The sequence below is a fragment of the Plectropomus leopardus genome, chromosome 7 (assembly GCF_008729295.1).
Source record: "Plectropomus leopardus isolate mb chromosome 7, YSFRI_Pleo_2.0, whole genome shotgun sequence".
NCBI lineage: Eukaryota > Metazoa > Chordata > Actinopteri > Perciformes > Serranidae > Plectropomus > Plectropomus leopardus.
The window spans coordinates 30,038,325-30,100,776 of record NC_056469.1 but is presented as its reverse complement, the minus strand read 5'-3'; the positions used below and the strand labels follow the sequence as shown (position 1 = coordinate 30,100,776).

Sequence of the window (62,452 nt, the reverse complement as noted above, 5' to 3'; positions counted from 1 at the left end):
CACTAACAAACTGTAGGTACAGATTTCAACAATTTTACTTGACAAACAGTTTGGAAGACTCATTTGTATAAAATTTTAAAGCATGTTGGGCAGAAATTTACACTTAATTCCACCTGTAACACCAGTAGTTTGTGCACACAGTGACTAACACACACACACTCACAAAAAAGTCTTTTAGCTGCGCTGGGTTTAATAAGAGGGGAAAATGCATGTGATATTATGGGATGAGGTGTGTATCAGGTCCACGTTGGATGCTGAGGTAGAAATGTTGAACGCAGAGTGAATGTGTAGAATTACGATGAGCGCACACACACACACAAAAACACACACTTTTGTATTAGAGGAGTTTTTTAGGATGTTTTCAAGGTTAGTGTGCAGAGTATAAAAGTCATATTTATGTCGCAGACGAAACGGAGCAGCATTTGCCTTCAATGTGGTTTCCACCTACTCTGTTTCTGTTTTATCTCCACCCCTGCCGAGCGTGGATCGATTTTTTTATTTCTCGACAGTCATCATCTTACAGCATTCCTCGGCTCGACCCTGTTGATTCTTGGAATTGTGTCATTACTGGCTTCTGTTGTGGTTCTTTGTTATCGACCCAAACTAGTTTGGAACTCATTTATTTCTGAGCTGCTGCTTTTGGGGTTTTTTTTTTTCGTCATCTCACTCATTCTCAGCCGTTTGGTGCCTGCACTGTATTTTTTTTATGTTTATGAAGCTCAGAGAAGCTTCCACATCAAATAGATCGATGCTGATGTTGCCTTTTTCTGCATTTTTACCTTCATTTAGACCAAATTTATCTATCGAAATTCTCCAGACCAGTTCACTGTTAAACGTTAGTTTAATCCTCAGTGACAAAGCAGATTCAGGTTGTAATTATCAGGAAAACTGGGCACTTTTCATATGACGACCTCTTGAAAAAAGGAACACAGCGTATTGAAGGATGTTTGAAAACGTGAAACAGAAAGCAAAGACGAGTGAGGGACGAACCATTTTATACAACAAGAATTAAAAACAGGGTTTGGAAGAATCATTGGTGCCTTTTTGATATAATGTTTATTCCTTGTCTGTTTAAAAGACAACTACTTTTTAAATGTGTTTGTTCTTTGCTGTGTATAATTTGTAATTTGCTACTTTGTTCTACTAGACCTGTGTAATAAATTAAGCCTTTTATAAGTGTAATAAGTGTTACTAGAATTATTTCAAGTGTCTTAAAAACAGATTGTCTTTTTTTTACATTCCTACCTTGTGATCAAGGCAGTTTCTCAAGCTTATAGGCAGCCTAATTTTAGCTGATATGCTGTACACTGTATGGTACATATCATTAGTATATAAAGAGTGTAACCACAGTATACATGTATACTAAAGACAAGTATCCTCTTTTGTTGTTCATATCCTTCTTCCCTTTTCTGTGTTTTTGCTGAATTTTCAAAGGGTTAAAATGAGACAAAAACAAATGATTCCATCCTGAAAGTAGTTGCTCGTTGACTTTGTTAATTAATTGACTTATTGCAACTCTTCTGTTCTGTAAGTACATAAACATATGCATCTTGTCCTCATGTCTATATCTACAACCATGCAAAATGTAGTTGTGGAAATACTGCAATTTATTATTTAATTTAAGATATAATTTGTTTAAAAAATGACATATATATTCTTTTTGTTTGCAGACACTGCAGATCCCTGCATGTTAACAGTAGTCCGAATCCAAGCAGTGTGTGTGAGTGACCAGCAGAGGGCAGAACAGCACAGTAAGAGTAGGTCATATCATTTTGAGCTGAGCAATTCATCACTCCTGTCTGCCAATTAGCTTTAACACCCCCGAACCCCCCCCCCCCAAAAATGGACTTCAGCTGCAGTGTTGCAACAGTGTGTGTGAATCCCCCAAAGATTTATCTGCAGGGAATCCAACTCAGGGAAAAAAAAAAAAGATAATAATCAGGCTGCAAAAGTGGTCAGTGTAACAAGAAATATAGTCCCATAAACAGCCTCCAGGCCAGACTTTGTCTTAATTTGTTTTAGATTCTTAAAAAATGTTTCTAGTGAACATCAAGGGCATTTTTTTCTAATATCTGGAGGTACACGTTACTCCTCTGAACCATCTCCCTCTATCTTTCAGATCTGCTAAACCTTGGGACTGTTTTAAGCAGCACCCAAATACCCACCTTTACAGGCAAGTTTTTCTCTAGTTATATAATTCATTTTCCTTTTATGTTTTTTGTGTGCTTGTAGAGCACTTTGTAATTCTGTTTTTAAAAAGTCCTATATTCATAAAGCTTTACTTAGAATAAGTCGATGGTTTGTGGGTCTTCCCTTCAAAAAGTCAGAGCATTAAGGACTTAATTTCTGATATTCTGGTGAATTTCTGGGTGCCACTTTGTGCCTTTCCTGCATCAATTTATGATGGAAATGTCATGGTACTTCCTGCTTCAAGCGTGCATAGTTTCATCTTTTTCCATTTTATGGCAGATTGCAACTGTAACTTTTGAGATCGCATCCTTTACTTTGTAGAAGTTCAAGTCGTCTGCTACTTTTATAATTTTATTTTGTGTAAGGCACCCTTGAAATGAGGGTCATTGTGCAGTGTTAAAACCTAGAATATAGGACATATCACTGCAGAAAAACTTCATTCACAATCTCACAAAAAAAGCTGAAGTAAAATGATCTCTCGCTCCTCACTTGTAGATTTGTAAAATGTTGATCTTTTTCAATGCAGTTTGTTATAGTCAGAGCTTCTTCAGCTGTGAATTATGAAACGATTTAAACTTAAACGCTTCAGGCAGCACACAGTTTAGTCAAAAGGGTAAAAATCTAAAGCAGGATTGTGTTCATTCTTGACAAAACATAGTAAAACGTTTGTTTAAACAGAAACAGTGGTGTGGCCTGAATAGGAGAGAACATCACTTAAAGCCAGTTGCACATTTTTGGGTAATTTCTTCTACAGCAACTCGTTGAACTCTTTAAATGTTTTTTAAAAGAAATCAAGTCAATTTGCTCCAGTTTCAAAGGGTTAAAATGAAAAATCGGAATTGACCAACATGCTGATTTCTGTCAATATGACAAACTGATCTTTTTTAAAATTGTTATTATTATTATTATTATTATTATTATTATTATTATTATTGACAAAGTTAACATATACAAAACATCACCCCAAACTATTTTTCTTATTTTTACACTATGAATGAATATTACATACATTGAAAAGCTTTCTTTTTTATGTCTCCATCACGATAACAGTATGCATAATCAATTTTACAGAAGAGACCTGATGGTCACTAAAATTAGGTGAAGAAAAAACTGGATACATCAATATTGTTATCAGCCAAATGAGTTGATATATATCAGCAATATATATCGTGCAATATTGTGCATCCCTGGCTTCAACATTTTGTGCAGGAGTACTTTTCCTATTGAGTCACAATCTTTAATGCCGTCTTACAGGAGGGGTGGTAAAGCATGCAGAGTGGCTTGTTATTAGCAGTGACCACAGACCAGAATGAATCTGCACTGACATTATCATAGAAGAAATAATTACCATAAAAAAATCAATGTCCTGCATACATGTATTATACAACGAGGTGGAAGATTAAAAAGGAAAGTTTCCCGCTGCAAAGCTCTAATAGGGGTTCCATTTTAAAAATGGCCTCATTTCCAGCTCTTATTATAGTCATATCCCACATCTAACCAGGCTGGAGACTCGAGTGCTTATTAAAAAGGTTCTTTCTGAAACCACAAATGGAGCCCTTAAGGATGACAGGGACAAACACTACAGAGTGTGCTAATCCTATCTGGCCCAGAATCTGCTTGTAGACACTAGAAGAAACAATAAGCCAGACACGAGTCCTCCAAGTGTTTTCATCCCCCCGGTACACCAGAGGAGGTAGAGAGAAAGAAAGAGACAGAGAAAGGGATGATAGCATTACTCACAATCCATTACCACTCCCTGGAGACGCTCTGCATACAGAGTGATGGAGGGAGGGAGGTGGTGAGGAGGAGGAGGAGGTGGAGGGGAGGGTTGGTAGTGTGAGGTGGAGAGAAGGGTTTGGTTTGGAGGGTGTTTGTTTGCTGGAGGCCCGGCAGTAAGGCAATATGAAACTTGATTATTCCTTTTCAATAACCATCTGCTGAGGATCCCGCGGAGACGTCGCAGGTTGCTGATTAGTTCGTCAAAATAATAGAAGGCTCTTGAATAGCCTTGTTAAGATGTCTAACTTTAAGTACAGTCGGCAGCCCAAATCATTGTTCGCTCTGAAGCATCCGATAATGATGGATTGACTGATGCAAAGGGATGTTGCGCAGGCTGCAGCCATTTTTTAATCAAGTTTGTTTATTTTTAAGGGCAGACAATATACAAAGTGCTGGAGTAACAATACATGAAGATATATATACTTTTTAGACATTAATACAGAGTATGTACATTTATTATTTACACTTAAAGGGACAGTTCACCCCCAAATCAGAAATGCACATTTTTCCTCTTATCTCTAATACTCAGCAACTCATGCCAAAACAATCTAGATTGATAAATAGCACTACAGGTAAGAGGAAAAATATGTATTTTTGATTTTGGGGAGAACTTCCCCTTTAAAGGCATCACAACGGTTTGTATACTCATCCTTTCCCCCTCTAAAATGCCCCATTTGTTTTTAAACTTTATTTTCCCCTTCACCTCCAGTCTCTGTTTCAGTGCCATCTGTCCCTCTCTTTCACACACTTTAATCCATCTGTTACCTCTGAAACATCTCAGTGTGTCCCCTCCCCACCATCTTGCCCCCTTACCAAATTTCACTGCAGTGCTTTGATTGTAAGGTGGTTACAGCAGCATGTTAAACATCGCTAATTCGTACAAAAGCCAGTCCTGAGTGCCGCAGGCAGGCCACAGGTCACACTGTTGTTCTTTGGAAGTATTTTTTCTTCATATTTGATAGCATTAAATGTAAACACACACTTATATGACATTTTGTTCATGATTTTGAAAAATACTCATATGATACACTGGATTTGACACATCAGAAACAAATAACCTTTCCAAGGTTTTGATTGTACAACTTTGATATCTTATATACATTAACTGAAAGCCTTAAATTACCTCCCATATCAAAACTTTTTCAAAATCAGTTACTGTTCTGTACAAGTCTGCTGCGCCCAGATCTGAAAAATTGGTTTCCACTTTTGACTCGTTTTGTGAAGTGCCCTCCTTTGTAATCATCCGTTTCATTTTCTAATTGCCTTTCAACACAAGTGTCGGCTGTGGAGTCGAAAAAAATGTATCACAGCTCAGCTCAAAAACCTCCGCAGAGCCAAAATCCTCCAACAAGCCGTCATCTGAGATCGCTCCCAGCAAGGTAAAGTCCATATACAGTTACTTCAACACTTCCATGCATGTCCCTCCATCTGGCTGATCCCACTTCAGATAAACATGAGACACTTTGGTAAACATTCGACAGGTTTCCAGAGAATGACGGGGCAGTAAAAAGGGGTCGGGGTCGAGCTGGGATGAGGTAAAGCGACGAGGTCACTGCAAACAGTTCATCCTTAAACATCGAGGCTGGAAAAGCAGCAGCTGGGAGAACTGGGACATACTTTTAAACTTAATAGGAACCTGTTTAAAGTAATCAACCCCTGATTAGAGTAATAAAATAAAAAGTTTGAGGTCTCAAATCAAAACCTGAACCTTCCCAGCCTCTGACCTCCGTTCTCTGGTTGGCTCTTGGCCCCTTTAGCCGAGGATGTCGAGGTAAACCGGCGGGTTCTTGACCAGGGCCAGCAGGCGGCTGTGGATATCCTTGATCACCATCCTCTGCTGGGGCTCTCTCTGCCAGCAGCCCTGCATCAGCAGGTACACCTCCTTCGGGCAGGTGCGTGGCCTTTCCAGTTCCCGACCCTGCGTGATGCATTCGATGGCCTGTTGGGGTGGAAATTTAAAACGTTACATTAACCGGAAATCGTGTTTATCTGTCCTTAATTACTCCAGGATGCATCATATCTTGAGCGCTGTTGTGATAAATGTTAAACTAACAGAACTGCCACGAAGGGCCATTGAGCTATGCCCGCTACCTGTCAGTACTAATGTAAAAGCAATTGGGTGTTTACATACAATGCACGGTGGCGTCGAAATTTGCAGTCGACCTACAGTGATACCTTCGGTCTCTGATTTCCTCCGCAAGCTGAGTGAATATGGCAGAATAACTAGTGATAATTGATAATAATCAATATAAAGGGTATATTAGAAGTGATATGAATGATCTGATTCTTGTAATTTATAGAATATGCATCCTATGTGTCAAATGTTAATAAGCAGAGCACGAGAGATGAGCAAACAAAAGCTGACATTTGTGTAATTAGAAAAGAGTAGAGGAGCAGAGTCAGTGTTATGGCACTTTATCCTCTGGAAACCATGAATATCCGGCATGTTCTCACTCCAAGGTTAATTAGTCAATTAGCGCCACTCTGTCAGTGCTTTTGGCATACCAACGTGACACCAAAAGCCGCCTTCTGGGTCTAACCGTAACACGGCTGAACGGTGTCAGATGAGAACACGCTCTCAGAGAACAGGTAGCACTGTTATGAAGCGACAGATGGCAGCAGGTGCATTCACGTGCAACACGCCTGGGCGGCCTCACTAGAGAACACGGCTGGACGGAACTGGATGCGTGCACGTGAAACGCAGAAGCGCAGGGCCAGATAATAACGCTGCCGGTAACCACGTAATATAAGGAGCGCAAGTTCACTTACAGGGCGGGCACCTGGGGAGGTGAATGGGTCCCAGAGTTTGCGTCTCTTTTACCTAAACCTAACCATCTGTGACTTTGTTGCCTAATCTCAACTATCCTGACAGTCTGCACTGTTGTGTCAACACAAAGACAACGCTGCTTCTTCCCACCATGTGCATTTCTTCACATCACTGTAACGGCATCCTGTAGCATAAACAGCTGATGCAGAAGAATACCTAAAACGTTATAAGTACACGTGGAAGGTCACTGACAGAGCGGCACTTCTCAGTTCTTGAGATACTTAAGTAAAACACAGAAATAGCCTTCGCAAACAAATCATGTAATCACCAAAGTCATAGTCATCTGAGAATCATGAATGTCTAATGAATCAGTGCCAATCCACACAGAAGATGTTGCAATATTTCAGCAGATATGAGAACATTTTGACCTGCCTGTGGCAATACCATTAAAATTCATTTAGAGAGAGACAGTAGATGATGCACCAAGGATGATTTTTTTTTCTCTAAAAGATCCTTTTTGGCAGAATAGCCTTCATATCTACAGATTTACAGATATGAGTCCATTAGCAGAGACCTCGGGAACAAATGAGAGCAGCCAAAATATGAATAACCTGCCGCTCAGACACTAATGGCTGTGATGACTGATTGAGTTCACACGCTCCGGCTGCTCAATGAATAAATCACTGTCGAGGATGAGAGAGAGGATTTTACTGCGCTCTCCATTTGAAGGGTTACTGACTCAATCTCTCCCCCATTGTTAACCTTGGCCCGATTCAATGAGCAGAAGAGGTCTGTCAGCGCTGAGCCAATTCACACCAAAATGGCCCGTCAGTCAGACTCACAGCCCGGCACAAAAACTGAAAAACGGACGCCCAAAAATGGCCTCTGTCGCCTTGGCGTGCAGAGTCAGTATTTTGGGATGATTTATCTCCTCCACTGCGTGTTTAGGCAACATGATAATTTCACCTGTCCCTCATTGGCCGAGACAGATTGGGCTAACAAGGTTAAAGCTCATTGGCCCCGGGCAAAAATGAGAGCCAATGAGATTAGAATTGAGTGCCAGCGAAAAGTGATCCACCCTTCTCTTGAAAGGAGAGAGGGTTTCGGCCTTTAATAGCACCGCTGTGGTCGCAGTGGAGTCCCACGTCTTGGTGCTCCGGCTGAAAAGGCTAGACTGGACCGCCCTTAATTACTATGAACTTATTGATTAGTTTAAGAGTGCAGAGCGGTGAAAAACTTCAGCAACATCTGCTCTGAAGTACCAACAGCCACACTGAAAATTGTTCTACAAGTTTGAATTACTGTATGTGGAAGAAGCAAAATATTTCAGGCTGCCATAAAGAAAAAAGGTAATAGCAATAAATAGATTTAAAGCGTCTATTTTTTTTTACTAGCAATGTGTAACCATTTGAAATCTGAATTGGCATCACCTTTCTTGTGCTGCGGGAAAAATGCCCAGAAAACTATATTTCTAACGATCATAATTATGTATTTGAATGTTTTTACAAAATTGTTTTAATTCTTAAGCCCCTTTTTTGTGTCTTTTTGTTGTTATTGTTTTTTCTATTCTTTTTTTTTGTGTGTGTTTTTTGTTTGTTTTGTGATTTCTGCTTATTTTCACGTAATTTTCTTGTACTTTTTAAAAACTAATTTCTCACTAATATTGATTTCATTTCTTCTTCCACTCCAAGGATGGTTTTTATTGACTTGCATAGTCATAAATTTCAATGGGATTTTAAGTGATCCAGTTTTTAGATGGCACTTTAAAACCCAAAAGACAAACAAAAGGTCATCAGTTAACTAAATCTCTTAGTTGTGTGGCCAGTGGGGAGGACTGCAGCTCCACCCAGAGAAAGTTGTCTGATAACAGAGTGCTTTTGTAGACAGAGTTTAATATTTCACTCTTAGGTTTTAACTTGATGCCGTGTGCTTAGATTTCCTGTCAGACATCATCAGAGTTTATTTCGGCATGGGGTAATTGAATTTGATCTCCAAACCTCAACAAATGAAACTGAAACTCTATGACTGGCTAGTGGCTAAATCTTTTTTTGAGAGTGTGTGATTTGGGTGGACTGTCCCTTTAAACCAGACGGAATAAATCCTGATAGCGAATGAGTCGTATCTCAAAAAATGATGCTCAAAAAAAATTACTTACTGATTTACAAACGTCCTGGGGGCTTAGTCGAACCCATAGACTGTAAATAAAGATGGACGCCGCACCCCCACTTACCCCCGCTATGCTGAAGTGAGGTTAAAATATTCCGGATACGAGCGTTGCCATCTTGCGAGGATGATGTCATTGGGAGCCCTGCATCTGCACAGTAACGATATCCGACTGAGAGCTGTCATGTCGTCCATCTTTATATACAGTCTATGGTCACATCCGGCAGTGCTCACATTAATCATTAATATCGCCTAAGCAGGTGATGGTCACTCACCAGCATTCGCTCATCTGTGACCGTGCCCTAACTCTTGGAAAGAAAGCGAATAGGCTACCCGAATTGGTGAAAAACTGTTAACAGCATTGCATGAAACAACCAGAGTCCCACACCCACAATCAGCGTTTTGAGCAGCAAAGATGAAATGTCCCTCACTGTCATTGTATTGGGATGGCAACAGATAAGTTAAACTACTACTACCTGCACGGCTGGATGCCACAAAAGGTACGTTTGGATCGTTGATCTTTTAAATGGAGCCATGAAGGCTACAAAGACCTGTTTCTGCAGTTGTTTGCTTTGATGAAAAAACATTTTTTTGCCAATAATAAGTAACTTCTCAATTATTGACCATGAACGCTGTCGATAAACTCTTCATTCTAGCTCACCTCACTGTTGGACAGCTGGTACCAGGGCTGTTTTCCATAGGTGAAGATCTCCCAGAGCACCACGCCGAAGCTCCAGATGTCGCTCTCTGTGGTGAACTTCCTGTACATGATACTCTCTGGGGGCATCCAGCGGATTGGCAGCATCGTACGGCCGCCCACCTTAGGATGGAGACGAGGCAAAGTATGTGATTTTTCATCTTTATTGCATAATAAAAGTCTCAAGGTGAACATTTAACCACTTTGCTTTGTTGGTGACACTAAGCAGAAATACCATCTTTTAGTAACACATTTTTCAGCAAATCTCAACAGACTAATTCCTGTTCATCCTCGAAAATACCCACTGACCTTGTCAAAAAGAGTTTTATTTAACATCCAAAATAGCTTCAATTTAGACTAGTTAAAGGAAAATGATCCCAAAGCCCCCCAAAAGTGTAACTATTCATAAGGCCAAAAATTGAGAGAAAAAAAATCTGTTTTTGTCATTGGACTGAACTGATACTTTGAGAACTTTTCATCTTAGAGCCAAAAAAACATTACAGTCCTGTCTTTGTCTTTTCCAGCCACATACCCGATAGTAGTCGGTGCTGTAGATGTCTCTGGACATGCCAAAGTCTCCAATCTTGACCACCAGTCCCTCTCCAACCAAACAGTTGCGGGTTGCCAGGTCACGGTGGACGAAGTGCAGCGATGCCAGGTAGACCATGCCCGAGGCGATCTGAGCGGCGATGTGCAGCATCTGAGGCATGGTGAGCTGACCCAGCGGCGGCATCTTCGTCTCCTCCAGGATACGAGCGTCGGGGCCGTGAGCTCTGCGGATGACACATGAGGAACAAGTGAGTGTTTCTGGATCAAGGCTGCTTTTTTAGGGGTTTTTCAGCTTTATTGGGCAGATGACAAGGAAATATGAGAGATGTATGTAGATACTTTGAGGTCATGATACTCGTTTGCCATTGAATCCTGCATTTAAAATTCAACTTAGGTATAAGTACAACAGCATTATTAGCAAGCTGGACTTAAGGTTCATTAATAAGTAAAAAAAAAAAAAGCTCCAGTTAGTGATGTGTACTAATTTATGACATAATTATTTTGTCACTAATACATCAACATAAGCAGAAAATTTTGGTATTATACATAACAAACAAACAACAAAATCAGTTGTGTTTTGGTGAGTCATCGTGTGTTTCCAGCAGCTTTTCAGGCACTGAATGTCGGGATTTTGTAGCGAAGTGTCACTGTGACTAGTTGCTAAAAGTTGTTGTTTTTGTACTAAGATATCGCTGCATTTCCTGCTGGGATATTGACATAAAAATTGTGTTCCCTGCTGGGACAGTGACATGAAAAGCGGTTGTTTTTACTGACACGTTGCTTAATTGTTGTTGTTTTCCAACATATCTGTGTTTTCCGCCAAGTTAGTGACACAAAAAGCACTTATGTTTTACCGAGACATCACTGTTTTTCCAGTGGGGATCAGGCCCCAAAATCTGGGTATTTAGAGCCAAAGCATTATCTTTTCCTAACCATAACCTTGTGGGTTTTGTGTCTAGAACTAACTACAAGTTAACCATGTGAAACATGAGTTTCAATGTATCGGCTACATAACGTGCAAATGCAATCTGTCCATGGTTTGCCAAAACTTACAAAGCCAGAATTTTTTCTGGCAGTTGGGTTGCGACTGTTGTAACTGCTGAAGGTGGCGCTTGCTTTAATGAGCAGTTTGGTAGTTTAATCCAGTTGTTCCTGGAGGTAGTGCACCATGTTTTTTTTGTACTCTTCTATGATCTTTGCTTTTTGTACATAAATGGATTACTTAATCTCTTTTGTTCTCAAATGGTTATTTAAATGAAACCGTGTGAGAAGTTTGGAGGGTCAGTGTCTCTTTGGTGGAGCTGTCACAACTAACAGACACTTGAAACATGACGAGAGGCTCAAAATTGACATTTCTTTATTGTAAGGGGTCACATATATAACACATTTAATATATAACAGTAATCTTTTATTTTTTTTATGTTTTATTTTATAAGGGTGTCATTTGTTTACTGTTCAATTTTAATCTTAAAAAAATAACAGTTGTCAAATTAAAAAAGTGGAGTATAAAGTGCAATTTTTCACTGAAACGTAGTGGAGCAGAAGTAAATAGTGACATTAAATGAAAATAAGTACCTCAAAAATTTAAAAGCAGTCACAAAAAAATCAAAAGATTCCTAGAGCATCCTTGAAATAAATTCAATGAACCATTTTAAATGATCATCATTTATCATTTCTGAATCTTCAGGTCATGTGTGTTGGTAGTGCCCTGTTTTTTAGTCTGATTTTTAAGCTTTTTTAAAAAATAAATGTTTTTGGTAGATGACAGAGTATTTTTCTTATTGGTTTTCTTTTCTGCACTGGAGCTGAACTCCTGACCACTGTGCCGTGTAAAGGGGCCTCATATTTCCATTTGTAAAGAACAGAACATGCTGGCCTCTGCTATTCTCCTCTGCTTCTATTGGTTGTTCAGGTTAATCAGGCAGGGATCGGGCTCCTGTTTTGTTGGTAACTATGGCATCAACCTTGGGTGACCTGAAGGACAATGACCTCAGCATGCAATCTGCAGATTGAACATTTCTGACATATATGTGCTCTTGAGAGCATTTCATGGTCGACGTGACCACGCCATAATAAAGCCATTTAACAGCGACGGTTAATAGAAAACATAAGGCTTGTAATACGCCTACAATTGATTTGCAATAATGCAATTCAGAGATGCAGACCACATTGACTCTCAGTTGTTGTTGTGGATCCCAAACACCCACTCTAACGTCAAACTCCGGCCCTAAATGAGCAAATCACAGCTGATGTGTCTCCATCCATCCTAATATCTATCTCTCCACTTTGTCCCCTCCTTATGAAGGAAGTTGTCTATACAATCACTATTAGTTTAAAAGGCAGGTGGCAGGGTGGGAAAGCAGCTGCATTGTGGGGGCCCTCAGACGTTTCACCCATTCTGTCTGCTGGAAATGTGATTTCCATCCATTGGTGAACATATATCTCAGGCGAAGTCTGTGTGCGCGCACGTGTGTTTGTGTCTGTGTGTGTTTTAATTCCCAATCTGTTTCCAGTGGAGGACACCTGGCAGACAGCATCAACTGCGTCTGCCCTAATAGTTTTGTCAGATGGTTTCCCAGGTGCCAAGTGAGCTCTGATAGGTCAACACTGTCTCAGTCCTCAGTGACTCCTTTAGGTCCCTCCAGAGGTTTCTAAACTTAGCTTGAAGATTACAATAGACTGAATCACAATATTTATTTAACTTCCGGGTAGAAAACCCCTCATATTACGTACATAAAATTAAACAGTGCTGAGCAAACGCTGCCTCAGGTGATTCGTTTTTAGCCTCCTAACAAAGGTCAGTTTAAGTGTGTGTTATTTTAGAGGATTTTCACCTCTTTACGTTACAGTCAGCTGGCCAAAAGGGACTTGAAGCCTTTTTATCGAAGCCACCAAACTCCATTGATAAAAACAGTAATTTTACATAGCAGAACACAGGAGTTACTGGTCTACAGCTGCGTCGACTGGGTAGTGTTTAAAGTGGAGCAATTATTGAAACGTAGCGTAGACTTACACTGATATAAGCTCTTATTACCCAAAGACTGTGCTATAGGGCCATTATGAAGTCCCTTCTTCATGCTGCCTTTGCATTTCTGCACCAGCCAAACAATGTCAGCATCGTGCCGCCCCAGGTTGGGATTTTAGACCGCATGCTGGCATCATGAAATTTATAGAGGCGTGACGGTTGTGACATATGACACAACAGCGTCAGCCTCTAGTGTGACTTATAATGTCCGTGTTGGTAGCACTTAATGAACAATAACAATGGCATTAACATGGCAATAATAATAATTTACCATCCCTGCCAACTTATTATATGACTATACATTTCAACCTTGTCTGTGTCAAAACTAGGAGTATGATCCATATCTGCCATTTTTTAATTTGGCCGCTGCCCCCGATGTTACATCATGGCTGTTTTTTTTCTGTTATCCATCATGCTGGCAGAAATGGGCTTCCATACAAAACTATTCAGTTCTTCTTGAGATGAGTTCATGTAGAATTCATGGCCACTAGTCTGCCGAATCTGCTGGTTTACTGCATCCATTAGTTTTCAAATTTCATTCTGCACAATATTTGCAATTATCATGTGAGCACAACTCTTGCAGTAAGTAATACCTTTGCCCCGTGCCTTGACATGAACAAGAGACCTTCCTGGGATGTAACCATATTTTTCTCATTTCTGATTTAACAAAGCAAATTGCCCTTCTATACCACTCACTGCTGCCTCCATTTTCTGTGACAGTGTGGTGTAATAAAGGGTCAAAAGGAGGAGAAATTATGGAGTAAAAAACAAATCACTGCTTTTATTAAGACACGTTTAAGTCACTTTAGAAAAAGACAGTGGGCAATTTATCCTTAAATTTGACTTATGAACAAAGACACGTCAGATTTACAGGAGATTTAAATTACCTACCATCTAAACTAAACTGCTTCCAAATAGGACTTCAGAGACATTAAAGTGCAGAGACGGAGGAAAAGCAGCAACATCGAAATATTAGTCTCAGCAGTAATTGAACAACAAGACATTAGGCCCTTTTCACAGACATCGCAATATGTCACATCAGGAAAAGCACAGGTGTAAATTAGGGCTGCCATTTACGGTTAACTTTATCATCCGTTTATCTAAATCAAAGGAAAAGTTCTCTCCCTAGATCAAAAAGACATGTTTTTCATTTTTACCTGTAGTGCTATTTATTGCTCAAAGTGCCAAATAAATACATTTGAAAAACTAAATAACAATGTTTCTCTCTAGAAATCATGACCCGATCACTCCAGATGATCCACAGCCCTTGTTGTGAGCAGTTTCATGTAGGAACTATTTTCTTTCTACTGGACTCCACCCACCAGCTGTATCACTGCGCAGAGGTAACATGCATCTACTGTTAGCTGATGTTACAGCCGAGGAGGACGCCATTTATTTTTACATCTTGCACTTCGTAAGCCTGTCGTCAACAAGTGGATGCATGCTTCCCTCTGCGTGGCGTTATGGTTGGCGGTTGTAATTCGGTAGAGATAATAATTCCTACGTGAAACTGCTCACAACAAGGTCTGTGGGTTGTCTTGAGTAACTGCGTCATGATCTCTGGAAAGAGACACTTCTGTGATTTGTTTTTAAAACGTTTTATTAGAGAGAAGGCAGACATCTCAACGGTCAGTATCTCCAATATCGGCAACTCGCAGTAAAACAATCTAGACTGATACATAGCACCACAGATATGAGGACAAATATGTATTTTTTATTTGGGGTGAGCTATCCCTTTAAATTCAATTTTTTCCTGTTTTCATTGCTTATGTATAATGACTTCATGTCATATGTAATGCTCTCTGAATAGTCTTGTTGAATAACCCCCTCTGAATAACCTTGTTAAAGGTGCTTTACAAATATGCTTGCCCTGCCTAATCTCCTGATTATTTTCTCGATTAATGGAATTGAATTGTTTGGTCTATGAAATGATGGAGAGTAGTTAATCACAACATCTTGAAGCCTAAGTATAGTCATTTTAATTGCTTGTTTTGTCTGACCAGTAATTTAAAACCCAAGAATATTCAGTTTTACATCATAAAAAATTTAGAAAAAGATCAGATATTCTCATTTGCAAAGCTAGAATCAGTAAATATATTAATCAATTTAGAAAAAGTTATGGATTAATTTTCAGTCAATCAATTCATTGTTTCAGCTCTAGTGTAAAGATTAAAATTATTGATTGCTCCATTTCCCATTTAGCTGCTCGTTTACCTTCTGCATGTTATTAAATATCTAACAGGCCTCCTGATCATTTCAATATTCTGACCAGCAGAGATTGGCAGTTATAGGAATTGAACCCTCAGATTATAATATAAAAGTTCTGCTACGTACCTAAGAAATCGGTTGAGATCTCCGTGCCTCATGTACTCAAACACCATGGCCAGTGGCTCTCCGTCCGTACAGACGCCGTAGAATCGAACAATGTGCTGGTGTTGAAGCAACGTCAGCAGCTCCGCCTCCCTCTGGAAGTCCTGCCGAGTCGATTCGTTGGCGTCCTTTAGAGTCTGCAACAAGGCGTGCATTTACTGATTCTTGGGCTTCGGTAAAAGTAAACAGCATTTAAAGCAGCCAAAACTGAAGATAATTAATAATGTGATTTAAAAAAAGAAAAGTAAAGAAGAAGAGGATTTTTGTGTGATAATGACTTTTCTTTTACTGGGCCCAGAATGCCTTGCTACGCTCCTGCTTATGAGTGATGACGTGCTGCAATAAAAGTTCATGTCTGATTAATGGGATGATAAATCTGAGCCAGATTTATCGTCCAGTTTTTTATTTGCTGTGGTTTGCATTAACCTGTTGTAACATGAGCTGCGTATTAAACCACCTGACCGTCCTCAACAATACGTCTCACTCTGAAACCGCAGGATGTTATTTCAGTGTACAGAGGATTTAAGTATAAGTGCTGTGTATTTACTTTTACTCCTGTTGGCGGTGTATCAAGTAGCTTTTGTGAGTACTAATAAGAATACTTCACCTGCAAAATGACCATTTGTACATAAATTACTCACGACCGGTTACCTTGAATATATTTAAGAAAGCTTTGTTTTTTCACATATCTCCACAGTGACCGAGAATCCAAAAAACATTTTTCATGAATTGAAGTAAACGGGGACGATGTTTAACAACAGCAAAACTTCATCAAAACATCCTCTCACACAACTGGTGCAGTATAATCCAAGTCTTATTTATTTAGTCGTATGCCCATTACTTCTCAAGCACATGCATTTTTGCTAATTAAAATTAACTTTTTAAAGTAGATGGTGCATTTGAACTCTGCTCAAGTGGAGCTACACTTAGGATGCGCTACTCGAAGGCGTTAGTGTTTCATATCATAATATTTTAGCAGATGCATGTTTGAGAAGTGCTGACCAACAACTGGATAAATAAGACTTGGATTATACTGCATGAGTCGTGAGATTAATGTTAAATGGATATTTTAATATAGCTTTGTTGTTGTTAAGTGTGGTCCCCATACGACTTAAATCGTGAAGGTTTGCCTCTTTTGGATTTGTTGTCTTTTAGTATACAGAAAAGCAATTGATTTTTTGATTCTGGTAAGATACTAAAAGTTAAACTTGTAAATGAAATATTAATAATTAATATGATTAAAAAATATGCTTGGAATCCATTTATATAACATTGCCACAGAAAAATATGACCACACTATGCTGTATTGATTTCTTTCCCCCAAGCCCTCAGTAAAAGTAAAATTGCCGTTGAGATACTTTCACTCACCTTGATGGCGACCAGCATCTTATCGCTGTCTGGGCTCAGGTTTGCACACTCTGCCAGGTAGACTTTGCCAAACGCTCCTTCACCCAGCTCCCACTTCAGCACAATGTCCTGCCGTTTAATGTGCTGGACACCTGATGATGAAATACATAAAAACGTTTACAACTGTGGGTAAAATGATGTCTTGTTTATACCAAAAGTTGATCATATTTGCTTGAGATTTTACTCATTTAAGACAAAAACAGCAACAATTATAGACATTAATTTAAGAAAATGATGGACAAGTGACCAAAACATATACTTTGAAAACTCTCTGGCGCAAATAATAACATAATCAAGACGCTGAAATATCAGTGCGGATTCAGTAACAAGTGGAAATAAGTTCAGCGGCAGCACTCACACATGTCTTTCTCCTTGATGATGCCGCAGAAGTACTGTGGATTCTCGACAAAGCTGGATAAACCAGAGTCTTCATCCGAGGAAGGCGGGCTGGTCCCAAAGTTCATGAAACGAAGCGACACGGCGAGGTCATCCTCAGTGCCCAAAACTGATGAACCTAATGAAACAGGGAGGGATGTAAACAAGCAAAACTGAGAGCTGTGTAACATCTAATCAGCCTCGAACCATTTGTGATTGCAGCGGCCATCAAAAGAAAATTCATTTTTTTCCCCCTCTGTGGAATCAACGTTCTCCGCTACCAACTTGGCTGCACGTTTTGTTGGTACCATGGTGACAGATGATGATGATGACGAGCTCTAATAATCACCATCATCAGCCATGCAGCAATCAGGACACATTGAACTGGAAAAAATGGGAAGGAAGCATGAATGGTTAGCAACCCCTGACTATGGTGCGTATTAAAAGCCAAACAAGTGGGGCCCAAATTGTAAAACCCCACTCAGCTAGGCAAACCACAGAACCCCTAGAGTCCAACACGGTAGAAAATGGAACAACAAAGAGAGAGCACCGAAAGCGATGGAGGGAAGGAAAGAGGGAGCAGGGTCCACTTAGGCAATCAGGCCCACTTAGGCACTTTGAGAGTGAGAAGGGTAGATGTGTGTGTGTGCATGTGCGTGTGTGTGTGTTGGGGGGGTGGGGTCCAAGTGGAGCTATATCACGTCTAGCTGTTCCTCCATCCATCCATCCATCCATCCATCTTCTTTAATGGCCCTCACCACGTGGCGGTGGCCAAGGGAGGTTTCTGCCGCCATTCTCATGCAGTAATTAAGGCACTTTAGCCCAGCCGACACAGCGGCTGCCTGTGTGCAAAGTTACAGCTCAGTGGAAATCCTGTATTAGCCAGTCTTTCCTGTGCAGTGCCCTCTGAGAGCCTGACACAACCATCTGCAGTTTGAAACAATAATTTGGCAGAACGTTTGATTATGGTTCTCTGCAGTTTGCATATCCAGCTTCAGATATTGGTTCTGGGCTGAGAAGATGTCATCTACTGGGTTAGGCTCCTTTTGATAAAGCTAATACAGTGCCAAAATATAACAGAGATATGTGGAAGCTGAATTATATGAGTGACACGGAAAGCAATAATGAAAAGAATGTCTCTCACAGAAATTCATTTTGGCTCCAAACCTGTTGTTTTAAAGAAGTTTTGAAGCTGAAAGTAAAACTTTCAGAAAGTCCCCATGCACTTTGATTTGTCAAAGAATTTTTTCATTATAGAGTGCCCAAGGTCCTAAAATTGGGAAATGATTTTGGACCTCTGGGCTTCTGGTCTTAAAGTTGAAGGGTTTTTTGAATGGGTTTGTGGTTAGACGCCTGAAATAACTGGTTCCGCCATGAATCAATGGCACCAAGAGCCACTCAGCAGTAACTGCTTCTGTGGTTAACGCAAGCGTAAGAGTCTTTATCTTTTGTTCTATGACATAAAATATATCAGTGTATACCACACTCGTGAACTTTGAAGCTTTGTGAGGCAAAAATAAAATAAATAAAAAATCCTAAAAGTGGTGTTTATCTGTTAAAATAATTTTGCTGAACAAAATGTTTAAGTGGCTTTTAAAAAAAAAAAAAAAAAAAAAAAAGAGTTAACTCTGCTAGAATTGAAAATCCAGTGAAAAATCCCATATGCTTTTGACAAGGGAATCAGGGCGAAACTAATTAAAACGTCAACCCTACAAACGAAAGTGTTGACGTTGATTCAAAGACTGCTCATTATTTTAGCATTGCACTCTCTTGTCAGTGCATTAAAGGGGTAGTTTAGATACAAAATATTCATTGTTAATGTTATGGTGAAATATAAATAAATGTTGACTTTTATGCTATGCAGGGAAAAAACAAAGAAAAATCATCTGACAGAGAGTGTCAGAGGTATTTTACATTTAGAATTAGATAAATAGCTGATGTGAGAAAGTCCACCTGTTGCTGTACACTCAGAGAGGATTAGCCAGAGCAATCAGCTGTTAAGCTTAGCTTAGCAGAAAAACAACAAGTTGTGATTTTTTTAAGAAGTAGACGACAAAGAGAAAAAGCCAAAATGTTAAACGTTTCCTTTAACTAGCTAGTGTCTGTATCATGCGTGCAGTAAAGGAAATAATGCGCTTTAACTTACGGTGAATACCAAACTTGGAATGCTGGCCGCACTTGTTAATAACCAAAACCATGATGAGAAGGAAAGTGCAGGCAAACATGGCGAGACCCACGGCCACAGACACCTGTTCAAACAAAGACAGATTTCCAGTTACACTCACTAACATCAAACATCATTAATACTCATTTACATATTTATGTTAAGTGATGGAGCGCAGACGTACCACAAACACTCGACTCTCTGGGTTCTCTGTGACGTCCATGTCTGATTTGTTCGTAGGAACTGAAGGGCAAGAATAAGACTTGTTAAAGACTCCAAAAAAGACTTCACAGCAGTTTTGAGGAAACATGCAAAGATTTGTAGGAGAGTAAAAATCTATCCAAGACTTACTTGGATCAGCATCAAGGACTAGCATGAGGAAAGCAAGAAAACAAAAACACATTTATGAACACACATTAGAGAAAATCAAACATGTGACCCATGATATTGATATATGATATTGACTATTTAGCAACTGAAGGAACACTCTCACTTTATTATTAAACTTTTATCTGATGAATACTGTGATTGAACACCAAGTATGTTGGTCTTGCACATGATGCAGATAAGCATACGTGTAAACATCATGTAAATTATTCTTAAGTAGCACTTAGATTATTATAGTCACATCTCATCCAGGACAATTACGTTTCCAATTTTTTGTTCTCTTCATGTTTGATTGTCTTGTACTTCCTGTTTTATTTTGATATTCACTTCTTTTTTTCCATTTCAGGTCCTTAATTTCCTGTGAGATAACCTGCCCACTCCTTTTGTGTTGCACCTGTGTGTCTTTAGTTGTGTTTCCATAACAGATTTGCGCAAAACTTAAGCGATATTTTTCAAAATTTCGATAAAAGACAATTGCGAGATGAATGTGTTTCAACTCAGTGATGCTTTGTGTCTTTTCCTCCAGTGATAATATAATCCAAGAAGCATGGTAATAGCCAACATTATTTCCAACTGAAGTTGACGTAGGCATGTTATGCGAGCGATAATGGAAAGGCGAGCCCCTTTCATGTCGGAGCGACCACGTATGAGAATTTTCTAGGGGGTGATAGTCTGCGATTTCACAGAGGAATTGTGGATTCAAAACTTCCGCCAAACTTTTGAAGAGTTCTGCGATGCAATAACGCCTCTTGTCGCGCTTGCTGCATCATGCCCGAGGGAACCAGTTCCTACCGGCAAGCACATATAGCCATAGCATCATGTGACCTAGAAAAGCGAAAAAGTGTTTCCATTGCAGTTTTGCAAAATATAGATTTTTCACCTGAAATATCTCCAGATTTAAGGAAGACATTAGTGTTAACTGCTCTTTTTGTGAAATGTATCCACAGTGCAGCACTAGAGAAACTAATCTTTACTGTAAGTACATTTATTTATAGTTTATTTGATAGAGACAATGCGACTACACATAGTGCAACTTCCGCCTGTTAGAAACAAGCTGTAGTAAGTGATGTTTCATATATAGAGATTATAGCTATTGCTAGTTTCCAACTCCAGTCTGTAGTTAGACTTTTAGTAGAGAAGAAGAAGAAGAGAAAAAAGGATAAGATATCAAGGTTACATACATTCAATAACAGCTATGGTAAAAATAACATAAAAGTATACACACACACACACACACACACACACACACACACACATATATATATATAGTCCTCAATGCAGACTTGTTCAGGAACTATTGTTTATCAGTTATCAGGTTGTTGTAATGACTCAGTATTTTGTGGACCTTATTGTCAAATATTGCAGATTAATATTAGGTATTAAAAGTCATTGTTTCAACATTCATCCAGTCAGTGTCAAAATCATAACATAGTATGATAGATTCCTCTTTTAGCCGCCCTAATGGCCTCCTCTGCTCATTATGGCCTGCTGCTCGGAAAAACGTTCTGCATCTCCAAAACAGTTTCAGGAACTCACCTGGAATTATCCCCTCAGGATCGAGCGGGTCGAAGGGGTTGTCCATAAACATCCCAGTGGCTGTGGCCTCATCCTTTCCCAGTTTGTTCTGCACAATCAGGGTGTAGTGGCCGTTGTTGATGTGGGTGGGCTTGTTGAGGAAGAGACAGCCGTGTTTCACAGATCCGTCAGCTGAGTCAGGGATGAGCTGCGTGTATGTGTAAACAGTTTCTTTGAGTTCTTTGCCCTTGTATCGCCAGGTGATCTCTGGTGCAGGGTTGCCATCCACAGCAAAGGGGAAACACCAGTGGTGCTGCTGCACGGCGTCCCTCAGAAACAGGATTCTGACTGGAACTGTTGGGAGGTGACAGATTTGGAAGTTCAGGGGTGGTTAGAGAAAATACATAAGGAATTGGAAAAAGTGTTTTCACTGAAAGATGCTGAGCTGAAGCTGGAATATCGCATGTCTGTATGATATTTGAAACTCCAGTCAGCATCCAGTTTAGCTTAGCTTAGCATAAAGACTGAAAACAGGTGGAAACAGCTAGCCTGGCTGTGTGCAAAGTTAACAAAATATGCCTCAAATTAATTTGCAACTCCTCTGATGGTTGATTAACCATTTCGGGTTCCAGTTTCTCTAATGTGAGGATTTGCTCCTTTTTATTTTTTATATAACTGCAGATTAACCCTTTGAAACTTGAGCAAATCGGCTTGAAGAAAAACATGGGAGGAATCATTTGAGATATATAACATTAATAATCATAAATATAGTTTTCTGGACATTTTTTCCGCCTTTTTTGTTTCATTTTTTGAATAATTTCCTTCATTTATTTGCCTTTTTTCCATGTTTTTTTAAAAGAAAATTCAATTTGCTCAGGGTTAGAAAGTTCAGATACTTGTTGGGTGCATCAGAACGTAGCACAAGAATGAGACATTAGTCCAGGTTTCAAAGGGTTAAATGAATGTTGCACCTTGACTACATGTACCATAAAGTCAAACGTTGGTGAAGGAGTGCCCTATAGGTTCCCCTCTGAGTTTCCATGAATCAATGTTCTCCATCTGTACTGCAAACCTGTGCTGACCTGCTGTTAATAATGAATCATGGTCGTTGTTGTGCCCCCGACCACAAAAGCTACCTGGAAGCTTCTCTGGACGTGAAGTTACAGGAAATGGCCTCGTTTAGATCGAACAGGACTCTCAAGTGCAGAGACCCCTCGTACTGCAGCGACCAGTCTGCTGCTCTTAACCCGTGACCCAGCCTCAGAAAGTGCTGTGCTAAGGGCATTTGTCTCTTTATCCAGAGTTCGCAGAAGTCTTTTGCACTGAGTGAAAATTAGCGCTCTTATTCACATTTAACTAATCATCCATTAGCGACCCTCACACAAGCTATTTCGCTGCAGGGGTTAAAAGGAGGGCTGGGATTGTGTTTAATGAGCCGGCTGGGTTCTCAATGAAGAATTGGACAATGAACATTTTGAGAAAATGTGGCAAATGTGCAAAATGATTCCTGGCATCTGTTCATAGTGAACTGGAACCTTTGCATTCAAAATATTAACTTAAGGTGATGGTGAATGCTAATTAAAGTTGACTTCAAAAAAAAAAAAAAAGACATTGCAAAAAAACATGATTCAGAGAAGCCGCTTTACGAAAGGGGAAGCCACACGAGCGCCATGAATCAATGGCACCGAGAGCCACTCAGCAGTAAACACCCACTGTTCTGGGAGGTAATTAAGAGTAATTAAAGGGCTAGCGGTTAACGAGTGTCCGTCCACCAGGGGGGCTGATGTTGATAGATTAGCTGCACTAACGCATTTACAGACTGCCAATCACTGCGGATGAAGCGGTTTTCCGGAGTAGGAGGGAAAAGTCCATTAGCACTGGCTCAAATCAGATCTTAGCGCGGGTTATCAGCCCCATTTTCCTGACGTTCATTATGTGTCCCTCGATGCTCGTGCATTTGGCCTCAGCTGATTGGCGCCCCCGCTCTTTTTTGGCATTGTTTTCTAATGAGTGTCACTGAGTCAGTGATATACGATATTGTTTGGGCAGTAATTTTTTTTTTCAGTAATGTATTACTAATGCATCTCGTTTTGTGTGGGACCGCTGGGTGCTGTCATTCCTCGGTGTTCCTCAACTTTCCAGACGTGCTAATGCATCTGAAAGGAACAAACAACAGCAAACCTCTTGGGTCAAGCTGCAACTGTAATTTAGAGGCACACGAGGTGGAGTTCTTTAAGAGCGAGCAGAGGTAAGTTCACTTTCTTTTGTCCCCTTATTGTATCCCTGTATTAAATCACCAGCCGTACCTGCACCACTTCACTCACATTATTTTAACACTTCTCACCAGTCGCCTGAGTGAGTGGCAGATGACAGAGAGCTCCATTAGAAGCATGGTGGGCACATGCTCGTATTTGTAGAGGGGGCATTTAGAAGAAATCAGTGCAGTGCATTTTTCCTTTCTCTGGCTGTCCACCCTGCCTGCACTAGAAAAATGGCCCCAGTGTGCTCTCGCCCTAACCTCCATTAAGCCCCGATGACTTGTATTGAGCCCATGAGCTCTCAGGAGTGTGTTTTTTATTTTGCAGGCACTTACACTCAATGTCCAATTGCACCATCTCCTCCCCAGGCCCAGCTTGGTTCTCGGCCTCACAGGTGAGGTTGTGCAGGTTGTCGCTGGAGGAAACGTCGGTGAGGAAAAGGACCAGCTCTAATGTGGAACCCCAGATTCTCTCCTGTCAGCAGCCGAAAGCAGACAAAGAGCAGAGGGGGTTAATGCAGCTGGGTCACGTATGGATCGCTCAGAGGTAGATGTAGGTTGGAGGGATGAAAAGGGGTCCAATTTACTATACTGTGGATCAATAGATTACATACGAACTTTATTTATTCAGCTTTAAGCTACGGTTTATCCAAAGAGCTTTACAGCACAGCGAGAAAGGCAAAGAACAGAGCAAATAAAATAAAAATCACAACTTTTAGAAACACAGAAATGTGGCCTCGCATGAATACAGCCACAAGCAGCCAGACAGTTAAGAGCAGGTGAGAGAAAGTGCATTTTGGAGTTTGAGCTTGAAAGCATCAATAAAGAGAGATCAAATAGAAGAGGGGAAGGAATTACACATTTTTGGAGAAGGCTGCAGAGCAAACCTTACAGAAAAATGTAAAGTCCTGAATCTAAGACAAACAAGAGATCTGAGTTCTCTGGCTATGTGACTTACAAAGTATGAACTCACAAATATATGTAGGGGAAGGACCAGTTCATGCTTACAGACAAACAAAAATTTATGAAATCGCAGAGAACAAGTGACGAGAGGGAAGAATCGCTCCAATATTTTCAGTATTATTAGTCTTGCTACAATATTTTAGACCACAGAAGTTGGAGGTGGGATTAAGACGTAGAGTCTATATATATTTCTTATCAACAAATCCCATGAAAAAAACAAAACAAAACCAAGAATTAAAGCAATTTGGGCTGGGATGGGGTGAAGGTTTGATGCATGCAGACAGAATAGCCTAGAGGGTATTTAGATTGATGCACATAATGCCAAACACCAGTTCACAGGTGGGAGCACAGAGTGCCCGGGGATGATGATTTTCTGCAGGCCCACGCACAAGTAAGCGTAACCCTGGTTCCCTCGTCAAAAAACCTACGGGATTATTCCATATGATTTTGATTAATGCAGAAAATAAGCACTGTAGCAAACAAACATTTGTGATACTTAGGCTTACATTTTTTGTTTAGCAAGATAATCTTCACAAATAAATAACACTTCAGGAATTTTGAAGCCTAATGTAATTTTCAGAAGTTGAAAAACCTATAAACGAACTACACTACGGTCACGTCACCACAACAACACGGCTGTAAAGCTGCGTTCAGCGCAGCGTGATGACGGCGTTCTTTAGTCTCCTTTAGCCACTTGCTCACAACCACCTCTTTTAACACACAGAAGAGCTTAAAAGTTTGCAAGTGGGGTATTTACTGACGTATTTTATGCATTATAACAAAACTTTAAAGTCTTTTAGGCTTGTGTTAACCACAGACCTTATTTGAGGCTTTTAACCAAAAACCCGTTAAAAAACCCATTGACTTTGAAATAAGGGAACCGGAGGTGCTGAAATGATGACGAATTTCCTAGTTTTAGGACTCCGCAGAGGTTCATATAGCCTAGATATACTACTCATTTTGAACAATCCCAATTTCTCAGATGACAAAAAGTACATAATGAGCTTAAAAAGTATTTTAATAAAATCTTATATGAGCTACAGAAAATATTCGTCTGAAACAATTGCCCTTGTTTTATATTTTTAAAGACATAGATAAACCTAATCTATGTCTATGTCCTAAAAATCTAGTCAAAATCCTGACCAGTGACTCATTATTGTGTTATATTGCTTTATTATAATTTATCTTTTTTGTTTTATTATTTACTTATTTTTGTATTATTTTATTTACAATCACTAATATTGTACATTTTGATTTTTTTTTGGTTTTATGTTGTTATTATGTGCTCAGGTCTGTCTTGAAAATGAGATCTCAGTCTCAGTGGGACTTGGCTGATGAAATAAATAAAGGATTATGTATTTGACTATTTAGACATTTCAGTTTTGCTCAATTTGTTAAGCAGAACCTGGAGAGTTTTTTAAAAAATTTTTAAATGATTTTTTCTTTCTTTCTTTCTCCTACACTGTATTTATTTGTTGTGCAATTGAATTTATCATGAATATTATTTTTATATTATAAAATATATTTTCCACAACTTTATAATGTAAATCTTGAACATGAACTATACTCTATACTTTGATGAAGCGTGACCTCTGACCTTCCTCACCGGCGCGTGCGTGTTGTTTATTTATGTGTAAACTAGCTAGCCTTAGCCGTTTGCGGGTCTGCCGGTTAAAATGCGGAAAAATCAAGCTTTAAATCCTCACACTGAGGCCAGAAGGAGTCAGAACACGGAGGAGTGTTGTCGTCTCAGGTCGCTTTACGCCTTACAGGTCGGAAAATGCTCAAACTTTACGTCTTCAAACGCGTTGAAGTTTTAGATTTTGTATATTTAATGTGGGATACACGGATTTTTTGACTGGATATGACCCAAACTGCGAGCGGCTGGATGAAAACACCAACGGTAAGTTGTTTTATATCATATAAATGTGCTTGTTATAGATGCTTGCTGTCTGGCTTTTATCAGAAACAGTTGTTTGTTGGCGTTTGTGTCGCAGGCCGCCGTGTCTGCGTGGTTGTGCTGTTAATGGCAGGCCTCACATCGCTTGTTGTCGTGTGTAGGTTTGATTGTTTTGCTGCAGCAGTGAAAGTCCCAGGAGGTCCCCATAAAAAATTGAATTTTGAATTTTCACTATTTTATTATCACTATAGAAGTGAGCCCAATGTGGGTGAGAGATACAGAAGTGGCTATTCTGATCAAAGGTTTAAATTCCTCCGCAGTTTTCTCCTCAACTCGGTGATAACTACAGGATTAAGGTCTGAATCACATCTGGCGACAAAAAGCTTTCAGTTAAAACGAAATGTTATTCAGTGGGGGTCTGTGACCTAATGTGTATCACTTTAGGAGTCCTTAGAAAATGTTTAAGAGTCACTGAGCTACAGTATATGGCTGTGTGGACATCCATCATAACTGAACGTCAAACTTTGTATTTATCTCTGTCCTTGTGGACATTTATATTCTTTATCTCATTGAAATTTCGTCAAATAAAAATCCTCAATACTGACACAAGAATCAGACAGGAGATCCACACATTAAAAGCTCCCAAAAATATATATTGTGCAACCTTCTGATCTGTCTAATCTCCGTTTAGAGGATGTCAAAAAAGATTTTCAAAAATATAACACAGGGAAACACAACTTGCTTTGCTCAGGGGGCCACTTTTACAAAATGTCAGGAGGGTGTCTGTCGGGTGTCTAGGGGGACCCTCTAATGGCACTTTCTTTAATACACAAGCTTTCTTTTGATGCTCTTTATGCACTCGGGCACCATATTTATGTTAAAAGTGCTAAAAAAATCCCAGTGTGAATCTATGAATTTCCTTATGAATTATAAAATGGTTGGGGGCCACCCAGCACCTTACTGGTTGCTAGCTTTGATCTGCAGGCAAGTTGAGTGCAACAGATGAAAACATTTAAAGCAGATTTTTTTTAGCTTTTAACACAGTGTGCAGTACCCCAGTTTGACTCCTTGCAAAATACTCAATACTGAATATGGTTCTGAAATCGCATATCAGCAGTTGTTCTGCTTAAATCTCAACAGGTCACAATTAAATGATAAATCAATGGCATTGTTCATGGTGCTATAGCACACTTCATGATTGGGCTGCACAAAATCTCATTTTTTAACAACTGTTCATGAAAGTTTGGGATATTGCATCCAGGAGTATCAGCAGAAAACTGCACTTTTAAATGTAACCATCATTTTTTTTTATCTGTGCCTTTTACATTCAGTTTATAGTTTGTTCAACTTGTTGCAATTTTTTGTATTTTATCTGACAGCTGAAAGGCAGAACTGAGCACTTAAATATCTGTTTATTCATCACAAATTATATTGTTTTCATGATATTCAATGATGTTATCACATATCGTATGTTTTCTAAATATCATGCAGCCCCATTTTATGTGTCTTGCATCTCCATACAGCCTATAGCAGGGATACTCAACTTGAGTTTTTTTTCACTTCTTGAAATAACAGGAGACCAGGGGCCGGGTAATAAACAAACATTTATAATATTTATCAGTATATGTATGATAAATTGATTGGCTTTTTTTGAAAAATCTTTTGACATTTACTGTCCTCAATTGAGTCACAGCAGCCGTGCACAGGTTAGGTGTACGCAGGGGTGTTTCCAGGATTTAAGGACATTCAGAATTCTATTAGGGGGCCAGGTTATTTTTGACAAATAAGCCCTATTTTGATGCTTTGTAATGCACTTCAGCATAGGGATGTCCCAATCTCCAGCATCAAATCAGGGGCTGATTAAGGCATTTTTTTGACTGCTTGGAATTAGAAAATTTAGCTTATAAAACCTCTGATCCTTCATATCAGCTGTCATACAGATGTTTTTAGGCAGAGCAACATGGAGCGCAGACTCTTTCACCTCTGCTCCTATCAGCTGTCTGTCTCCTCTCTGCTGAACTATTTTCTGAAGCACTGTTAATTTCAACTCAGTCAGAGAGTCTGGTGTTTTTTGTTGTCTTCTCCAAGGAGACACAGACAGCGGTGCTGAACTCACTACAACCTCACTCACCACTTGCCACTGCAAGTACATGAGCAAAAAGCCAACATGGCTTATTTATTTATTTATTAATGAAGTGTAATCCGCCCAGAAGATGTGCAGAGGACAAAAATAAATCCTCTACACAGAATACAGCTCATTCAGTTTACTGAGAGACAGGCTGCTGGAGCAACAAACACTGGACTCTTAAAGGGACAGAGACGTTCCCTCAAGACAGCGAGGACGCCAACAAGATTAAAGGGAGGTTTTGTCATTTTATACTTTATTTCCCTAATATGGGCCAGATTTGGTCCACCGGCCGCAAGTTGGGTATCACTGGTCTACAGGTTGTATAAAGCCTGACTGCGTGATCCATTGGGCTTTGCACCTAGACCGAATCGTGACTTCTATGCACCATTATGCCCTTATAGCCCAATATTTCACACCCTAAATTTTGTCCCAAAGACTTCAGAACACTCTCTATACTTAGAGCCTTGATTTAGGAGAAACTACTACAAAAACACCTGTTTTTTGGGGGGGGGGGGGGGGCACAAATGGAAGAAACTTCAGGAAAAGAAACAGAGGAGAGCTCCTGTAGATGGATGAAAAGCAAATGTTACTTGTAAATATATATGTGTGATTTATACATGTACGTATACTGAAAAATCTTCACTACCTGGGTATAGAAGCGAGAGTGAAGCTCTTCAGTTCGCCATCTCACATTGGGAGTGGGACTTCCCGTCACTTGACATGCAAATGTCAGGTTGCCTCCTTCTTGAATTTTTGCATCTTTGTAGGCGATGATAGTCACCTCAGGCAGACCTGAGAGCAGCGGAGGAAACGGCATGAGCACAGGTCGCTAATGTGATGGCACAACTGAGTGAAGAGCAGTTTAGAGAAACAGAACGGGGGCCAAAAACTCTCTCATATGTTTCCTGGCAACAAGATGTTCCTGCTCTGTGCGATTAAAACAACAATGCAGAGCCAATTTCTTCCCTGCATTTCGCTGCACCTGCTTGTTGAAGACGTTAATATGCAGAATAAGAACAAGAAATGTTTTTTCTTTTTCCTTTCTGAGCCAATTTTATGGGGCCACATTTTTTCGAATATCCATGAGAGGGAAACTCTTAACCCTTTATACCCTGAGCAAACTGGTGCAATTTCTTTCAAAATCATGGGAAAAGAGGCAATGAGCAACTTGGTGCGAAATGTTTTGTAAACTGCAAGAAATTAATAGATTTAGAAAATTATTTTTTTGAAAAAGCTAGGGAAACTAGATTTAAAATGATCATATTACATATCTCAAATTATGTTACAGAATTATTAGTTTTAAGCACTTTTTTGAGGTCATTCCCTTTACTTTTTTTTTTAAACTTGTCTTGTTTTAAACTATAAACTGTTCATACAAACAAGATTAAAAAAAATGGAAGGTTTGCCAGCACCCCCAGCAAATATTTTTAAAAAATTACCAACTGTAGCTCTCACAACCAGTGTCAGACAGCATTTTTTGTTACATTTTATTTTAAATTATGTTTCAGATTTATTCATTATTTTCTAAGCTCTTTTTTTGAGTTAATCTTGGGGTCATTTCTTCTTTCATTGCTCATTGCCTTCTTCTGTTGTTTTTGAAAGAAAAAATCACCAATTTTCAAAGGCGTATTGAAGATTCGCCTAATCAATGGCCGGACAATTTCAATTCAGTTACCTGATTAAAATTCATAAAATTACATGTTATTTGTTCCTCAATGAAAAATCCAGCATCTGCGAAGATGCAAATGTTTTTGTAAAATTAGATCATGTTTTAAACATTTTGCGCATCTTATCAGAAACATTTATTACTAATAATGATATACAGTTTCACATTAGTGCAAAAATGAAGTTCAGATACTACTTACTGCAGTTATCGATCACCAAAGAGTTGAGCGGAATTTCTTGATCATCCAAGAAACAAGACATTTGGTTGTCCAGGTCGCCGCGGTCATTACGCTGCCACTGCTGGAGCCAGTGGAGGTCACAAGAGCAAACGAGAGGGTTGTCTCTTAAAACCCTGAAGAGAAAAAAGGAGGAAAAATCAACCCCGCTGGCTACAAGTCTGTTTTTAAAATTTCCCAGACAAAAGCAAAAGAAAGACAAGAATTATCAAACATTATAATTTAGAATTCCACAGATAAATGTATTCATTTATCGCTGACATACTCTCTTTATGTAACAGGTTAAACAGTATTGACTCTCAGTTTTGTATGAACGCTGAGATTTTTAGTTAGGACGGCAAGTACTCTCTTATTTTAAAAACCACTAACAATTTATAGAATTCTAAACATATGCAGTTTCTACTTAATATAAATCCTTGAAGAATTTCGCTTTTAAATAGAAAATAACTTTTCATACTTTTGAAATCTTCAGTAATGAACCAGCTTTCAAAAACCTTAAGAGCCTGAAAAATGCTGAAAAGGGTGCCGTCAATCAATTTGTAAAAGGCAGCAGTAGTTTCTATTACAATAGGCCGCCTAACTAAATATGTTCACCTGTGAATTAACCTCTGTCAAAGTTATGATGAAAGCACAAGGCTATAAGAGCAAAAAACACTGAAAGGTCTCCAATTTTTTTAATTTTGTATTTTTACTTATCATCTTTAGTTATACCATCTTTGTACTTTTCAGTTAGTGCATAATGTAAGCTGAGAGATTAAAGCCTCTCTGTGTTTTGTCCTGTTAATACAGTTGCCCTTGGTAAATTGAGATATAGCAGGATTTAGGTTATCAAATTGTTTTCATTAAATTCAGACTGCCATGTAGGTTTATTCAGACCTGACCTTTCAAGTTCACACCAGCCGTACTTTATATGTGGCTTTATAAGTATGCCAAGTAGGTAATGGCGCCAATGTTGCTGATGTGCATGTTTTGTCATTGAAAGCTGGGCACACGCTCTGCTGGGGGTGGGTGATGTATCGAATATACTCAATGTATCTCGGCTTGTTCATTGTGCGATGTATAAAAAGACTATATCACAAGCATCGAGTATTTTGTTATGCCGTTATCATAAGCCACCTGTGCTTTGGTTCTCTCGCTCTCTCCTACAGCTTTCTGCCTCTCACAGGCACACACAGAGCAGGGCCTTTGCAGAGCTCTAGACTTTTTCTGTTTAGTCACATTTTGCAACCATGGAGCACTACTGTGATTTGCAAATATTATAAATATATCACCTGGAGAGCTGTAAGTTTGTTTCCAGCTTACAGTAAATAATTCATCATGTTTAACGGCGCTGCGTTAACAGTCTGACTTAATGAGTGATACTTGCGGTAGTGTGAGCAGTTGAGGTGTGTGTTTGTATTTGCAGTATTTGTTTTGCAATCACAACTATTTAGTCATGTTTTGCGACCACAGTGCACCAGTTCGACTTTGAAATATTATATGGTAATATAAGAACTGGAGAGCTGGTTGTTTTTGCCTGCTCACAGTGAATGAATCCTTATGATTAAAGGTGTTTAACTGTCGGCTTAACAGTTAACTGTAACATCCAACTGCTGACCACAAGCTTCAAGTCCACAGAACAAACATCGACACTTCTGGCCTGAGACGAGCCAGGTCCTTTAAAATAAAAGCACCATGGGCACCTCTTGTGTGATTATAACAGAAGTGCATTTAACTTAATTATATGACAGTAGCTGCTCTATTTAACTTTACTGTAATTGCAGTTCATTTAGAAGTTCTGTATTTTAGTAGTTAACATTATTTTAAATTACATTTAAAAATATTGAGATATATATTGTTTATAACGATATAGCCTTAAAACATCGCAATATCATTTTAAAGCCATATCACGTTGCCCTTCACTGTCCGAATTCAGCCTGTTTATGACCAAATTAGTGGTAATTGTACAGTTCATTATAGGGGTATATGCCCCTTGATGTTGCCTCCTACTCTTATCACAACCAATATGACAGCGAGAAATGGTGGAAATGATATTCATTTTACATCACAGAAGATTTACTCGTACAGTAAGAGTTTTAGTAAAACAACATTTCTAAAATGTGCTCAAATATAACAGTGAATGCCCAACTTGCAAAATAAACAAGTCGAGAAAGGTACATCAGGAGCAGTTGATCAGGCTGTGATAGGTCCATCTGTGACAGTAAACAAACCTTAACCCTGATAATGGATGTGAAGGAGTTAGTGCTGAACCTCTGTGTATTGCATGGATGACCATTTAGGGGTCAACAGATTATCAGCTTGGCTGATTATTGGGGCCGATATTTTGCATTTTACCAATTATCTGTATCTGCCTTTTATTTTAAGGATCGCCAATAAAGTTAATTAATGAAAAAGTGTGTGTATTACACTCAACCAAGACCAGGGAAGACAGTCTGCAATACATGCAAAGAAAGCGTCAGCACAGGAGGAACTTTTACTTTGTCAAACCTCAGGGAGCTATTCTTATTTATTTTTCTGTAATTTAAATTTTCACTGAACTTTATAAACAAAGTAGCTGGGAACTTTCTGTTTATGATGGTGAAAGCTTTAGTTTTGATCAAAAACTTGCTAAAGACATTTAAATTAAGTTTTGTGTTGGAGTTGGAGATTTTTAATTTTTATTGTAAATGTATATTGGTTACAATAATTGGTTATCTGTCTCATTAACTACTAATAATCAGCATCAGTATTTGCCCTGAAATCAGTTGACACCTATGACCAACTGCAGGCCTTCTTGTTCAAGTTTTTCACTTAGCTAACTTTTGCTTTAGAAGTTGTAGGAACTGTACAAAAATAATCGAGAGGATCCTCACCTTGGCTTGGGAAAATTTCTGCCACTCCCTCCCTTTATTATGTCAAAATGACGTGTTAATATTAAACCACCACATCTTGGTTAACCATTATTACTAAAAAATGCAAAGCACAGAAAATTTAAGATGATGTACTACAACTTTGACAACTCCAGTTTCCAAAATGTACTTTAGGCAACAATCAACTTTGAACCAAGATGTAGGCTGCTAAATGAAGATATTACCATTGTTACTGAATGATTCAGTAGCACAATACAGTAGTCTTGGACAACTGATTTTTTTCCTCTAACTCCTTTTGTTTCTGTGTAGTCCGATCAGTAAGATCTGTAATTTTTTCTTTCACAGCCAACATGACCTCCTGTAAAATTAAACATACTTAAGTGACAGGGAGTTTAATTGGACTCACAGGTTGAGCAGCGGCAGAAAATGAAACACCCTCCAGGAGATATGTTCCAGAGAGTTTGATGCAAAGTTCCTATAAAACAAAGAGAGACAACACATGATGTTATCAGCATTTCTTTTACTGTCCTCCCCCTATACAGTATTCAACCTAGTTGAAGAAAGCTTTGTACCTCTTGGCACTGTTTTTGAAATTACATTTGCAGTCATGCCATCTGCTCACATGTTGCTTCAAAGAACAAGTCAAACTCCTTCATGGAAAAAAAAATATTCAGGCTAAATTAAAGTAAAAATGTACTTTTCATTGTTGCAATTTAGTCCTGTTTTGTAGTTGAGTCACGCTGTGATTTGATTGTTCACTTTCAGAGCAATGCCTACCTGCCTTGAATTACTCTCCGTGGAAAAAGTTAATGCATCCAAATGGGTTCTGATCAATTACCTTGGCAAGTATTTCACACCAGCCAGGAGCCACATGCACAAACACCTCCAGCTTCCCTCTCTCTATGTTTGTTCAGTACATTAGGTTATTAGTGCAGAGCCACAAACACTTCTCAAAGGAAAGACGTAGCTCGGGGACACAGACCGATAAACTCTACAGAACTGCTTTTAGGGGAAAAGTTTCACATTTCTTGGGGGGGAAATTTCTAGTTTTTACACATTTAAGAGTTTTATGCACTTTTTAGCGCCAGTGTGGCTCTATGGAGGGCAGTGTCAGTTGGTGGGTGTTCAACTTCGGTTCAGACTGAAGCAATTTGATGGATTGTCATGAAAGTTTGTATCAACATTCATGGTCCCCAGAGGATGAATCCTTGAGACTTTGGTGCTCCCTTTAATTTTCCTCTTGTGCCATCAACCAGTCAAAGACTTCAATTTTTTCTCTAATGCATCTACTTTGTGGATTGGCACGTATTTTGTTCCAGCATTCATGGCTTCCAGAAGATGACCAGCATTGCTCACGCAGGCAGTATGTTCCAGGCTGTTTAAAGTCTGTTTAAAAGTTTTTCAACAAGCTCTTCAACTAGTTGTCACCTGGTGATGGCAGATAAATGCTGTTCCGGTTACCCTCATGCTGCGATTGCCCAGAGTTTCCTGCATTTGCTGGAAGAGATCCAGTGGTTAGTGCAAAACCTTTCATAGATGTCATCAGACATCAACTGGTAGACTTTAGTGACATCTTTTGTATCACTTTGCAGTCTGGGAGATTCAGGCCTTGTGGCCAAACACCGTTCATCTGTGCAAACTGCGATAATTTTTGTTTTATTTAAATGTAAAATTGGAAATATAATGGTAAATTTAAGGATTTAATCATTAATTAAATAATTAAATTTTTTAATACATTTTTGAAGTAGTGATTTAAATTATCTAAGGTAATTAGATAATGAAAAATTCAAATTGTGAAATAATCCTACCTCTTAAACTATGTATGCTAGGTGATCATAATAATCCTGTCATTGATAAATGCTACATATCTTTCCGTCAATCCTCTCAGGGCACTGAAATATCATCACAGTGGCTCTCAAATGATCCTCAGACAGCCACAGAACCAGGCTGTAAATAAACCTCCCTCAGAAGATGACAAAAAGCCACACTGGGGAGCATATATGGAAGCCAATACATATTCACTCTGGCAGGGCCACGGGTTCAATTATTTGTTTTCCTTGCTCCCAAAAGTTCATGTCAGATGGGTTAGCCATTGGGGCTTATCCATTACCAGCTCGATTCCTCCCTGGGCCCACAGGGGAAGAGCAGAGCCGGGAATAGGAGCTCGTTTTCTTAAGAACTGAATTTTATGAAAGACGATTGAGCTCCAGGGGCGTTGTGGGTGAAGACATTGCAGAGGGAGAGAAAGGAGACCAGACCTCCATGTCTGTTGTTCAGTTTGGTTATAGTCCGTCACTCTTAATCTCAGAAATACATCTGTCACACAGCAGCCCCTATACTCCACCCAATCCCGGCCCACCCTCTCGCTCTACAGTGAATATTGATTAAGTGATAATGGACCCTTAGTGGAGTGTATTTATTATGCATCAGTTGTCGATAATCCGCCAAAGTGAGCGAGTAAAAGGTGACTGGTGGATGTCTTCTCCAATTTCTCGAGCTCACCCCGCCTACCTCACCTCCTCCACCACCTCCCCCCAGCTCTGGTCCTCCAAACCCGCCTGTCTTTTAGATAAACAACATCGGACAATGTCGTACACACTCAGTAAAACGATGAGGACAAGATGGTGGCAATAAGGGTCAGCTGCTGATGAATGGACAGATTTGAAGGTTTCAGTCGATACGTTTTAATATTATAATTAACTGTTAAGCCTGGATTTTAAAACTGAACTTTTCAGACATGTAAGACATAATTTAACTTTTAAAATAACTAAAAACTTTGCCATTTAAATACCAGACTTAAAACTCATTTGTTTTTTCGATGATTGTTGAAAAGAGCTGGTGGTTCCTGCAGAATACATATTTGCTATCACACTACAAGAGTATGTTTCTATGATGCAGTATGTTAAACACTTGCAGCAAATAAAAAAAAAAAATGTTAGAAAAGGCTGAATTAATTGGCTTCAGAGATGCAACCACTGAATATTTTCACTATTGATTAATGTGCTGGGGACTTTTCTTGATTAATAAATGTATATTTAGTCTATAAAATACCAGAAAATAGTGAAAAATGCGTTTGCGTTCCATAGAATACGTTTTCATTTTGCCTTTTTTGTCTGAGCACCGGTCCAAAACCCAAAGATATTCAGATTATAAATACTCTATATTATATTTTAGAGAAACTGGAACCAAGTATACTATTTGTCTTGCTTGCATTTATCACAAACAACTGGATATTATATTTTAACAACTATATATATGGATGAACACTTCTGGCCTGCAACGAGCCAGGTGCTTCAAAGTAAAAGCATCAGTGGCTAGCTTTAATTTATTTAATTATAACATGACTTCATTTAAGATAATTTTAACGTTATTTTATAAAACTTGATAATAACAGGAATTTATTTGACTTTTTGATAACAGTGCTTTATTTTACTTTAGTAAATCAGTATTTTTTAACAAGCCTTGTTTAACTTTATTATAACATTAATTTATTCAACTTTATTATGACACTATTCTATTTAATTTTACCGTAACAGTACTTTATTTGACTTTATTTCAAGGCTTTAACTTTTTTTATAACAATACTTTATTTAACATAATTAGAACAGAACTATAACTCTATTATATTACAGTAGCTACTTTATTTAACTTTAGTAAGATAAGATAAGATATGATGAATTAAGGTAAGATAAGTCCCACAATGGGGAGATTTGCATTATTACAGCAGCAAAGGGATATCAAAGCATTATTATAACTATAGTTAATTTGATAATTTTGTATTTTAGTAGTCTACATTAAATTGTAGGAGATTTCAAAATATCGAGATATATATTGTGTATTGCGATATAGCTTAAAAATGTTGTGAGACTATTTTTCAGCCTTATCGCCCAACCCAAACTACATAATTAATATCCTTTTAGTAAGACTACTGCTAATAAACCTTAAATGTACCTTAAATGAACTCATGCATTTACCAGATCTGTGGATGACTAATACAACTATTCAAGCAAGCGACTGAGTCACTGATTTTGAGAAACGCAGCTCTCGCTTAATGTGACATGTGCAATACTAAGGGACAGACTGAGCACTGACTGACAGCAACAAATAGGCTGACCCACATACAGGTCAAAACATGATGCTGGGAAGACAATCCCTTTGTGTTGACAAGGACACTTACACATACTGGAGCTTGAGGTTGTGTTGGAAAGCATTGGCAGAGATGAGCCTCAGCTTACATGATGTGACGGTGCTGGAGAGGGGGAGGAAGAACAATAAATAGTGGTTTGTTTTTATTGAAAGCATTAAAACACAGATACACTGAAACTGGTTTGAATTAGGCATCATCATTATTGATTAGTCTGCCAAACGTTTTTGCAAATAATAAGTAGTTTAATCAGCTGTTGCTGAAACTGAGGATATGTTTCCATTGTAGATACTTTATATCTTGAGAAATGAAAATTATGTCCGTATTACCGAGTACAGATTCACGTTAAATCAATCTGTGCCAAATGTTGGTAACTGAGAGTGTATCTGGGTAAGATTGCCAGTTTAATTGGCTCTTTTATTTGGCCTCTCGTTCACACAACAACAGTGTTTTAGGGGCCTGAAAACGCAAACTTTTGAAACAAGGTTTTGAAAGTGCAATTTTTTAAAAATACAACCCCCTCTGTCACGGATGTGAGAACGTTGACGTTTTGACGCTTTGCGTGTGGTGTTCTTCTATGGAGTGTTACAAAAATACACGCCAACTGCTGGACTGGCATGCATACTACAGCATTTTCGGTTGTTTTTTGCAGATCCATGCACACAGGGATCATGCTTGCAATATTATCATATGAACGCAGATTTTTTTTAAACACAAAGGAAAGACTTTTCCATTTTAGTATGGCTGTTCTCATCCAAATGTGGCCTAAAGCAATTTTTGGTTATCGGTAAAAAGAAAATCCATAACATGCATCCTTCATTTAAAACAAACTACACTCCTACTGCTACTAAACAACTTTTAAGATTGCACAACATTTAAGGGTGGTGGAGGTGATGTTTTCATTGTGAAAACAAATGTTAAACATTTACTTATTTTGGGTTGCATTTTTACCGTTGCTGTTCCTGTTTTGAGGCCAGTTGGTTACCAATCTTCTTAAGTGTTTGCCAACCATTAGGGCCCTGGAATATCCATCATTTACTTTCATGGAAAATCTGACAGAGAACACAAAATCTATGAAATTTTGGCTATTATTAATCTTATATTTGCTGGCTTTTGATCAAGTAATTGATAAATTAACTAGTTAATTAGGCTAATTTGTTAAATATGAATATGTAAACTGATTTTTATCTAGCCATTAGAGATTTTTTTCCCAACTATCTTCAGATACCTTTTCAGATAGTTGACAAAAGTATGTGGACACCCTATGAAAATCCTTTTTCTGGGGTTTTGGTGTGGGGCTGTTTTTCATGATTGGTTAAGGTCCCTTAATTCTGTTTAAGAAAAATTGTATTTCTAGAGCATAAAGTTATATTTTTACAATAGAAATAGTAATACAATACTGATACTTTGAGTGTTAAACCTGCCACATCGTCATTATAAACTACATAGTATGTGCCATCTGAGAGAAGGAAATTTGACAGGCGTAGCAACAGTAGGTAAGGGGAGCTCATTGGATGGTATTGTGTGGAATGACATTGAGAACACACAAACAGTGCTGTGTACTATGCAGTAAAACAGTTTTACAATATGGTAGTCCAAGGCATGAACATTTGTCTTTGTCTCATAGTGAGTTTTCCAAGTTGTGTGAAGAGTTGTTACTTACAGGTTCTTCAGCTCTCTGTAGTGAACAAGATCAATTTCTGTGATATTCTCCAGCGCTGCTTGGTTTTCCATGTAACTGGTAAATAGAAAAAGAAAAGCGGAGAAACAGAGAGAGATTATTGCAAGGTAAATACATAAATTTTGCTGTGACCTTCAGCCATCCATTGTGTAGACAATCAATTAAGTCCATGCTGAGTGAAAATAATAGATGGAAAAGACAAAAAACTGGTAGATTACAAAAACAAGTGAACACAGTTTTCTCCACCAGGGATATACAATAAAATGAAGAGTAATTTTGTTACTTTCAGTTTTGAACCCACAACCGTCTACTTCCAAGGCATCAAGAAATGCTGCTTGGGCGGTGGCCTTCTGCACCATATACGGATGAACAATGCACTCTTCAGGCTTTCAACCTACCCCGCTGAGCAATAGACGTCATTCAAACAAGCTGTAGCCCTGTTATAGACCAGAATTTATCGGCAACATATAGCCAGATATCTGCTATTACAGTATTTTTTTGTCATATACACAGATTCTGTTTACTCTATCATCTAGGTTAAGATCATTTCAACCTAGTACAACAGAAATCTAAACGTCTAAGGACAAATAAAACTAAATGTCTAAAGAAAAAATAGACTTATAATAGACATTCATCAGATGTCTTTTTAATGGTAAGTTGCTCAGTGAATCTGTAATTCCTAAACTCACCGTCGCCACCACTGCATCAAGAGTCAATGTAGAAGGCTGACCTTTGTGTTTATGTTGCTTCTGCTTAAGCCACAAAATATGACAAACAGGGATGAAATCACATCGGTACCCAAGAAGAAACCACAAAAGGTTTCTCCACTTTTTTCTCAATGTAAAGCAGGGAAATGCCAGCCTATTGGCAATGACAGTTCACACTAAACACTGAGCGCAACGAAAGAGGCTGAATTAGGTTCGAGTCACTTGTGTGACCCTTGTGTCAATACTGATTAGCTAATTACATATACCATTAACCATTTTAAATGCATTATTATGAGGAGTTTGAAGAAACAAGAAGAAAGTCAGTGGATGGGAGCTAGTGGGATTTGGAACCAAGACCATAATCGAGTGATGCATTAAAGTTTCAGTTTAGATTATTTCAGAAGGGACCTTGCAAATTAATAACTACTGTACATCTGGTGTTACAGTGCAAGGATTAGCCAAAGTGTTACTTAATGCTTCCTAAAATATGACAAGAAAAGATACATGGCATACAGTGTAAAAGATTTTAAAAAATTTAAAAAAAAGGACTGTTTTGTAAAGACTGGATAGGGACATACAAAAAAAGCACTAGAAGCAGAAGTGACATATGCTCATATAGAACAGCACTGCAAACAAATAGGACATACAAACAGCAGCAACAGCAGCAAAAAAAAGAGTTTAGTGCTGAATATATCAATCATATTTTGTTGAATAGGTGAATTGGAATTACAAAAAGGTTGGATACAAAAAATCCAAATTCAACCCTACGGACACGTGTCTGACCCTTCCGACATCCACCAAATCCCAAACCAGCTGAGATGTCCAGGGACCCACAAACCACAGAGCTCATATCAGAACTTAATCTACTGCTCATGTGGAAAAAAAGAATAATGCCTTAAGAGACGCTGGGTTGATGAGGCTGATGGGAAATTCTTCTCAATTAGCCATTTTCCACTTTTCCAGACACAGCCTAGAATAAGTAGTGAGCTGTAGATCAATTCAGCACTCAATGCAAGGACAGCCGGCTCTTTTCATGGGATGTTTGAATAGATGGCTGGACCGGACCTACCAAGGATCTCGCCGGAGCAAACTGTGTAACTCATTCTCTGCCCTCCTCAACCTCTCGCTCCACCCTCTCCTGTACCATGTATTGGTGTTGTCCATTTAGTTTTTGAGGAGGCTTTATAACTCAATTGAAAAAAATGACAGATTTTATCTAGTTCATCTTCATCATATCCTTGGGTGACAGTTCCTTTCCACTTAAATTGAAGCATATTATTGTAACAAAAATATTACAAAAATAGCTATTTTGAGAAGATATCCTTGAGGCAACCACAATGGATGATTAGAAAAATAAAAATTAAATGTTTATGTGCAGGGTTTACCACATAGATAGACTCAATGTGTGGTGGGAGCTGAGGTGGGTCGGGGGACTTTCTTTGCTGCCATTACACAGGTTAGACCCGGTGCTGGAAACTTGGTCATGCAGTTTCCTTTTCAACAGTTTCACCTAAAGTAGGTTGGAAAAACAACAGACAACACTACAATGAGAGCGTCGTTGTTGTATTTCTATATGAGTTCACCAACAGTTAAGATTTACTCTCACTGTGCTTTGCGCTGCTGCTCCACGAGTGTGGTACTAATAATTTAACATTACATACCGAATATTCCAACAGGAAGGATGAACGGTCCAGTTTGCGCTCACTGTAAATATAAATAGTTTTAACTTAAAAAAGGTGATGTCTCGACTGCCTGAAAATATTAACCGGACTGAATTTGAGAAGACAAAATAAATTATTACCAAAATTACCTCAACTTGTTTTCTCAAATTGAGTCTCCTTGACATGTTAAGGCAGCCTGGACACAAGTTTTTAGTGGAAACATTACATAACAAGACTGGGTCAAATCGCGTGGCTTGATCTTGTATGAAACGTTACAGAGCTTTTGATTTGAAATCAGGACTTTTAATCTGATACAGGAAGTGGTGTGACTGATTTGGCAAGGACTTTTGCATCTAAAGCACTCACACTCCTGTTGCAGTCAGACCAAAAATATTTATGTAAATACATATTTGCCCCAAACTGCCATTTTAACTGCAGTTGGCTAGTTAGCTAGCTAGCTTGCCTATTCCTCTATGCTTTTAGGCTAACATTACAAATAATGTGCCAAAGCTGTCACTCATTTGACGATAGCAATGTAGTTCATACGCTGTGACTAGAGTGTGTGGATGTACGTGAAGTTGTGAAGTTCGTATGCGGCTGGTTAGTTAGCTAGCGTGCTAATTCCACCATGCTATCAAGCTGCACGGGTTATAGAAAATGAAATAGGCTACAATAACTCATGATTGTCAGCGCCTGTTCATTTTGAAAGAGCAACGGCCAGTGGGGACACACTGACGTCATCGCTCACTCCGACCAACATTTATGGTGCTGGCCCCACATGCTGCAGTCCAGCCAAAAATGCTTTTAAAGAACATTTTGTTGAGACACAACAGACATATTAGGACTATACGGCATTTTTAATGGTTTTTGATTGTCCTGTTGTTGGGGAAAAGCATCAACTGTTGCTCCTGGTACTGTTTGCTGCTAGTTTTGGTTACCGTAAGAATTGTTACTTAATCAGAATAAAGATTTTCTGTGAAACATCTTACTGTTCAAATGGAAGCATTTCCCGCTGTGTAGTAGAAGAAGAAAATAGCATGGATGGATTGATAGTGTATGTAAATAATCCACGGGGACAGCTGTTTTTACATACAAGCCAACTGAATGCCGATTTTTTTTTTTCATGCTGTTATAGTGTGCAGCGATTTTGCCCCAAAATACCTGCAGTAATTTCCAGTTGATGACAGCCACTTTCAGCAAGCAACATTGTTTCAACCTCCCAGTTCTCTGTTTGTCGGCTGCAACACACAAACCTTTTTATTCATGTCTGATTGACCCGCACGGCAATAATGTGATTACAGGGCAGGTGGGCCCAGGATCACCCATCGCCCTTACTTATTGGATTGAGCCAAGTGGGCTGTATATCATGTATTGTTCCCGGGTGGAGGCATTGACTGGCAATTCACAAAATTGAATTTATAACTCAGCGTATGATGAATTTTGGCCCCTGTTCCACAGTTAATGGCCCGTTGTTTGTTCCGCGTATTGGCTGTATTCCCTTGCACTGCCAGTACGCCGAAGTGTTGTTTGCTGGCATGTAGAGTGCCGCGGTAAACAGCCAGAGAAAGACCCGCTCACTTATCGATCGAACGGTTGAGAGAGAATGTCAAGCCTCACCCCGAGCTCTTCGAACATGTTTAACTGCAGGTACAAGGAAATACCTCTGAGATAAGAGAGAGAAGGGGAAAAGAGAGAGAGTGGGAGGGAAAGAGGAGGGTGGTGGGGTATAGGTGAATAGAGGAAGACAGCGGTGCTAAATTGACTTGCTCCACCGAAATAGCATTTCACAAATGTAGTTCCTTCTTAACAAGTGCTAATTGCTCAGATCTGGGGACAGGAACAAAGAGAGAACAGCGTGGTGGTGCAGAGAGTGACATTTAGTTTTCCATGCTTGAGCTGATGGTGGGTTGCATAATAATACAGCAGCCGTCTTTAAATCACAGGTGGTCAGTTTCTGCTTCCTTTTTCATACAAAGTTTTAAAAAGCCAATGTGAAATAACAGTCATCTGCCGCTGCCGCTGAGTGAGAAGTCTCAGTTCATTGTAGCAAAAACTTGGAAGAATTTTATTCAAATAGCATTCCCTCCAGGGATTACCTGCCCATAAATATGTGACAATCAAAAGTGAGACATACATGGCTGGAAGCAACTACCAACATCAAACTAGTAATGGGCAATATGTTGGGTTACATATAGGTGGTATAGTTTGTGGGTTTTTTTGCGAAACCAGTGCTGAAACGATACATTTAAAACGGTACCAGTGCCTAAACAATGCCTGAATTGATACTTTTGAAATAATAAAGCACAAAACAGTTCATGATGCCAAAGAACAGCTTTTTTTAATTGCAAAGGTAAATTTGAACTTGAAAATAAAAAAAATTTAAAGAATACTTAAATATATAAGAAACCAAAACCAAACACTAAATAACAGTTATAGGACTACTAACAGCATAATACACAGTGTTTCCTCTAGGATTTTTTTCAGCAGCGGGGGCAGGCTCTCCGGGGAGCCGTGGCGGTGTAAACAAATGACACTTGACTGCAGATTTTAGTTTTATGCCCAGCATAATGCCCCTTTTTATTGAATGGTTGGCATGAAAATCGCTTTTTAAAGGCTGAATGTAAAAATACATCATGGCGTGTATATCGCTTAATGCTATCAATTAGTTTACTCACGTTAGCGACACTGAGTTGAGTTGGCACCGGGCCCAATTACCTTAAGCTACGTAACCTTAGCTGGCCATCAATATTTTGCGAATGTTTATTTAACTAATAAAATCTATTATAAGTTTTCTTAAGCTAACAAGTCTACCTTTTCTCCGGTAAGTTGCACGCTATTTTCAAGCCGACACTCCTCTGACTCTCCGACCTGATGCCTGGATGCGAGTAGCTAATTAACGTCGGCACCAGTTAGTTCTGTTGGGGGGTGGGAGGGGGCGGTGCTATCTACCCCAAAGAGTAGATACGGAGCAAGATAGTTATCTGCCTCAGCACTCGCGACACCCAACGCAGTGCAGGACTGTGCTGTGATGCGGCGGTGGTGTATTTGCAATTTAAAAAAAAAAAAACAACCAAAAAAAACCGACATTTGAAGGAGCGGCGGGTAGGATTTAGGAGTGGCGGGCCGCCACTCCTAAATGAGTGTAGAGGAAACACTGATACATTATGATTTGGGAGCTGTCATTGCCTCACTAACTCAGGAGAGACACAGCAGACAGACATTTCTCTATAATCTGTTTAGAGAGGCTTAGACTGTCGATACAATGAGAACAATGCTAACCCCCTTCACTTTCATCAGCAGGTGACTAGCAAGACACAGGAGTTTGGCTCAGGACTTGAGGAGTTGTAGACACAGACAGCCTAAACTGTTCACACGCTGTATTGCCACTAAACGCCATACTCTCTGCTCTGCATGCTGCCGCCTCACCATCACCGTCACCAACGCAAACACATGCTGGCTCTTCCCTGCTTGCTCTCTGTCTCATTACTTGTACAACTTTGCACTGATATGAGGTGCCGAAATCTGCAATATAATTTAGTCCGGTAGGCACAGGTTGTATATAGGTCTTGGTACTTAACCCTCGCAATATGATGAAAGTCAAGGATCACAATATTCATGACCAAATACCTTCATACTGAAAAGATGACTTCGTAATTTCACAAAATACTTACAAAAGACAATTTGATAAATAATCATCAGAATTGTAGATGTAATGTCTAAGTGGGTAAAGGCAAACAATAGAACAGCCAGAACAGTCTGATAAGTAAAAAAAAAATACATCACTTTACTGTAAAGCAGCATTTAAAACCAGGAAAAGACACAAGTTTTCCTACACATTCATTTATTTGTGGCAGCCTGCCACATTATCAACATCTGGCGTTGCATATATTGATTTTCTATTTTTGGTGCTGCATAGTTCAGTAGGTGCACTGGTGGAAAATATATAATGTTTAGTTATTTGTTGCATCACACTTTTGGAGCGGAGAGCATACTCTGGGCATAGACGGAGTAGCAGATTGTCAGGCGCTATGAAAGTGAAACCACTCACTGTGCTGCGTCTAAAAAAAAAAAAGATTTCACTCGCTTCTGTAGCTGCTGCTCCTGTCATCCATAGATCTGATCAGCTCTGATGGGATCAACTGATCAGTTATCTAACCCACTAGTCAAACTCCACAAAGAACTGCTAACAATAATGTCACAAAGAGCTCTGCCTGCACTGCATTCATGTACCCACGAAAAAACTTCAGAATTTAGAGAATGGACACAGAATGATACCAGAATAATACAAAGGGGCACACACAAAAAACTACCACTGCCAGGAAACACTGCATAACACTAACGATATTCAGATATTCAATTTTTATTTGATTTAATGAAAAAAAAAGGTAATTTGATACATTTTTCAGTCAACACAAGACAGTTGTTAGGTAAAATGTGACTTTTGCATACCCCTTAGCCATAATATGGCGCCCCTGGAGCAGTTTTGGGGTTTGGTGCTTTGCTCAAGAGCACCCCAGCAATGTCCATGGGGTGAGCTGGCACCTCTCCAGCTGCCAGTGCACACTCAATATTTGGTCCAGATAGGGACTTGTACCAGTGACCCTCTGCTTCCCAGGCCAGGTCCCCTCAGACTGCCGCACTAATCATCCACTTCAACGGTCCTGGACGATTTCTAATCTCGTATCACGGTATCCCTATAATATCCACATATTGCCCAACCCTACATCAAACTACAGCATCAAGTGACCATCAGCCAGCCATCTTTTCATCTACTGACCACCAGCTGAACCTCAAGAAACATGAATTAGGTCAGAACAACCTCAGTAAGCGCAGGTCAGCAGATCTTTCATCAGAACTGGAATTTTCATTCAAGCCTCAAAAATTGAAAAATACTTTCTCCAGCCATGTGTGTCTCAGATTACAGCATATGGGTCTCCACCACGAATAAGAACATGTAATCTGTACACAAAGTAATGATTTGTTGACCTTCAGAACATGGCACACTTGTAACTTGTACTTTAATTTGAAGTCAAAGAACTGGAACTGTGTTATAATAAAAACTTAGTATCTCCAGATGAGTTGGAAAAAGGGGATTTTACCAACATTTTAGGAGCATAATCAAACCACACCATCCTGATGAAGCTGAGCTTTTGTGTGTAAACTCTTAATAAATTACATATAAAAAGGAGCTCAAAAAACCTTAAACATTGACAAGTGCTTATTTGGTTATGGATATTTAATATTTTGCAGGGAATCTAATATCTGTTATCAAGTGTTCAGAGGCTTTAAAAACAAAAACTGTTGTAAATTAAGTTTAAATATTTGAGGTGTGGTGATAAAATGCCTTTAAATCAGGGTTCTCGCTAATAGAGAGATGGAGCAGGGACCACCTGCTTCATTTGTTGTTTAAAATTGAGTTGCGTATTAAACTGGATCTACAATAATGTGTAGAGAATCCTAAAGTGCAACATATAAACATATTCTTTTATTATGCACACAATACTTAGCCATTAAAATAATACTTATTAGCAGTTTAATATATTTAACATATACATCATGTTTGTTTCTGACATGGACGGTATTTTAGAGAGTCTTGCAGGCAAAGGTACGAAACAGTCCATTGTGGCTCACAAGTAAGTTCATACGCTCGAACAGCTAATTCAGTAACATGTTAATGTTAGCTAATTTCTTCTTGCTCACATTATTGTGCAAGGATTCATCGGTAACAGTTAGCCTATCATCAATTTAATCTATTTCAAATTTACAACCTTAGAAATTTGAAAAGTTCTGTAGTAATGTGTTAAGGCACAATTTACAAAACCAGACCCAAAAACATGAATAAAGCTTACAGACTTAAATTACCAAACAATAATTTGGCGGACCCCCTGCAGTAACTCTGAGCCCTGGACTCCCCTGTTGAAGACCCAGGCTTTAAAGCAGGTTTTGTTGAGACAGAATAACCACACAGCAGAAAATAGAAGGAAAAGTCAAACTAAAGTCAAAGATCTTATTGATCTTCACATACTATAAAAACGTATCTTTACAAGGACACATTTTTCATTTTATTGGACACTAAAAGTGTTCTCATGCACTGCGTTTTGAATAAGTTTATATAAAAGAGGAAATCTTGAACTCAGATCTTGATATTTTCCACAATACTACAAGAGTCAATAGTGCTCAGATACTTCGGAGAATCGAGGCCACACTTTGAGGCACGATGGATAACAAGACTTCAGTTCCCGTCACTCTGTGCCAGTTATTGTTAGGAGCAATCCATAATTGATTTCCAGTGACCAAAGTGACAAAATTACTGCCAAGCTAATAAATCTCAAACAGCAATAATAAAAACAGCGTCTGGATTTGGCAGTCACAGAGAAAAAAACTCTCTTTACTCTGAACAGAGCCAAATCTGACTACATCAAATAATTAGAAATAAAGCCTCGCAGACCATTTGCATTTCACATACTGATTTTGAGGACCTCAACAAATACTCCCCAATACTTCGCTGTACTTTGGTGAGACATCATTATATTTTGCGAAACACAACTGGACAAACAAATTGCTGAAAACAAACTCTCAGCATGGTATGACAACGGAGCAAATAATGTGACGAATTCATGGCGGGAAAGAAATGAAAAGATACAACTGCCCTTCAATTTGAAACTTTTCAGCTATCAGCATGCAGAGAAGCTTGAGTGATACAGTCGGTGTAACTGCTGCATACGGTCCAGGTTTGGAAAATTAACTTTTTTATCCACTTGTCACTGTGACTGGTGGATAAAAATCTACCATCCACTGAGTAAATTGCCATTGTTTTTTTGGCTAATGTGAAGAACATCTAGCAGCGACTTGTATATTTTTGGCATGTGGTTAAAGCTATTTTCATATTTCAGCGTCATTGATAGACTTTTGCTTTTCTATTACTCAATCAGAAAACCTAACCAGTGGTTTCTGTGATTTTTTTAACACCTGGACTAGATTAACAAAATAAACTGAAACCCAGAATTTATTAGCAAATATCGCCTGGAACTCCAGATCCGATATGAAACTAGTTTGAAGTGGTCCTATTAAAATCAAAACTCTGCCAAACGCTCCAAACAAATTCAGCACCAACCCAGAGTGATAAACTGAACAGAGAGTAAATCAAACTTGGCAAACCACCAACATGAAGGCATCTAATGAAGTCATGCTGATTTAGCGGCACATGCAGAGCAGGTGACACATCATACTCACATCTCTGTCACATTCTCGCTCTCTTGTGGCGCCAGTGCCGGGATGCTGGTGATGCCATTGGGCTCCAGGCACTGCAGCATGGTGAAAAAGCACCGGCAAGCGGACGGGCAGCCTCCCAAGGTGGGCGCGGGTGCCAGGCTGAACAGGGCGAGCACCAGGAGCAGGGCAAGTGCCAGGGCCCGGGGCGCCACAGCCATGCTTGAAAAGAGGATCTTCTCAGCACCAGCGAAGAGGTTTGGCTGCTCTAGTTGGAGTCAGTGTCGGTGTGCTTCACCTAATGAAGAGTCAGCGGAGAGAGGTGAGGAGCTTTTTACACACAGTGGCTCTTCTTCTTGTGGTGCTCTGGCAGGGTTGAGATCCCAGCTGGTCAGGGTCTGGTGCTGAGACACAGCTGTACTGAGCAGCAGGAGGGGCAGGCAGGCAAGCAGGCAGGCAAGGGGCCTCTGGGGACATGGTGGTAGTGGGCTGCAGCCTCTCTCTTTCTCCCTCTCCCTTCCTCTCCTCCACGATGAAGGGAGGGGCAAGAGAACAGGGGCCAGAGTCACCAGACACCTCGGCAAGCCAGAGGGGGAAGAAGGAGGGGTTGGGGGGGGGGGGGGAAGAGGAGGGGTGCAGGCCAGCACGATGATGAGAGGAAGAGATGGGATATGGTGATGGAGATCTCATCTGTCCCTCTCTCAGGGTGAGAGGTCTGCTGTCCTGCCAGCAGCTCAAGGTGCAAACAGAGCCAAGAAGTCAGGGCTCTTGGGTGCCTGGATGCATGCAGCAGCACTCTCGCAACATCCTGCTGTATGGATGGGTGGATCTCTCCGTCCTGGGAGAAGTGATTGTTGGACGGTTTGTGAATGTTGAGACTTAGGAGGTCAGTGATGAATTTAATGGCTGTGGGAAAGTGGGAGGGGTGGGGAGACTTGCTTTCTGCAATGAGATGTTTTTCAGCAGTGTGAACTCCCAGCAGGGTTTAATAATAGGAAATGAAAGCATAGGTCTCTGAGTTTGTTGCTTTGCACACAATTTGTGTTTCACTTATTGGGATCTAAAAGAGCTCATAGGCGGCGCACTTTGTCTGATTTTTAAGAAGTTTTTTTGATTGACAAATACTCTCTCTGATACTTTGCTGTAGAAAACATCTTTTTTTTATGAAATTTGGCCTGTTGCTAACATAACAGACATCTGACTGAACTTTTACTTTTTATTTTCAGTACATACTGCAGCTGCTTTTATAAAGTACACATACTTTCGCATGGAGTAACCATGCAATCGGGACGTACTGCTTCATTATTACATTGTGCCTTAAACTTTGACCCTCATATATCCATCGCAGTCTTAGCGCCAAATAATAAATATACACAAGTCTCAAAAGTGTAGTATATACATTTGAATATGCTGTTATCCATCATTGCAGCTTTAGTGAGGTATCAGTGAGCTGTCATCGATCTGTGATCAGATGATGTGATGTATCTTTTGCAGTGCAGAGGATTGTGGATCACAATAGCCACAAAAGCATCCTGGCTTTCATAATGCAAAACATGACCAGATACAGTAGGAAATCATGGTGTTTTTTGGAAAACTGCTTTTGACGCATGTATTGGATAGGGCTAGGTATTGGATCTGTATTGGTAGAGGAATCTCTTAAAAGGTACTGGTATTGGCACTGGTATTGTAATTTTAGTTTTTACCAGCCCAGCCTTGGTATTGGGACATACTACATTTTTTTCTGGCATACTACATAGTATGGTAGTACGGGTACTGGGTTGCTCTGATAATCTCTGGTTTTGCTGTATCAAATGTCGTACTTTAGAAGAAAAAAAACTGTTCTGGAGTCCTGAATGCTAAGTCAGTGGAGTAGCTTTTTAAAGTTACAGTGAAAGTGGAATTAGACTTTGTCTTAAGCTTCTGTAATGAAACACATTTCCAAATAAAGTGAAATTTGGGATGAAAAAACTTTGTCATCGATTTCAACACCAGGTAGCTCCCTAAGGGACCACTGGGACTTGTAAGGCTAGGGTTAATTTACTGACAAAGACAGACAAAAGCATCAGTTGGCTAGTTTTTGATTATGATTTAGTAAAACTCTCTAGAGCAGAAGGGAAAAATTCAATTAAGCTTGTTAATCAGTCTGCTGCATTTCTTAATTCAACAGCAACTCAACCTCCCTGCAAAATTTTACACCGTTCATGAAAATTTAAATGAAACACATCAGATTTTGAAAACTTTACTGGTTTTCAGATTTATCAATCCAAAGTGCTTGTTTTTTTTCCCTAAAACCAAAGATATATCAAATCTTCACATTTGCATAGCTGAAAACAGTAGGAGAACATAAGACAGAAAAACTGGCATTGATGCTGTACTCAATAGGCCTCAAATCTATTCATAGTTCAGTGGAGGGTCTGCGTCAGCCTCCAACAGGAGGAGGGCTCAGAGTTGAGCTCACGGTCCTTCTCTTGCCAATGTCAGGTGAAACTAAAAATGTGCTGCTGGGTCTCGAGTGAATGTCTCTCACATATCCAACTTTGAACTAACTACGCCGCATTTCAGCAGCTGGCATGACCACAATGTGTTGGCAATCACAGAGTAACAGCAGCACACAGACGTCCGCGAAGAGCACCGTGCAGAGCCTTGTGGACATGGGTGCATGGTAATATACACAGACCCAAGCAGACCATCATGGAGGTGGAAACGATGAACTGGCTGTTATGAGGTTGCTAAAAAGCTCCAGTGGAAGAAGCAGCAGGCAAATTCACCATGGAGGATCCAGAAGAAGAGAAGAACCAAAGCCGGTCATCGGTTGTTGAACCAGCATGTTTCCAACATCTGACCTGTCATCAACTAAAGAAGATCCCAGTGAAAAGGAAAAAACATGAAAACGGCATTAGTGGAGGTGGGAGTTAGATAGAAAAAAAGCATTACAGAAAAACGTGTGATCATACCACTGATGCAGAATAAATGAATAGAAATATGGGAGTTTAGTAAGAGTTGACAAGAACAAAAGTATTGTCTCGTGACCTTGGGGCCTGATAAAAGCGTGGGAAATGAATGAATAGGGAAATGAAAGGTGGTGAAAAGCACAGAGAAGGTCAAGTGGAGACAGATGGTGGAGAAAATGGGAAGTACTTAAAAGACAAAGCTTGATTAAGAAAAATTAAATCAGCAAAAAAAAAAGGTTCATGACCCAAGATTTACCGAAGTTATTATCTAAAGTAACACGATTTACAGGAACTGTGGATGACGTTACAAAAGTGCTCAGGCTATCTGTAGCACTCGCACATTTAAGGATGTCCATATAGGGATTTTAAAAAAGGTACAAGAACTCTTGATTTTAGATAGTAACCCTTGATTGCTGGGTGACTCTGTATCACCCTGAAAAATTCATCCCGAAGACTAAAGGAATAGATAGAAACACCAGATTATGTTTTTTTGGTGATTTTTTGCATTCTTACTAACAGCCTTATTCTTAAAAATTCTAGGAGGTAAGCATGTGTTTGAGTACAGGAAAACTGGAAAAGAACAGAAGATCGAGATATCACAATTTGCTGTATAATTTTGTTTGATTGCATGTGATTAATATTACCGATTTACTAATGTAAGCTAACTATATTAAGTACACCATCTGCAGTTTAAGCGAGAGCTTCTTTGTAGTCATTATAAAGGGTTTCTTAAAAAAAATAACGCAGCATCTGCGTCATGTCAGATTGTGTGAAAATAGGTCCATATGAAGGCACTTGTCGGTTTGTCTCCAATCTAAAAGTGACCTAGCAGCCAAAGTATACTTGCAGCAGTTAATCAATCATTTATTTTTTACACATGAAGTCATACACGGTACGCATCCGGGTAAATATGATCCAGCCAGCTCCTTCAACTTGTACATTGCAGTTTCCAATTGTCCATGTTTCCAGACAGGCATGCACCGTGCAGCACCTTTAGTTTTAAGCCTTGACACTGAAACGAGGCTTTAGGACGAAGACAGTTAATATCTGGATGAATCTGCTTTGCACCTATTTAGAAATTTGTGATATGAGACAACAGGCCGACTTATCTTAACCACTTTTATAGGACGTCTGGTCCTGGTTCTTGTACTGGAGTATCGGGGAAACTAAATTTATGACCTTTTTGCTAAAAGAATTTAAACAATATTTTTTTAGCACATTATACAACTATGTGAGTGTATCAGTGAAGTGAGGCCATGCTCGCAGGTGAACTGTACATAACGTTACTGTCAGTGCCTCTAATCCTGTAACCTGTAACATTAACTGTCCATCATGCATATATATGTTCTTAACATGAGCGCACACGGGTTTCCTCCCATGGGACAAATACTGTGCCCCACCCCCATCCCTCTTAGTCACTCTGCACATGAGTAAGGTCATAGTGTCCCGACCACAATTACTGGCCATAAGCTGAATAGCCATTTTTGCTGCTGTCGTCAGGATTATCTGGTGGCTTAATTACTCTTGCTTTTTACGCCCCCTTTTTCTTGGTCTGAGCTCAGCAAATATTGTGGAGGGACAAAGCGCCTATTCGCAGGGGAATTGCTTGAGAGCTCAGGCAGACCAGTTAAAAGGTGAAAAACTCAATGGGAAACATTCACTGAGATGTGTAATTAACAATGCAACCACTCAAAAACCAACATATGCAGAAGAGACGTAAGCAGGTTGCAATGTAAATGATCTGAGTATTCTGTAGTTATGTCATGTTCAGCTAATGTTATTGGTAGTTTACTCCACATACATTGATTTTAGATATACAAGGCCTTACTGTAAAAATGTATCACTCGTTACACTGTAAAAAAGTAATTCTATTACTTATCTTTTTACTCCCTGCCAACAGCAATTTGTTATACTACTAATTGTTTTTGCCTTTTCTTTACAACCCACAAAATTGGTAATCGTGCCCTTTCCCCTCAAAACTAAGACTTTGCATGTGCTCCTTTGTGTGAATATGCGTGTAATCTCCAATAAGCGCAACTAAGGCTGTGTAGCTGGAAAATATTTTACCTGGGAGCACTAGTGCTGACTTGGGTCCAACATTGGGAGGCTGGGGTAAAAAAATATAGTGTTAAAGTTTGATGATGTCATCATGCTATTAGTATATTATTTTTAGTCTAATGATGTGTCAAAACCTTAAAAAAATTATGAAGTTGCCTGTATTAAATGGAAAATTAGCCTATTTATATGTAAATCATTTTTGATAGAAGTGTCATCTTATTTTGTGAATTCATGTGAAAATATCCTGAAACTAGCAGCAGGTTTGCCCCAGTGTGCCTGTTCCACCCAAGGCCCGACATATACTTATGCTGTTTAATCTTGCGTTGGCGTCTGGCTGCGCCATAAGTATTTTTGTAAATAAAATATACACACCACGTGTTACTGGAGGGCACATGAAAGAGCTCAGGCCGTACACATGTAACAGGGTCATTTATACAGCAGTAATATTAAGTATTATAATTACACAAAATTTGTTTCTGTTGTTATTACCTGACATGCTTAGACCTCCGTAGTCATTATGTGGAACGTTTGATACTCAGTTTCTGTTCCCCTACGTTCACCTTTAGGGGTACTCCTCCTATAGAGGGGTGTCTCCCGCCGTAACTCTCCCCTTTTGCTGTTGTACTCCGCGGGAGGTAAGCATCATTACTCTCGCTGTAACGTTGGTGTTAGCGCTGTTAAACTATGTTTATAAGTTCTTTTTTCAGCCTAAACTTGCTGTACAATATCCTAACATATTCCTGTGTCACTTAATTTTGTGTAGGGGCTCGAGGTGTGCTAACATAATTGACAGAGGATTTTGGTTTTTACCTCTTGCTGTCAGACATAAACAGAGACCGCCTCCAAAGATATCCATGGTTTTGGCTTTTCCATTACAACACAACGCAGACAACACTGAAGTCCACTGGTTACCATCATGAGATCAGGCACAAAAGGTGACAGCGGCAACAAGGCCTCTAAATCAAGCCCGTCGAGACAATCGGGAGTGCGTCTCTTGTGCTGCTGGTGCGAGAGATTGATGATGAAAAGCAACACCAGTACTTTCACATCTTTGCTACACTACCCCGCTTCTCCTCTGCAGTGCCCCTGCTGTTCATATGCATACTGCATCTCGCGCCTGCATCGCGTTAACCGGTGCAGGGGACGTGAAGAATCGGTCATGCGACACGTATGTGTAGTTAACAGCAAGTGTATCTCCAGCCTTAATCTAAAGCTGGCACATCCAATAGAATCCTTAGAAATATGAGTTAAGAGCAAATTAAAAAATCTTAATGTAATTTATTATTTCTCCTCAGACATTACTCTTCTGTTGAGAAGCTGCAAAGATGAGTGTTTTACGATAGGGCAACTCTTTACTGGTGGATTGATCAATTGATCAGTTCTTTTATATAATGAAGGAGCTGTGTGTGTTTGTAGTGGTTTTTGTAGTGGTGTGTGGCCTGTCTTAGATTCCAGTAGTTTTGTGTGCAGCGAGCCAGAGAGCGATGACCTAAGAGACTGCACTGATTTTGTTTTTTATTTCTTAAGGGACACTGCAAACAAATATGGGTTTAAAAGCAGAAATTTTTGTTAGATAAAGAGTTATGCGGAGAGTCAACTGCAGACATTTCATACCCCATCTCCTGTAAAATGTAAACATCTGCTAAACCTTTACGATCTAGTACACATTATCAACATTATTTTCCGACAGTGACGTCACCTTAGTTAGAATGTTTTACTCTCTTAAATTAATTTATATTCATTTTCTGAAAAACTTTATAAACCGCAAACTGCAATCATTTGCTATAAGTAGTCTCCATCATAAATCCACAATTAGGTGGGAAACACAATAAGTCCTGATAAAACAATAACCAATCAAGTAATCTACATGCACCGTTCACACACATCAATCAGCGTCCTCCGGAGGTCCTTTTTTAACTTTTTAAAGTTGACAACTTGAATAAAACACCCATTGAAATATGCCTGTTGGAAACAATAGATGAATATGAGACGTGATATGAAGAGTGTTCAATGAGATATGCACCAGCCTATTCTTACACGCTGATAAATAACTCTGAAGTAAGATGTTTTCTGCTTTGTATACAGTGACTGAGATTTTTTCAACCTTTTATGTTTTAGTTACACAACATATTGGAGAATGTATTTCTGCAGCATGATTGCATTCTGTCCTTTGTCTCCTGATTTCTAAGAGCTGCAGCCTATTGAAAGTGACTTAAAGTTAACCAAATGGTGCTGATTTCTGTGCATCCTTCTCTCTATTTCATTCCACACATTTAATTTACAGACAATCTCATTTCCTACGAGCCATGTAACAATTTTCAACCTCACATCATGCACATTCGACAGATAATGATGGCCTCATTTCTCACTAGGTTTTTAATTAGATTACTGTTTTTATGCATTATAGTGATTGATGGTCATAGAAGGGGTTAATTGCGACACTTGGCTTTTGAATCAATCTCCCCCTGTCATGTCCAAGATAAATACGCTGGTTAGGACTCCACACAGAGGGAACAGACACGGTCGCTGTTGCTTCCTGTGTTATAGACTTGACCATGTTACCAGCCATATCTCCTCCATGTGTCCCTAACTTCCTTTCAGTATCTCTCTGACACACACACACAGACACACAGACACACACACACACACACACACACACACACACACACACACACACACACACACACAGTGCATAGTCTCATGAGATAAAAGGATAAGAAAACAAATCCCATGAAAACAAAACCTGATCTAACTTATTTCTTTGTGCTATAGAGCTCCACTGTTGTCCACAAAGTATTAAAAACACATCAGTGAGCCACATCATTGCACTTGGTAACCTTCATTAATACAATCGCTAGTATCGCCAGTGTTTTGCGGGCTTTTTTGTGATTCACTCCACAGTGTAAAATGCCTGAATTCACAGCAACTTTTTTAAAGAAAGAATGCAATGCATGTGGCAATGATATTAGGTTTTTTTTGGTAGGCATGGGATGAGCTATGCCTTAAAAAGAGTGTGTGTGTTTGTCTTCTTTTCTGGTGCAAAAGTCAGACAAATCTTACAATGAAGCAAAGGCAGACTCACTGTCTGGATTCCAAATATCTCTGTTTTACGTGTTGCAGGGCTGTGCAGACAGCGAAAAAATGTGCATATGTGCATAGAGTTTGAAAAGTGTAGAAGTTTCAGTCCGTGTTTGACTTTTTTCAGTGTGAATCAGCATGCGTGCCTCATTCTGCACTGATTGTTACAGGTATGAATAAATTGTTGTTTTTGACAACACTACTCTACAAAAGCTAAACTTAAACTTTTGATTTCTTCTATTTTCTTCATTTTAAAGGAAAACATATCTTGATTTAGCTTGTTTGACGGGTAAATATCAAGAAGGAACCAAGTTAAGATAACCGCGTCTACGTTTACATGCACACTAATATTCCACTTTTATTGCGATTATGATAATATTCTGAATTTGAAACAGGTCTTGTAAAGAGCATATTGTTTAGATATTGTGAGTTAGTCCTTTCAAATGATGCATTTGTTAAGTTGTGGGATACGCCGTTATTATTCAGGCTTATGGGGTGTTTTTTTGGACATGTATACAGCACATTGAGAACATGCGTTTTAATTGGGGTTTTTACTACAGATTGCGACACACGGCCTCTGGCCTGTCAGCTCTGTGTGTTGTCATGGATGAGTTGTTCATAAATCCAGTGTTTGCAAGGCTGTGTGGTAGAGATGCATGTTTAAAAAAAGCCCGTATTTCAGGTCAGAGCGAGAAACACACCTACCCTTAAACATTATCAAAGACTTCAATATTTATAGGTTTTTGGATATGCGCAAATATTGCAATGCCCACCTTTTCAAGATGGTGGATGAATAAATGAAAAATAAAGCTGTGTTTGCATGGCAAAAAAGAAATCCTATTTTTGTTGCAAAATGGCACAAGTGGCTCCAGACGTTCTACTTTTCTATATTTTGACATGACAAACGGCGTGTTGGGACATGAAACCTGAGTATGTACGACTGCATGTAAACGGGATTATTAGTGAAATATTTATTTTCATTAGCTATGTAAACAGCTAACAGGAATATTGTCTTTTTTTAAATAAGGACAAAAACTTGAATATTTTGTGCATGTAAACATAGTCAAGAGCTTTTTGAATAAGTAATTCAAAATAACATTTCACGCTTTTGACAACTAACTATAAAAGATTGTTCGATAAAAAAAAAAAAAGATCAATAATATCTTTGTTTGGAACACCTCCTGGAAATCTGGAGAAAGCTATCAATGAATTCCCTTTCATCCTATCATAATAATAATTTTTAAAAAATAGAAATACTTTTGTGGCAGTCGAAATCGATTGTTCTGTGGGTTTATATGGAACATGTCTACAGCACATCTGAGCAGCTGGAGCACATGTGGGGGGTTAAACGTGCAGAGAAGAAGAGCCTGAGAGAGGCTGCACTTCTGTCAGACCCTTAAACAATAATCAATCAATTTCATATTTATGCCCAGCATCGGAGAGAGAGAGAGATTGGGGGACAGAGAGAGAGAGAGAGAGAGAGAGAGAGAGAGAGAGAGTAACAAGAGAATCAGCTGGTGAGTAAAAGCTCTTTTGGACCAAGTACAAGGAAAGGCTTTTACACTTTAAGTGGTAAATGCATGCAGCTGCCATGTTTGTATGTTGGCTTTGTTGCTTCTGGCTGACGTTTGCTCGCTGTACATTGACTCATGTGTACAGAAGACTGATATGATGGCTCGTGTTACATATGTTGATCCTTTCATTGTATTTAAAAAAAAAGACCAACATCAACTATGAATATCAAAGACAAACCACTGACTCCTTTAAGTGCTCGATCACAGACTTTGTTGAGTGTAAACTGTCTAACATATTTCCAAATATTTTTTCAAAATATTTTCTCAGTGTCCATTTAGCAGATGTTCTGGAGGCTACAATCATATCACATGATCTTCTTCAGCAGATGGAGTTTGCCCAGTTGTCACAAGATTGTTCAAATGTCCGTTTTCTAAGCACTGAAAGAGATACTTAGAGGATTTTCAGCCAGTGTTGTATTATAAAAATGCGGGTAGTGTGTGTGAAGTATGAACGGTGGTAAACTTCCCTCCATCTAAACAGTGCTGAATGAAAACGGAGGCTTAAAAAACAGACATCAATCAGTAAAACTCAGCAGCACTGATCAAATATAAAACAAGATTCTTTTACATCATTGCCTATTTCTCGCCTTAAATGTTTTCATAAACGTGTTTTATCTAACTGTTGATGAATACCAGATCATTTGTTACCAGCCGGCTGCCATTGTGTCAAATGGACGAGTTTGCATTTCATCGACCAGCTGAAGCATTTATTGGTCCGTTGCAGTACAGTACATTCTGTAAGTTGTAGTTTTTCTACCACTTAAGTAAAAGTGAATGCACAAGTTGTCATATAGTGATGCTTTGCAGTGAACTTCTGCATCTACATATTACGCTCTAGGTATCTTTCTGTGTCTGCTGTTGGCGTTCCAGGATGCTGTTACCGTGATGTCAACAAAGCACACGCTGGGATAACGCTGCACTCGGTTATGTTCTGACAACAACAGCTCATGGCAACCAAAAAGCAACAAAAGGACCTGCTGGCATGCATGGTTACGTTTAGGCAAGAGAGACACATGGTAAGGTGTAGAAAAAAAATTTCAGATGGGAAGCGAACACTGGACTCTCACATGAAAGTCTGGGGTTTGTTGGATTTATCAACCGCCCCTCCCACTCTCTCGCTCTACACGGTCCATCGTGCTCCTTATATCACGTCATTACCATCAGCGTTTCAACCTGACGCCCTCCAGCTGCATATCATATGGACGTGACAGTTTCTGTCTGGCCACACTCTGCCTGGTGACGTTATCATACAGCCACAAAAGGTGGCTTTTGATGTCTGGATATTACGCCAAAATCACTGCACAAGCAGTGGTATTTGACGACTTTGGAACAAAAACCAGGCTGAAATGCCATAGACCTTTTTCTGTGTTTTCTCTGGTCACTTAGCACCAGTTTCAAAGGTATTTGTATTTTTCTACTCAAAGACGGAGTCGTTTTATGAAAAGACCATCTTTCCAGCAGTGAAATATTTCTTTGAAGAACTTCTTTTCAAATATCAATATAATCCAAATATGAACAATGACAATGTTGTAACAATGGGTCAGCTTCATCTATTGATGAAGGTCATGTGATGCGATCGAAAATGACCCTGACATTGTCAAGGATCCAGCGAGTTTGGAGTTGAAATCATACTTTGTACTGTAGAACATTTTAACCTCTTCTGCTTTTGATAATTCTGTTTTTATAACCTACTTTATATGAACCAACTTCTTGAAAGTGCAAAACTAAATCAGTGGAGTACCCCTTTTTTCTTCTTGGTTTTAATGCATGTCCTCTCAGTTTTCATAAGGGAAGTGGAGCCTTGGTTGGATCAAGAGGTGGTGGAGTTTGCTGTTTCTTTACACTCATGAGTTTTTTATTCCAAAGTAACAGCCCTGTTAGTTTTGGAAGTTTTTTTTTCCTTTTTAATTGTAGCTGCTTTGAAAAAGCCTGCAGCACTGCTGAATAATGTGCACTTATATCTTGAATATGATCATTTTTTCCTCTTTTGTGAAATGTTTCTATTATCACAAAAATGCTGCCATAAGTGCTGCCATATTGTCTGTAACCTTCTCATTTAACCAGAGATAAAGTGCATCCGATTCCAAATAAACAGGATTTACTTCAATGAAATATGAAAGTCATCTTTTTATACTTCATTTTCTGACGATGGGGGTAAAAATTCCACATTGAATTAAGGAACTGAGCTTTTATTTCACAGGAGGAGGTACCTGAATAGTTATAAAAGCTCTTTTATCCCTCTATTAGTGAATCTCCTAAACATAGCGAATACGGAGGGTGTAAAGTAAAGGGGCAGTGATGTATATATTTGAATGCACTCCTCTGCACTTCTGCATCTGTTTCTTCACTGTGTTTTTAAACAGCAGCCTTTTTGTCCAAGACAGGCTTCCCTTGGGGAAAATAAATAATCTTTAAAGTTGAATTTGAATCTTTAAGCACTTTCAATTTTTGAATTTTCAAAATAAGAGTACATTTAAGGTAATCAAGTTCTTTGTGCCTAATGCTCCTCAACTTATTACACATAATACAGGATTGTACTTTGTGTATTTCATATTATACTTCGTTTTTCATGTACTTATTAACTTAATTAATAATTTGACACTTGACAAGCTCAGAAACCAACAAAAGTTGGCAACAGCAAAACTTTTTCCAAGTTCTGAGCAATTTCTCACATTTGAATGGATTTCTTTTTATAATTTCATCATGGAGATCTTCACAAGATGTGTTTATAAGACCACAGCGAAAATCTTTAAAAATTGGGCATGAACAGTTTCGCCACCATTGTCACTGGTAAATAATGCTGATAGATTTAGTAATGTAACCCAGTACTACAGCAACTGTATTTTCATTTAAACCTGGATGTTACTTTAAAATGATGATTTCATTTTGAAAATAGTCTAAAATATAAGCGGGCCAACAGTCAACTAAGGCACCCACAGTGAGATTTCAGCATGAATGTCCGGCTCGAGAAAACCAAAATCAAAGACCTCGCCCTGATCGTGTTAACGCCATACGTTTATCTGAAGAGCTCTAGCAGAGCACATGTCCTCTGTCTTATATCAGATGCATTGGCGTTCAGTACAAGCTGATGGAACAAGATACAGAGAGGGGACACTGTGTAAGCCGTCATATGCTACAGTGTCTTTATCTCCAGATCTGGACATCACAGCCCCAAACCCCTCGTCAGACAAAATCCTCTCCTCCCTGATCGATACACCACCAAGCAAAACAACGGTGTTGGGTGTAGCCGTCTCAAATTCTTCACTTCTTCTATTTTTTTTTTTTTTTTTCAAATTTACATCACCCAGCCCTTCCCCATCTTATTTTCCATTTGCATCTGCAACTGGATCATCAATACTGAGCCAGTAATGCCCAGACTAGTGTGTGTGTGTGTGTGTGTGTGTGTGTGTGTGTGTGTGTGTGTGTGTGGATTTGTTTCTGGATGAGCATGCATGAATTCAGAAGAGTCTGAATGTGTGCATGTGCACGTGCTAATGAATGCCTAAATCTCTTTTTTTAACTTATTTCGGGACATTATTGTCCGGCATATATAATGCCTCTGTGTGCGAATCTTTGCTTGGAAATGTACGTGTGTGTGTATCACAGGGGTAAACCCAGAATCAATGGGTTGGAGTAGGCTAGGGTAGTGTGTGTGTTTTGTGTGTGTGTGTGTGTGTGTGTGTGCGTGTGTGTGTAACCGGATCGGTGCGTCTCAGCCCCTCATTAGTAGCCGGGCTGTGGACACCAGAGGCCTCCGAGAGGCTCATGCAGATGAGCAGAAACCCGAGGAGCTGTGGTGGGAGCTGGTGGGCGAGACAGCAGCATTTAGCTCTGGAGCAAACGAACGACAACAACGTCTCTCCTCTCTTTCTCTCTGTCTTCTTCCATCTGTCCGTCTCTGTTGCTGCTGTCCCTGTTTTGTCCGTTGTCTTTTCCTCCTGCTTTCTTTGTCTCCTTTTTTTTTTCTTCTCAACAAAATAAAACCCATTTTTTATTACATCAC

The 62,452-nt window shown here is 39.2% G+C and overlaps 1 protein-coding gene across 2 annotated transcripts; it reads right to left on the bottom strand.

Annotated features, from left to right (window-relative positions):
- Positions 1–4,301: 4,301 nt before the first annotated feature.
- On the bottom strand, positions 4,302–49,356 carry ntrk1 (neurotrophic tyrosine kinase, receptor, type 1). Of its 2 annotated transcripts, XM_042489213.1 has the most exons (17): positions 48,813–49,356; positions 39,194–39,268; positions 37,564–37,635; positions 33,793–33,861; positions 30,502–30,653; positions 29,283–29,428; positions 23,982–24,120; positions 21,410–21,742; positions 19,838–19,855; positions 19,671–19,729; positions 19,469–19,571; positions 17,306–17,461; positions 16,909–17,039; positions 15,505–15,677; positions 10,129–10,369; positions 9,561–9,719; positions 4,302–5,908 (listed from the first exon to the last, which is right to left on the bottom strand). In XM_042489213.1, exons 1-17 carry the CDS (start codon positions 49,007–49,009, stop codon positions 5,723–5,725), a joined length of 2,409 nt encoding a protein of 802 aa, XP_042345147.1. In that variant the 5' UTR covers positions 49,010–49,356; the 3' UTR covers positions 4,302–5,722. The 2 variants fall into 2 exon arrangements, with proteins under 2 accessions (XP_042345147.1, XP_042345148.1); XM_042489214.1 differs by lacking the exon at positions 19,838–19,855.
- Positions 49,357–62,452: the final 13,096 nt, after the last annotated feature.

Coding starts and splice junctions, on each gene's coding strand:
- ntrk1 (XM_042489213.1), bottom strand. CDS start 49,009: ATGGCTGTGGCGCCCCGGGCCCTGGCACTTGCCCTGCTCCTGGTGCTC. Junction 39,269..48,812: donor AGCGAGAATGTGACAGAGAT/GTGAGTATGATG, acceptor TCTATTTACCAG/TTACATGGAAAACCAAGCAG. Junction 10,370..15,504: donor GATCTCAACCGATTTCTTAG/GTACGTAGCAGA, acceptor TGTCATCCGCAG/AGCTCACGGCCCCGACGCTC.